Below are 72,089 nucleotides of genomic sequence, written 5' to 3'. Positions count from 1 at the left end.
CCTGTACATTCATTGCAAAAGTCTTATCAGAAAATGTTTGTCACTTATTGTGTTCTATAAAGCCTTATTTTCGTAAAATTAGTAAAAACCTCTGCCAGTGATGTGGGATAACTTCAGTTTCCCACAAGTGTGATTTTGCTTGATTCTGGTGCAGCGATCTGCCTGCAATCTCCTGTCTTCTTCAAAATAAAAGACATACTTGTCTAAAAAAATCTTCAATCTAGTTCATTTGGAAACAGACTGAAATGATCTTACTGCAGTAGAAGATGTTTTCAGCTGTTCAAAATCAACAAAACCTAAAGGGCTCAATATCTCAGTTACTGGATAACATGGAGATTTTTTGCAGTTATGATCCTCTTCTGCCCATCTCAATGGGCAATGCAGGACCACAACGGCATCAGTTCTCAAACAAGCACAAGATAAGGACAAACTCCCCCGAAAACCTTAGAAAATCATATTAAAAAAGACAGTCAAAGAGACGTCTCCTCAGAATCAGAATCAGAAATACTTTGTTGATCCCCGAGGGGAAACTCTTTTGCTACAGCAGCTCGCTGTCACGTCAGTGCACACAGGAATAGAAGTACTGAGCAAAAAAATATAATACACTATAATACTGGTCAGAAAATAAGTACCAAGTGGGTATAAGTATAAAATAAGTGTGAAGTACAAAGTGGGTTTACCGGTTGATGATAATAATACGGTATAAAGTAATATCATAAACCGGTAAACCCCGGTGGCACAACAACACTGACTGCCAAGAGGCTTCTGGTTGGTGTGTGTGTGTGTGTGTGTGTGTGTGTACATGTGAGCCCTTGGTGCATGCAAACACATGTACTGTATGTGGATGTCAGCAAGTGTTTTCCCATGTGTTTGGGTTTGCATTCTCGTTTCTGTGTATATTACAGTAAGCGTTCATCTTCACAAAGGCCGATCTAACATTGATATTGCAAATTTGGTTATGTTATATTATATCTATGGATATTTCTACATGGAAGTATTGGACAAGCAGTGAGAGGAAGGTGAGCAGATTCAGGCTGTAACTCCTGCCAAAAACAAACAAACAAACAAAAACCCAAGAATTTCATTTAATAAAGAATTATGGCGCCCCATGTGGGGTCTGAATTATTTTCACATTCTTTCACATTCACACATCTTTTTAAATTGTCAACAAATCCCGCAAAAAGATCAAAACCAACAATGACTGTATCTACTAACAAGTGTTGTGTGTGTCACACAATATCACAGCCTGATATATCTTCTTCCTCTCAGCCATAGAGCTCCATTGTTGCCCAAAAACTATTAAAAACACATCACTGAGCAACTGTTGCACTGGGTGACATGTTCCTTTATTACCATGAACACACACACACTCTGGGTGAAAATAGTCCTCAACAAATGCACAATTTCCTCGTGTTTGAGTAATGTTTGCTAAAAACTACAATGCCCAGCTGTTTTGGGAAAGTATTTAACCTTTTTTATATGTTTGACTCATTGTTAAGGATTTAAATCTTCAGTAGGACATGGAAGGGAAGCTGGAAAGGATTGAGAGACAGACTTGTCGGTTTTGACCTTTTCATTGGATTTGTTGATAATAACAAAAATGTAGAATATTACCAGCCTTATCCTTTAATATGTGAATGTGTATGCTTGTATTTAGATAGGAGTTGTATTGGGACATAAGGCTACATAATATGTATATATTGTAGAACGTGGAAGTGTACTCTTGTTTAATTGATGCACTTCTCAAACTTTATTGGGGCACTCGTTGTTGGTGGAGAGTTAAAAAGACGTTAGGAATAAGTTGCAAAAATGTCTGTGCATTTTATTCCTGTGCTGAACATAGAAACTAAAAAACAAAGCCAAAATATTATTTAAATAGAACTTGTACTTGCAGAACAACAACTCAACAATTATCAATTATCAAAATATCTATAAGTTAAACCCTAATATAATTGTGTCAGCTTTCAAAAGCTCGCAGCAGCTGAACCCTGGCGTGCACACACACACGTGCATGCACGCATAATTTTGTGTGCAAGAGAGAATAAATGTGTCCTATTGGGAGTTTGTGTCTGTATATGCACAGGACTGAGTTCAGAACACAAAACGCCGCCTCATGCCCTCTTCGCCCCCCCCCTGGCAGCTCTCCCATGATGCCCCTTCCCCCGGCTTCCTGCCTCTAATGGCCGTCTCTGTGTGCCATCTCGGGAAGCCTGACATCCCCTCCAGAGGCAGAGGGCCCGGCGTTAATGGAAGCCATTGATGGGCGAAGAAAGGCTCCTTTGTGGCGCTGGGGGCAGGCGTGGGCACCCGTTTGCTCACACACAGCTTCCCCTCCGCACACACTGGGCCGGCCGCTCAGAACTGAGTGCCAACAGCGGAGATCGAAAGACAGGAGCAGCAAAGTGCCCCCTTACCGGGGAAATGGCAGAGAAGGATGGGTAGAGTCGAGGGAGGGAGGAAGGGGTAGGGTTGGTGAGAATGAGAAAGGGAGGGTGAAAACGACAGACGGGTGAGTTGGCAAAGAGGGGGAAAGCAAAGAGGAAGGGATAGGTGGGGATAGGCCACAGCGAAAAGAAAGGCCGAGAAAGAGCAGAAGAGATTAAGCGAATAAGACAAATTCAATTGGCGCACAGGATGAACGAATAAAAAGAAGGACGTGAAGGAAATGGGGTACAAACCTTGCAACCAAACACAGAACGCCAGCGAAAAGAAACCCCAGGGAAAAGGGAAATTGAGCAGGAAAAACAAAGAAACGGAGGTTGGGATCGTCCACGTCAATGAAGCTGGGTGGCCCTGGAGGATAAAAAAACGGTGGCAGGGTGCTGGAGGTCTCCCTCTGCCACTGTACAGCCTGTCAGCCTCTCGCTGGCTCGCTCCCCTTTCGGTGATTTATAACACCTGAATTGTTCTCCTTTAACAGAGTTGTGAATGGGAGAAAAAGAGGGGAGCGGCCGGCATGCCAAACAGTCCCGTCGTTATTGATAACCAAACAGATGTGTCCAGTTTGGAATGAACATCTGACGCTAAATCTGGGCTAACGGTTTTTGTTGTCACGGAAATACTGTATGCTGGCAGCCGGGCGCTCAATAGAGAAGTCGGGTTATTGTGTGTGATGTTGTTTTCATTCATTCAAAATAAAAAGCATGTTTCCTGGCGCCATGCTTTCCGCGTGACGTCTTCGTCTCTTCTCTTCATTGTCGACTGTGAAAAGGCTTCATCAGAAATCCAAAACATACCTTTCTGATTACATTCATTTAACTACACTTCAGGTTTGAATGCACATTCTGAGGCTGATGGGAAGAAAAAACCAGGTTGTGCAGGTCTGAGCTTGCTCGACTCAACATCGCCACCTACTGGTTTGACATTCAAGCCACCTCTTGTCTCCCTGCTGCGTAGCACGCAGCCTCCTGCATTGTTCAGGCCGCTAATTCATCCCAGCAGCTACTGCTGCTAATTTCCAACCACTGGCAGCCTGCCATTGCCGGAAGTTGCAGTGTGCACCGCCTGTATCCATGCGCCACCGTGGGAGAGCAGCAAGAAAGTAGTGCCATATTTGTCCCAGTATGTCATCTGTTTAACACGCCTGATTGGCTTTCACACCATAGCCTCCTAATTAATATGCGGCGGCCCCTCGCCCTGCCTCTCCTCGCCATGCCCTAAGACAAAAGCGTATTGTGTGAGTACCTCCTGTTTTAATTACGCTCAAAAGGGAGCCGTGTGAGGGTTTTCTGTGTGTGTGTGTGTGTGTGTGTGTGTGTGTGTGTGTGTTCGTACTGCATTTATGAATGCATGAGCAATGACTGTGTGTGTGTATGGGCACATGTGTGTAAGATCACTGTACACAAACGTACGATATGTGCACTGAGGGAATCATAAAACAGGCACATTCATCGTCATGTCACCCTGCACGTATGCTCCTCTGTGTGTGTGTGTGTGTGTGTGTGTGTGTGTGTGTGTGTCCTTAAACAAGAAGAATTGCAATGCCATTGCTAGGGGAGGAGCTGCTGCTGTCCTATCCCACAGGAGAGAGAAAAAAGTGTTGTTGCTTGTTGCCTTTATGCAAATTGGCATCCGATAAAGGTTTTTTAGGAGAGCCACAAAGAGCGTTTGTGATTGGAGCGCTGAGGAGAATGGGAGAGGTTAGGAGGGGTTATGGGGAAAAGACAGGGACAAAATTCCCATCGGCGTACCCAGAACCATCATGTTACATTCCTCTTTTCTCCTTTTTTTCTCTTTCTTCTCCCCTCTTCTCATCCCTCTTTTCCTCACATCCATGACCCGGTTATTAATTTGGTTTGGAGATTAGTCGCTTGTTAATTCACGCATGCCCCCCCATCTTTTCCTCTTGCCGTCTCGTTCTCTTTCGATTGTATCGGATTCTGGGTATTTTTTTCCTCTGCCTTTTATCAGTAGCCTTCTTTTCTGTCTTTCTCGCTGATGAGAATGAGGTACCGTGCAGTGTGTGTGTGTGTGTGTGTGTGTGTGTGGGGTAAGAGAAGAAGATTGGGTGGGTCCCCCCTCGATTCCCTCAGGGACCTTTTCACACGCCGATAGTGAGAGCTTAACGACTGAATATGACGGTCTGAACAGTCGAATGAAATCATAATTTTAATCCATATGCCAAGTCTCAAGATCTGGATTCAGCACTGCTCTTTAGATCTCCTCCAAACATCCTCAGACTGAGGGCTGTTGAGTCCTCATAGTTTCGGATTCTGTATAATTTCACACAGAACAAGTTTCAATCCCTTTAATTCCTTTTGCAGGACTGGAATTGATTATTGCCTCTACACAGGTCTGATCTGTCTTTGTTATTCGTTAGCTTTATGGTTTAGTGAAATGGAGTCATGGGAGGACTCATCTAATATGAAGACATACGATGCAGTGAGGCTCAATAACTCGAGTCTCAGCACTGCTGAGTGAATTCAAATGAGAGCGGACAGTTTGATATTAGAGCTCAGAAAGAGGGGAAGGTAATATTGTGTCAGGAAGAGTCCCACATGGGTTATAAGTGCTTCAGCAATCATTTCTGACATGAATCTGGCTCTTTACTATATGCTTTTCTGCAAATCTTTTGTATTCTTCAAGCATCCTCTTAAAAATGGTGAGATGAGCATGAAGCATGACATCCAGATTGTGTGTTGACATTGATTATATGAAGATTATGTGAGTCTGTTTGTGGAAAGGTTAGCTAATGCTTGGCTTTATGCAAATAAAGGTTGGGATTAACTTTTGAAAGGAAGTCTCTCCCAGTGTATCATTTATTGGCATGAATTGGGGGTTGTGAAGGCCAGCATATTCCTACTGCAGACAGCTACTGTATGTTTGATATTTTACGCCAGTATTCAACAGTTTATTATACATTCCATTCATATTCATTGTACATAACACATACATATATATAATATTTTATTTAAAGCCCTAAATATTCAAGTATTCAGTATTTCCCCAAAACGTGGCTGTTATCAGGTTTTAGCAACTCATACAGGCAAGGTGATCCACCACATATTGTGAAGAATACACAAAGAGAATAGTATTTTAGTTGCAGATATATTTATTAGATAAATAAATTACTTCAGTTTAGTTTGGTCTCTGGTAATGGTTAGCGGACTGCAACCAGATGACCTGAGAGGCCGAGAGGGTTCACATGATAAAAGACAATCAGAGATGTGTTTTGAGAGATTTATGGACAAGCATCAGTCATTTAAACCCTTATCTAGGGCAGAGGCCTGGTGTGAGGTGTTCAGGTTTCTTTGTCTTTGTTAGGACCTGAGCAGCAGCACTCGTACGCCTGTATGTCATCTCATCTCCACGTGTGAAGGGAAGATTCACACTGTCAACTCTCTCTGAGCTCTCCTGCATTCTCTCAGCTAGCCTAGTGTGACTTCCTAGCTACTCCCCTCCGTTCGCAGCACTGACTGAGGCCCCGGTGGGGCCCTGCTGAGCCACATGCTCCCTCAGTGGGTTCACTCAATTAACAGGCCATGAAGCCCCCGACCTCCGCCGACCCCCTTGAGTCACGCACATCCACAATGCCTGGAGCTCGGAGGCATGCGTGTGGTGGAAGTGGCTGGTTTGGAGGAGTAGGCGGGCGGGTGGGTTGGTGGGGGGATTCGGTTTCGAGGTGAGGGTGAGAGGGGACGAGTGGCGGCGGTGGTGGGGGTTGGTCAGTGCTCCTTTGTTCCGGTGGTGTCCAGCTTACCCCCCTTCACCCCTGGTGTCTTTCATAAGGAGTGTGTAATAACTGCCTTTGTTGGTTTTCCTCTTGTAATGGGTCCGGTGGGAGGCCTTGTTAGTGCGCAGGGTGCTAAACCAGGGGACCTCGCAGGAACTCTGGGATTAAAGGCTGCCCCATTCTGTCCTAAATGTGATCCTTCCCCGTCACAATGGTCATTCAGCCAGTGGATGAACATGATTTCTTTAGATCTTCCTAATTGCAAAGCTTTTTTGTTCCAAGGGTCTTAAATTTGGGTTTGCTTAGTCATCTAAGGCAGAATTAAAGGCCCAGTATGCAGTTTGAGGAAGAATAAAGAGAAGTGTGAATTACAGAGTGGCACATCAATGATATAATGACCTCAAGGAATTAAAGTAATAGAGACCCTCAGAATGAAGTCTGAGGCAAGCTGCTTATTAACGAAGAAAGTAGCAGAACTTGACTTAATGTTTCTTTGGATTTGTGATAAGATATTGGATGTGTTTTTATCTTGAATCTTTAAGGCTTTAATTTAGGCAAAACATGTATCTTGGAGTTAAAAGGACGTGCAACTTTCAACAGATTTCTGAGCCTAATTTGATAACAAATTATTTTTTTCCTCTTAGGAATTGTATAAAAATGATTGGGGTTGGGGGTGGGATTTGGGCAGCGGATCCTTATGACTCACTTAAAAAAAACAAAAAAGGCCCTCCCCAGGTTTATTAAAATTTTCAATAGACCATCCCCTTGACTTAGAAAAAAACTACAACAACCTCTTTCCTAATATCTCAAAATACAACAGCGTTGACTCGACTCAACTTAAACTTAAAGTGCATAAATATATAAATGGAATAATGATTTGGCAGCAACAGAAAACAGAAATAAAATCTAAATCTGGGGTGAGAAAAATTTAAAAGACCTTCCCCTGTCTCTCCAAAAAATTTCCGACTACCCTCCCTGTAGCAAAAAGAAAAAATACATAACCCTCCCCCTTTTTTACACCCCATCATCCCATCATTTTCATACTAATTGGGTAACAGCATCGACAAAGATATAGGCAATCTTAAAAATCAAACCTGAGTATAAATACACAAATTATGTAAATATGAAATTCAAAACCTCCTAACATCTCTGTATATAATTTGGGACAGTACAGTATGTGTTCAACAAGTCGTAAATTGTGTTTTGGAGAAACTATCTTTTAATATGCATCTCTCTAATCCATATTATTATCCATGTTCGTCCACGCTGGACGCGAGGGGAGGTCGAGGCGTGGCAGGCTGCACTCTGCTTACCACAGGCGAGCAATGAAAGAGGTGAACATTTGAGGGCTCGAAATGAACACTGCCACTACTTTTGTTGATTTGGCATTCACACGGCTAGCCATTTTTCAGGGAGGAAATTCAAGTGAAGCACTCCCAAGTACCCGTGGAGCACTGAAGGCAATTTCCCCTCAGTCAAGTGGCTGAAACCCTCTCCATCTGAACAACTTCCTGCATTTAGTTAGTATCCCCCACTGACACCCCTGCTCCATCATCACCCTGCTCAGCTGGCATCAGTCACAACCTCTCAGCGGGTCGCTGCTCCTTCCAGAATAGTGACGAGGGGGCAACGACCACAGCTCTGTCCCGGGATTTAATCTGGAACTAAACGAAAGACACAGCACTGAAAATCACAGCCGCAGCCCCAAAAAGTTTCGTTTTTTTCTCTACGTAGCATCTCGTGTTCTGTTTTCTGTGCATAACTGCCACTTGTGCAGCTCAAACAAGACAGCAACATTTCCATATTTTTCAGCGATCATGATTCAGAGTTGACAAGAGTGTTGATTGGAGAGTTGATACGGCTATTGACTGAAAAACTACGAGTGTTAAATTAACTCTGATTAGTGTGCACTAAAGTGTTGATATTTATACTCTGAGTGCAATGTACACTGATAATGTTTCTGTGAAGGATCTCAGCAAAAACACAAGCACATGGAATAACTATGCAATCAAAAGATCATCACTTTGTCTTATGTAAAAGGAAAGCGGAGATGTAAAGTAAGTATGTTTTCTCAAAAGTACATAAAGTTTGGTACATGTTTATTTGGATTTTGTGAGACCTTATACTTGGGTGGATTTTTACAATTTCCTCCACTACCTTTATGTATATATCACCACATTTACTGCTACAAAAACAACATTTTGATATAATATTGTACAAAAAGTGATGGCCGTATTTTTTGCAACAAATACTAGGAATTTCATGAATGTCACCACACCAAATTCGTGCAGTTTTGGGGTTGATTCTGGTTTGACTTTTTGTGGTCAAGCTTAAGGGTAATAAATCACCCTGGTTGAGTCCACATGGATCACAATTATCTCCACACACTGTGACTACAAGATAAATTCTTGTACACATGACTATGAATCTTATCAGGCTCTGACGTCCTGTCAGTGCGTCAGATCCCCACACTGGTTTTAGCTTCGGCCCATTACGGCCCCCACAGGGCTGTGAGCCGGCTGAGGGCTTCCACAGGGGACCAGGAGTTCCCGAGGGAGCCTATTAACCCATTATGTTCACCTCCAGAGCAGCGTTACGGACAACAATCACATACAAGCTGGACGATGAGCCACAGGAGGCTACAGCTGCTTAGAACAACCCCGTGTAGCCTGAGGCGCTGAACGGCAACATTCCCATGCTGTGCCTTGCTCAAGGGCCGCATGTAGAGAAGTGAGGTGATAAGGTCAAGAGCGTAACATGGCCTCTTGGATTTACATGTGATATTCCATTGAAGGAAAGTGGGAAATCATTACAATCTAGCAGGGTCACAGCCAGGATTGTACAAAAACTGGGGTCATTTTCAGGTTGGTTTGTTTGCCTGGTTTGATCAAAAACATTATAACTGCTGTCATTTCCAGACACGTTCCTCAAGTCAAAGGGTCTTATTCTTTTAATGTAAATGTTACCAAAATGTGTGCATAGAAGCAAAGGAAGCAGGCCCCTTCAAACAAGTTGATATTGAATTACTGTATATTAGACACTGTTAATTTGATTCTATTAATCTAATTTTCCTTTCAGCCACACCCCAAAAAAAAGACGAAAAACTTGGAAGTATCATCGTGAAATATAACAAAAGATATGACGATACTGGAGCTGAAGCCTAAAAATTTCAAAATAAAATGTGATGTAGTGATCAATAATCCAGCAAATCACTCCCACATCTAATTTCCCAGAAAACTAAAAGTCACACATAGTGACAGAACCTCCACATCCCCACAATAAAGAGGACATGACCTCAGTGTCCTCAGTCTACATCCCTCTAATTGGGTGAGAGGATTTTTCATCACTCTTTGTTTTCTATAGATTGTTTTTACAGTATAACCTATATCATTGAGGATTTGAGTTTTGTTCTCCGTTATATACAGTGAACTCATTCTAAATGTTCTATCCTGAATTATAATATAAGTCAAACTCAAAGACAATTTGTTCTGCAGCCTTTAATTAGATGTTATTATGTTATGAATATATGTTAAACAATAGGAATTAAAACAATTAATCATCAATCATTTCATCTAATATGATGATAGCTGTGGTACAGGCTTCAGCACCACAAACATATTTCTATTTTTATTTTTTCAGGGCCTTCAACATATTGCAGGTATGATGCCAGGCAAGCACATCTCCGGAAGACATATTAGACAAAAGAATAATTACCATAATCATGCTTATTTTTCTCTGCATTTTAATTAGCCCTATGAAGCTCAATTAAGCTCTTCAGTATGAGCGCCTATTCAGTAAACAGCTGTCCACCTGTCTTCTTGTTCCTGGGAAAAGGCTGCCGCGCTTGTTCACGCCGAGGTACCATCACCAAATCGGGTGGGGGGGTTAGACGAGGCCCCTGCAGCCTGCAAGAGGCCCTCAGTATGAGGGGCGATTAATGCCATAGAGAGGCAGGCAAACAGGAAGGACATCATTAAGCTATGCTAATACCTTGCTTACCAAAGTTAAAACTTAACAACGATATTAACAGAAAACAGACTGAAATAAATAGTATATGATGAGAATTGAAACACGTAGGTTTTATAATGAATATAGATGTGATTTTGTTTGTTTGAACAAACTGAGTGATGTGAAAAACGAAATATTATCAGTTCTACACACAGAATTAATAATACTTCAGTGAGACATTCAGTGAGCCCTAATAATTGTGGAAAATAGCAATGTTTTAAATTCCTATTGTGCTTTGGTGAAGATAAAGTGTTAATGATTTGTGAGATCATATTGGTGATCATAATAAATCCCATAAAAAATCTAACTCTTGGCAGGCTCTTTTTGTGTTAGGGCATGATTTCTATCTTCCAAGTGACAACAGTGGATGAAGGTTTAAAGAACTTTGTCGTGGCACTAATCAAGTTTTTTGCCTGTATGGCTGAAGGGTTTCAACACAGGGCAAACATCTGTATATAAAGGGAAGAGGATGTCATTGTTCCAGGCATATAAGAACCATGTTGGTGGACCACTAAACTAATTTTTATGGATTTTTGTCACTCCTGTGTTTGTCTTTTTCTTATTTGGAATTAGTATGTTTTAAGTTTCAGCACCATAGTCCCGATCTGATGCAAACCAAAAGAATAATGTCGCCATGGAGTCGGTAAAGTGGCCATCGTTTCAAATTTGTTTGTATTTTGGTGAATCTGCACCATGAAAAGTCATGCTGCGGTAGCTGCTAGCAGTTCCTCATCTGCACTGTAACCATGGAAACAGACAACATCACTTTTAAGTCACTAAACTGGACACTGGATCATTAACATCACTGCAATACTTGGAATAATTGTGCAATGTTCTCTGTTTAATACTCCCGTGCAATAAAATTCCCTGTTTATTGACATTTATTCATACTTCTATTACTGCAGTGGAATATCCACCGTCTCATAATCATCTTAATAAGGTACACTTAACTTGACAGTACTCATTATTGCACTATTACTTATATTATTACATTGTATTATTATACCTTACATACTTATCAACCTCTAAATCCACTTTGGTACTTAAACTTATTTTAATTTTATACTTATGCCCACTTGGTACTTCATTTATCTGACCTGTGTTATAGTGTATTATATTTTTTGCTCAGTGCTTCTCTTCCTGTGTGCACTGATGTGACAGTGAGCAGCTGTAACGAAAGAGTTTCCCCTCGGGGATCAATAAAGTATATCTGATTCTGATTCTGATTGTTACTGAAGAAAAAGTCTGACTTGAAATTAGAAGAAGATTTTTATATGATTGACCATGAGTGGATTTGTGAATGATCATCCTCAAAGGACAAAAGAAAGCTGCTATCAGTAAGGATAAGCTGCAGCGACTCAAGCAGAATATCTGTGACACTGGCCAGTCGGACGCTGGGGGTTAACCTGTGATGAGGATCGTGAGGGAATTATTTAGCAGTAGTTATTTCAGCGACAATGCTTCTTAGTATTTCCGAGGTTTCTTACAGTTGCTTTCTCATGCACAGATTGAATCTTGTTAAGTCTCATCTGCTAACATAAGACCCTGGAAGAGTTGTTCCCGGTAGATTCATTCAAATTAGTGGTTAGTTGTTGTTGATGATGCTTCTTCTTCCTCCTCCTCCTCCTCCTCCTCAGTGGCATTAATCACCCTTCATACTCCGGCCCTGAGGAGACCATAACTAACAAGGACACCCGCTTTCTTTGGCTGTTTGATCCCCAAAAGTGAAACTGTGTAATTTACGTGGTGGGAGACAAACCCCATCTGGATTGGAGGCATTAACCCCTTCCGCAGTGATTGCTTCACAGTCATTAAGCATTCAAGAAAAAAAAAAGACTAATGATGACTGGCCTTCATCATAACAAGCAGAGACTTGATTGCATAGCCACTTGCCTCCCACCCACATTTTACAAAATTACTGAATAATTATTATAGCCTAAACAGTAACAGACTTCCAAAGAAAAAAAACTTGAAATGATCAATTATTTCCTAAAAATGTCATTTTTTTCTATCGATATTGGTGTGAATTGTGATTTATGAAGATCACTGACTGGATGTCTTTGATTTTTATTCCACTTTTCATTTAACCCTCTTCATAGTACAATATATACAGTTTAACATTATATATTAAATGAGACATAACACACTTAACAATTTATTTAGCCAAAAACTAATCCAATAATGTGTTTCGACATGCTTTCAATTCACATAAAATTGTTGAAAAAACAGTGAATGCTATCATCTATTGCCAAATCGATTTAGGCCAATCTAAAAATCTATTGAATTTGGCGTAAAAGTCCCACATACAATTAATATAAAGGTACATAACTGAGTCAGTAAAACAGTGACATATCTATTCTAACTAATCATATACAGTTTAATATGAAAAATAAAATCACAGAAAATCCCAAACCTAAAATATTAGGAGATACATACATTTTTAAAAAAAACATCTTTTTGTCTCTGCATTGTTTTGCATGAAAATCCTTTATTTAAAATAAAGAAAATGGTAAAAACAAAATTGGTTTGCTGTGAAACTGTAACCCATTTTTTAATTGTATATGACTCGGCTAGGCTGAGATTTCTGGCTCTGAAGAAGTCTGTTTGTCTTTGGTTTGAACCGGCTGCTGAAATTAAATTCTGTAACCGCGTCTTGGCCTGGTTTAGGGGACAATTAGACAGCATCTTTCATCAAATAGACACATACTAATTTCCCAATGCAGTCTTTTCACAGGCCTGTAGCACAGTGAGATGGCTCTAGTTCGACCTCTAGTGGTCAAAGATGTCAATAAGCTATAAAAGGTAGTTTCTTTCATTTTTTGAGTTTTTACACATAAAAACAGACATTTGGCAGTTGACATGAGGACGATGCAGGTACATTTTTTTGTTTTAAAACCTAAAGGGTGTAATACTCAAGTTCTAGGATGTTAAACCCTCAGAGTGTGTGTGTGATTCTGTTTAACTGTTGAGTTTCTCAGACTCTTCCGTCCTCACAGCGGTCAGCTGGCCCTCATGGCCCTCATGGCCCTCATGACCCTCTTCGTCTCCAGGCACCTGAGACAGACAGAAAGAAAGAGAACGAGATAATTGAGTTTCTAGACTTTTATGACCTCATCTGGTCTCAAACATCCCTCCATTTTCCAGACTAAATACAGTCTAATTGTCGCTTTTCAAAGTGCACGTTAGTAGCCGCTTCCGGATTTTATGTCATTAATTTTCTCGCGGTGTCTCTAAATGTCAATGTCCTCCAGGTCTCTCTGAAGCGCTGCATGTAGTGTGCATTTGTCTTTTGTTCCCCTTTCAGATATTTATTAAAAAGATAAAAAGGGATAAAGATGCAATTTGAGTTAAGGATAGAAAACAGCAGCACTGAATTACTTATTTGATGTCATTTATGCAAGCAGAGGACAGAGAATCAATCAAATATTAATTAAAAAGAATAATAATAAAAATTGAACCAAAACCATTTCAAGGGGTTATGAAAATATTTGCTCAGTACACCTAGAAGTACACTTTATCTTTTTCTGTATCTTTAATGTCTAAAAATTTTGTTTCACACTGCATTTATGAATTAGCAGATAAAGAACAATTTAATATAATGTTGGGCAATGTTATTAATTTAATTTCCTTTGTTACAAAAATAAGAAAACGCCTCTTTTTAGAGAAATTATCAAACAAACCACAAAAAAGAGACATAAATCTGCATGGAATTCTGCAACATTTACACGATACCACATATACATGTGCACTTATATACCCGTACTCAAATATACATAAAAGCATGATGAGCCACAGACGTGTTGCACATTGCACTGTGGGGAAATCTAAATGACGTCAGCCCAAAGTGAAAAGGTGTGACATCATCCAGGAGGGCTTCTGCTCCTGTAATCCACCTGGTGGATAGTATCGTGTGGTGGTGAATTCGCTCCACCTGGTGGTCTGACAGCACTCCTGCCTCATCGGACAGAGATCAGCAGCGTCACAGGCCCAGATTATCTGACTGTTAGTGCGCAGTCACCATCTTGTGGTCATAAGATTTAATGCTACACTCTTCTACACCAGGAAGATTCAATAAGTGGAGAAAATACTTCATCTTTACTTTAGCTTGAAATCCTATGCAAAGGTCACTGTAGAGTACAGTGTCACCAAAATAATATGCTCAATGGCAAAATGTCCTGATGGTAATGATTCATTTTACAGGTCCATATTTTCAGAAGAATATCTCAAGAAGTTTCCTTGAAAAACCTGCTCCATTTAAACCCAACTAAACATGAATTCATCATTCATTTATGACAGGAACATTTATTCTCCATATATGTTGAAGTGTCTGCTTGCCTATTGACAAATTTCACATCTCTGCACGTTCAGCTGACCTGCTGTGATTAAAAGACTCTCGAGGTTGTGTTACCATTTAATTGGATTTTATTCATTGGTAATGTACCAACTCAATGCTGTCTATATTTTGCCTAGAATTAATAGGCTATCAAACGACATCCAAGAAACTTTAAGGAAACTACTGGGAGACTATTAGAAAAATATAGACCTGTACAGTAAAGCGTCACCAATAAGTGCGATTACAATGCTTTTATGGGTCCCTAATTTCAAATCAATTTAATAGTTTGTTTCCAGGAAAGAACAATGTAATTTGGTACTAATTATAGGGAAAATTTCCTTGACAGAGCGGTTCCATTTAAACCCAAACAAATATTAACTTATTATTGGAAACTTATTCTCCATTTACAGTATGTTGTATTGTATGCTTGCCTGTAGATAAATGTCACATTTTTGCATGTTCATTTTAAGATTTTGAATGTTCAGTTGACCTTCTGTGCTTTGACTGAAAGACTATTTAGAATATATTTGCAATTAATTGGAATTAATTCATTCGAAGTGTGCTAACTGAACACTGTCGCTATTTTCCCTTTGATTAAAACCAAATGACATCATTCTTTCCAGGAAACTTCTTGAAAATTAGTAGGAAATGATTCAGAAACTACAGACCCTTAAAATAAAAGGTTACCATCTCGTTTTGTCAAACTCACCTCCCAGTAGATGTTGTCCTCAAAGCAGATGGTGTCAGAAGGAGCACCCCAGATAGGCAGCTTCAAAATGAAACCTAATACAAGAAAAGAGACCTCGTCATTTATATGTAGCCTACATTAAGGAGAGTCAGAAACACTCTGAATGTCACATACAAGAAATGTTTAAAACTTTAGGCCAATATTAGTCTTTTTAGTAAAAGTACAACATCAGCCAGTCAGTGTTTTACTTGAATGGTCATGGTCATATGTAAAATAAAAAACGCACTCCATTTAGAAACCAGGATGATGTGGCATTAAATGACCTGATCCAATTACTGATCATTCTCTGGCATGTTTGCAGGTGCTTCCTCAACTCGAGTTACATTAGTAAAACGTCAGTAAAACAAACAAATATGATGATCCACGGGCTGAAATAAAAGGCACAGTCTGATTCTGGCAAAGCAGAGGTCACATTTTATTGTCACTCTCGTCTTCTATAACTGAACATTAGATGGAGAAGCTAAATCAGGTTAACGGTAAATGTAGCACTAGTAGTCCAGGTGGCCAGAAACTAAACCGGGTTCAACTGTTGAGTTAACTCGATAGATAGCTGAAATGACAAATGTGCACTGCATGTGAACATACTCATTCTGCCTTAAACAGCTGCTAATTCAAATAAAAATAACATTAGTTTGTGGAGTAAATGCTACTTTAGAGGCTTTTCCAGTCTGACAAAAACTGTAAAAAATCTTGAAATGCGATCAATCGCATTCTACAATTATCTCAGTGGAATTGGTTGTTAGGTGATATTGGCACAGAGTAAATATAGGACTGTAGTTGCCAGTTGTAGTACAGACACGTTCTGCAGGCACACACTCGTGTTTCTGTATGTGTGTGTTTCAGCACCTATCTGTGGGTCTTTGCACATGTATACATGTATTTTAATGTAAAGCACATTGAGTTTACTGCCAATGTGCCATATAAATAAAAATGGCCTTGGCTTTCTTTTCAACACCACATACTCTGTAAGTGATGACATATATCAGTTGTTATATTAGAGATTTTTCTTACCTATAATGACGTGTTTTGAGAATGTACAGTAAAGCGAGAATTTGCTTCTGTAGCTTCCAAAACACAGTTAAGAGAATTTTGAAAGACTGAAATCCTGCTGGCCGAGAAAGTTAATTGTTGAGTGAGTCACTGGTGTTGTAGTGATTTGTCTAGGTTAATTAATTAAGTTTTTGAGTTGTTTGGACAGCATATCAGGGACTATATTTCAATGTGGTCTCATGATCTGCTTCACATTGACGTTATTGACATGTTGTTATGTATACCTAAGACTTCTAAAAAACCTTTAACCAAATTAAGCCCAGTTTTAACGTAGAAATCTGGACATCTTTTGATCTCCAAATCAATGCTGTGAGCGCTTTATCAGAATAACTGAGGAGGATGTGACACCCACCGACAATAAGCCCTCCCAGCAGGGCGATGCCGAGGGTGACAGCAAGGGATATGGCCTGACGACCGCCCTGGTCAGACGCATTAAAATTTCCTTTTGCCACTTCAGGGAACACGTCGGCCATACTGAAACACACAAAGAAGGAAAACAACGAGTCAGCTGGGATTTAACACTGCTGGATCACTCTACAACAGGTACAACAGGATGTTAGATGCAGTACAGTAAACAACAGGCTTTACATATCACTAATACCACAGATTGACTTGTCTTTTTGCAGGTCCTTCCATGCTGACTTTGCACTAAATGAAGAATGTGAGAGCAGCCTGAAGAAAGCAGAGATCTGTCAGTGTGGTGAAAGTGATGCTATCTGTAACCAAACACACTCCTACAGTCCAACACACACACAGATTATCTTATTCACACTGAAAAATGTTGAAATTCAGGACAAACCACTGCTGGTGTCTTTGGTCCCTCATCTGACAACAGTCGAGTTCACCGCACACATGCTAGAGGCTGATATCCCTTATAATCCCTAACCTATCAGCAAATACATAGTCTACAGTATGTAGTTTACAAAGCAGATACCAAAGTTTTACCGAACATGTATGCTCGATTTCAAACAATGTTCTGCTTTTAGTACACAAATTCACAGCTTGGTGTCATAAACTCATGACTGTAGCTACTAACAGGATAACTGCCTCGCTTACAGGGATTCTGAACAATCATGTTTATGGACGAGTGATTTTTTTTCATTTGGAGCAAAGATTTTTTTCCAGCCAGTCCTTCTAACACTGTCTTTGTGATAATGCTGCAGGCATCAGGTGTTTGTGGCAACAACGGCACAAATTAAATGTTTACCCATTTCCATAAACGTCTGTGGTTGCCACGGCAGCAGTCACCGCTCCCACAATAGCGCCGAGGACGCCAGGCATGCCGTGCAGGTTGTGAACCCCACAGGTGTCTTGGACCTTCAGTTTTTCCTCCAGGATGGGCTAAAAGGAGGAAAAGGACAGACGATGCTGAGCATATGGCTCTGTCAGTGTTGAAGCTGGAGGAGAATTACAGCATCATAGTCTTTTATCATCTCTTTAATTTATAACATTTGGTGAACACATTTATCCACAGCACTTTACAGTTTCATGAACACTCATATTTTTTTATAAAGGTGGCACTCAGTGGAAATCAAATCCCACACTACAGCCACTTAACTGTATTCTCTGTGATATTTAAATGTAATATCGGGGCAGTGAGTGGGAGATTGTGTTATGTTTGATTACAACGGTAATGAAATGTATGATCACATCTGCTCTCTAAAATATACCAGATCCATTAATATAAACAGGCTGTGCAGGTGTGTTGCTGCTGGGTTTTTTTTTTTGGCCTGGTACCATTACAGTGTTATTAGATTTGACCATTTCACAGCTATTTGACAGCAGAAACAACTGAAAACACTAATAAACATCTAGATATTTTTTACTGATTAGCTGATCCAAAGTCTTGTTTTTGTCATTTTTCCTCCATAGCTCTGCATCTAATTTGTCAGCACCTTCACTGACTTAACCACAAAACATAAAATGCTGAATTATCCTTACTGAGAGGTACTTGAAGCCCAGAACAGAGATGATGCCGGCCAAGAAACCAACAATCATGGAACCGTAAGGTGTCAGCATCATTTCACCAGCTGTTCCCGCTGCGACGCCACCGGCCAGGGCAGCATTTTGGATGTGGACCTAGAGGAGTAAAAGGGTGAGACTTAATTTGCTACATTTGTAATGAATCGTATTTAAAAAATTTGCGGATGCAGAGAAGGTTTGAATACAGCTTTAATCCTGAAGCTCACTGTCCTGCACTGCACCTATAACTACTATTGGGTTCCAACTACTACTGAGTATATTGAGGTAATAGATATTATTTTCTGGGAATTTTGGTGGTATAGCGACCTGGGGGAAGCTCCAGTATTTTTAGACACAATATATTGACATATGGCTACTGGTAGGCCACCAAAAAATAAATACATAAAATAAAACATCCATACATAATTTACCCACCAGAATGTCACTCCTGAACTGCAAAAATCAGTTAGGAAACATTCATGGATCTGCACAGCTGTAGAGGGAGCAATTTTGTACAACAAATGGTGCATAAGCATAAGAGATGATAAGATGAGACTTCTGAAATGAGCAGCAGGAACTTTTTTTTAGCTTTTTAGCAACTGATTAGCTTGTGGTATGGCCACTCCCTTTTCAAGTTACTGTACTCAATGTAATCCAATCTTCGGTTTGATCAGTATCAGCACAGGAATGTCAGGATGATTTACTGTTGACAGTGTTGTTCAGGTGACACATTCATCAGCTGTTATCTTTTGAGTAACTCTGTCACAAGTTTTATACTCTGATAAGCTGAGCTTCACCCTGCTGACAGGAAGTCAAGATGTTTCAGAAACCTTTCCAGTACACCTGCTGTCAGGCCGTTTTTAGCTCACCCTTCACCTTTGCTGTGTTAATTTTGATTGTGAACTAGAAGCCATCATCTTCTACTTCTACAGCTGTGAATCACTTTCTGAACAGTATTTTGACTCGATTCTTCGTTCGTTACTGATCAAATTCATGAGCGATTATTAGTTTTTGTTTTTGATGTGATTTGATTTTGGAAACCACATTTCAACTCAGGAATGCTAATCCTGTGTCCTCACCATGTCCAGCTTGCCGTCGTGTGCTGTGAGGGCAGACATGCCATAGGTGGACAGAGTGCAGGCTGCCAGGGAGTAGTAGGTGTTCATGGCTGTGCGGTGCTGGTCGTCTCCGTGAGCTGTGATGGCAGAGTTGAAACTGGGCCAGAACATCCACAGGTAGATGGTACCTGAGAAGTACAACAGTTAGGACAGCATTGCATTGGTTTATTACTACAAGTGAGGTTAAAACTGCATTGGGCAATCCCACAAATGATAGTTCCAAACAGTAGTGAAGTGCAACTATAAAGAGAATGCAACACGCTCATGTTTACCAGCCAGTCTGTGAGAGTTTATGCCTGGAAGAAAACCAAAGAAAGATCTAATATTGGGAAGTCCAGCTGTCTCTGAAAGGAGCACATGCTGCTGTTCAATAAGTAAACTTGTGTTTCACATGTACGTTTTTATGATTAAATCAGGAGTTAATTTTGGGATACACTTCTTTGTTGCAATCCCAGTTGTTTTACTGCTTTTTGTATTTGGTATCAGAGGTGGTACAAAGTCGTTGTTTTGCAAGTCCCAAGACAAGACCAACAAGTCCCAAGTCAAGTCCAAGAGCAACTTTGTGTTTCAAGTCCTAAACAAGTCATTATGCGCACTGTATTGACATTTGTAATGAATGCTTTTTACTGACAAACGTACCTTTCCCTCCAGCTAGCACTGATCTCAATGGGTTTGAAGGTTTGAGTATATTGCAGCTATGACCACACCTGACCTGACCAACACCCATCTGTGATGTAATTTCTGCATGTGGCAACCACTAGATGGCAGTACAAACAAAACTTATTTTTTTTAACCTGGGTGTAGTTACTCTTTAAACTGAAAAATAATTAACTCTTCTGGAAACAATAAAGTTCCAGCGTTGGGAGATGTTTACCGATCATAGCGAACAGGTCAGAATGGTAGACTGAGCTGTTCTTCTGTTTGCTCTTATCCAGGTTGGGCCGGTACAGGATTCGGGCCACCATAAGGCCAAAGTAGGCTCCAAAAGTGTGGATGGTCATGGAGCCTCCGGCATCCTTGGCCTGAAACAAAGTTAGCGACAACCTGGTTTGAAAAATTAGATATATTTGATGAATCAAATCTAATCTAAACTAATCAGTCATTGCTGCTCTGTTTTCCACTGCATTTTTCAGAGAACACACAAAAAATGTCGCATGGAAATCTTCAGGTAATTACTGAGACAGTATTTCTGTTAATTGTAACTCACCTCCAGAACAGACAGCAGGATAAACTCATTGACAGCAAACAGTGTGACCTCGAATATTGCCATGATCAGCAGCTGGACAGGGCTGGTTTTACCCAAAACTGCTCCAAATGAGATGAGCACAGAGCCGGTGCAGAAATCAGCATTGATCATACTGAAAGAAACAGAGTTTAATAAAAGACATTACTACAGTAGCTTGTGCAGGGCATGGAGAAAATAATAAAACGTATAATGTTCTGTCAGAGGTTTTGCTTCAACTTGATGGATCTTTTTGAAGTTGTAGTTTGTAGTGTTGTTAAGCAAACATCTCATTAAGTATTTTTCAGTCAGTGTCGGTGAGGGTGTTCTTGTGACCGCCTTTCTTTTTTGTTAATGCAGGTATCCTGTGTTTGGTCAATTTTGTGACATTTCCCTTTGCCACACAACATAGTTTAAGATTTAAGATAGATTTAAGAAGATTTTAAACTGCACTTATCTATAGTTAATACTTACAATGGGTCAAATGACTATGGTAACCATTTTCCCTCAGTTCAACAGCGTGTTTCAGTTTTACGGTAACTGCTTGTTAACACGCTCGCCATGTTTATAATGTGTCAATTTTGTGTTTACAGCTTGTTCTGCTGTCCTCTAGTGGCCAGAATGTCAATTAATGCTGCTTTAATTGCAAGGTAAGACATTCGAAGAGGCCAGACATTCACTGCATTATTTGTTAATGTATCACAATTCTGATACATTCACTGCATGATTTGTGATATATCAACCATAAACACTGGTTTATGGTAACTACAAAATTAGGTAATCACAAAACTACCACCTCAAAAATGCTAATCCACTTGAATCAACACCTCTGAAGTCTGACAGTCTGTAAATCTTGCTGTAAGTCATCTGTTTCTCTTTCATGTCTTTTAAAGAGGAAAAGCTCCTTGTCTTGCATGTCTCGTAAGAAAGCAATAGAAAGATTGACTGATTGATATATTAAACAAAAATTGACACTATGAGCTTCACTAAATTGGCATTTGGTTGATGTTAAGGCATACAGTATGATAATAGTCAAATTGTTCATATACTGTATAAACACACAAAGGGCCTGTTTCCAAGAGAGGGATTAAGTCTATTTCTAGACTAAATCAGAATCAGAATGAGAATCAGAAATACTGAATTGATCCCCGAGGGGAAACTCTTTCGTTACAGCTGCTCACTGTCACGTCAGTGCACACTTGAGAATAGAAGGACTAGAAGCACTAAGCAAATCAAAATATAATACACTATAATACAGGTAAGATAAATTAAGTACCAAAGTGGATTTAGAGGTTGATAAGTATGTACGGTATAATACAATGTAATAATATAAGTAATAAGTAATAGTGCAATAATGAGTACTGTCAAGTTAAGTGTAGCTTATTAAGATGATTATGAGACGGTGGATATCGCACAGCAGTAATAGAAGTATGAATAAATATCAATAAACAGGGAATTTTAAAGACTTTTAAATAGTCTGTAATGAGCACAGTATGGCATGCTAGTTTGTTTTTGCATTTGTCCTTATACTGAATATATTGAGCTGTTGTCACTGAGTGGCAAAAGCAAGGTTAGTGAGAGAAAGTGATTTGTTATGTGTGTCTTTGTGGACTTTACAGCATGCCTCAGGATGTGTGCAGGCCTGCTCTGAAGTGTGAGAGAGAGGATTTAGAGCTAAAAACAAACAGATTTAGAGATTTCGCATGTTCAACATATTGTTTATGTGTGTGTGTGTATGTGTGATACATTAGTATGTTTACCACATACCTCTCCACCCCGATGTGGATCTTGCCTCCATGCATACCGTGGAGGAAGCCCTGCATGAGTGTGGCCCACTGCAGGGCGAAGGCTGCGATCAGGAAGTTGAAGCCCACGCTGCTGAAGCCGTAGCGCTGCAGGAAGGTCATGAGGAAGCCGAAACCGATGAAGATCATCACATGCACGTCCTGGAAACCTGCACAACGTAGAAAACACCGGCTAAGATGATGGAGATCATGAGCCCGAGGGGCCGATGCTTTGTGTTAGTTGTGGCCTTTTTTTGTCCTTTGTGGTGGAAAGGCAAAATGGACCCAGATGGCTGAACTACTTCCACTGCAACTTTTTTTGTTTTACCACTAAGAAACATTTGTAAGCACAGTAGGATTTTCTTTGCAATGCAGATGACACTCAACTCTCTATAGGTGACAGGTGATCTCAGGCCAGGTCTATTGCCTTGAAAAATGCATCTGCAATTTCTGCACTCAGGACACACATCTCAGCACACAATAACTCAGAATTTTAGGTGTTATCATTGACTCTAGGGCTGCAACTAACAATTATTGTTATTATCGATAAATCTGCCAATTACTTTCTCGATTAATTGATTATAATATCTATGTCATAAAGTTATGAAAAATGGGCATTTCAATTTTGCAGAGCCTTCAAATTGCTTGTTTTGTGTGACTAACAGTCCACAACCCAAAGTTTACAATAATAAAACTGAGGAAAGCAGCAAATCCTCTCATTTGAGAAACTAATCGATTAACTGACTAATCATCATACCTCTAATTAACTCTGATGTAACTTTTTGATGTAAGAATTATTAAAGATGAAACACAAATGTTCACCAACTTGTTGGACGACATTAAAATTTTCTTTTATGCTTTGTCAATGAAAAGCCTTGTAGTAGAGTGGCAAGTAGGGATGTTACGTTCACAAACAATGCGATTCTTTTCAACGGCTCTCTGGTACAAAGGTCCACTTGATTACTATCCCGGCGTACGCTGGTGTCGCATCAGCTGGACGGAGTTAAATGGTTTTACAATATTAAGTGCTGCATGAATTGCATTCAAGGCAAGGCAACTTTATTTACATAACACATTTCATACAGAGGGTAAATTCAAAGTAGTAAATTCAGTGACAAAGGAGAGGGATATGACATCACCTTGTATAATGTTTACAATGCAGATCATTGACATTAGGTCTGGCAATAGGAGAAATGTAGTGCTGATGAACCTAGTCCACACATGCAAAATGAAATTATATTTGTGGGATGTCTAAGTTTGAATCTGATCCAAAATCATTATCCTAGTGATTATTTAGCAGATAAACCTAGTAACCCACGCCCCCTAAAAAAAAAAAAAGAATGATGAGCCCGTCTTTTGATTGGCTCTCAGAAAGGACAGAACCATAAGAGCTGTAATTCCCATCACCAGTTCCAAGAGCACCAGTGAGGATACCAATCATTTAGATCAACTTCATACCTGCTCCTCAAAAACACCAGATCCCTGCCAACAACTGTGTCACTTGAGGGCTTTGTCATTGAAAATGGGCCATTCTCTGTAAATGAGCACAGTTACATAAGATTTGGTCAACTGGAACTTCAGGTTCAGCTGTGACTCAGGCCTGCACAGTGTGACTCTGGAAAATGAGTGGTCTTCCATAGTGATATTCATGTTTAGAAACTCTATATTGTCAAAATATAGCCGGTTCACTGTGTAAAAGACTTGCCACTATATTAGAAGAATTCTAAAAGCAAGGATAATGAACTCTCTCAACTTGCACCCTGATGCGTCCCTCCACCCTCGTTGTCTTGGTTCACACAGTTTGTGAGCACTGCTTTCTAACTCTCCCTTATTTGTCCCAACCTGCCACACACAATATTGCACTGTGCTGTGGCTGCTGTCGCCATGGTGACTGTCAATTTGCATGGCCGGGAAGAGGTGTTGCCAGTGTCCCCGTTGGCATTTTGGCCCAGATACATGCACTGACATCGAAAAGGACACCATACAAGGCTCTGCTGGCTATGCAATTAGTGTCTTAATGTTATTGAAGTTCTGTTGAAGCTAAACTAACATTTTCTGATGATGTTCTCTTTAAATTTGATCATTTTAAGGCCAAGAAATTCCACAAAATGACAGCTATTGATGTTATCCCTCAATTATTTTATTCCTATGGGATAAAAAAATATTTTTAAGCTCATTTAGACCATCATGGGACACTAACACACTCCACTGAAATCTGTGCAATTGGATTTCATATTTGGGTCTCTTTAAAGGGACAGTTCACCTAAATCACCAAAAAATAGCGTCAGGGGTTAGGTTCTTAAAAAGTCAGAATACAACAGTTGAAAACTGAAAATATTTGCATGGCTGGTCACCACTCCGGGTAAGTAATACAATTCCACTCGCCCTTCTTGCTGCATTGTGAGTCAAAGAGAAAATTGACTACTACAATACACCTTTACAAATCCGTTTTTTTCTAAATCAGAAGAAGCTGTTACAGCCATTTTCACACCTCTAAGACTAAAAGACCCCACCCATTTGTAATCACAGATCTTCAACAGGAATGTTTTTCTGCTGTAGGGATCAAACCTGTGACCTCTCAGACAACCACAGGACAGCCTCTTTCATCACTTGACTGCCTTGTTCACCTTCAGGTGATCTCTTGGGCAACAGATCAGAATCAGAAATACTTCATTGATCCCCCCTGTAACAAAAGAGTTTCCCCTCGGGGATCAATAAAGTCTTTCTGATTCTGATCTGTTGCCCAAGAAGGAGACTTAGAAAATAGAACAGACAATACATTGGCTACACAACCACCAACACGGTGGATTCACAAGCTGCACATGATCCTGCTTTAAACAAAAAGAAAAGAAATGTCCAGGTGTGTATGTCTGTCTCTACACTGCCCTATACATGACCTGTAGAGTGTGAACTTCTGTTTATTGTACAGTTTTTTCCAGGCGTGCAATAAGGATGGAGGATGGAGGTTATGTATACACAGCACTGAAACGTGAAGGTGGTTCAGCTCCTGTGACAGTGAAGGTGTAAGGTTAAAGATTATCTAAAGCCATTAAATCTAATAGACCTTTAATCTCTGCTCTTATTTTTCTAACCTGAGGCAGTCTGTTACCTTCTGTGGTTTGAAATAGTGCTGCAGAGACATTTGAATGTTTGTTCAACCAACCTCCAGTAGGTTTTCCATCTTTTGGTGGGCAAATAACGACTCTTGTGTTTTAGGAGTAAATGCAGAAGTAGCGTGATATTGTTGTATCAAAACATCTTAGGAAGAGGGCTGGGGTGGATCGTAAAATGTTGGACTTTCACAGGTCACATCCTGTCTTCTTCGAACTTTCTCGTTTAGGTTGAAGAATTTGTTGGTTAAGTTGAATGATTTTAGTGATTCTCACAAGGAAATTCCACAAAGTCCACCAACAACTAAATATGAAACTAAAAGTCTTCTGTACAGTCATGCTAGCGGCTCTGTGAGACTGTACTTTTGCACAGTGGTGCTTTGAGTTAAATACTAACATCAGCATGCTAACATGCAATGACAATGCTAACATGCTGATGTTTAGCAGGTATAATGTTTTCCATGTTCACCATCTTTTTCTAAACCAAAGTATTGGACACATTTTAATCTTGACCTGATGATGGCGCTAGACGACTGACCGACCGACATTGCTAGCCCTATGGCGGGCTTTACCGGTAGAGCCACGCCGTTAGCATGGCTGAAAATATGACTTCAACAAAGTACTGATGAGTGTTTTCTTATCTGCCACGTACAGTTAAGGTCTCCAACCACAGTCCCCAGTGTAAAGGTCAGCCAGCTTGTAGGCCAGAATACTTTTTTACAACGGTTTAACAATGTCACACTATTTCCTGCATTGGACCTGAACAAAAGCAAACGTTTTAAGTTGTTTGAACTAACAACCAAAGTTGCTGTTTTTCTTAATCGGACAGTCTTGAAAATTCCCGTTTTGCATGCTTTCTTTAATAGGTGTGTCAGAGGTCATGCTCAGGCTCAGAACCGAGGTCACGCGTCAGGCTTTGATACAGACCAGCACCCCCTGGAGTGGGTAGGCATTTGCTCAAGGGCACTTCAGCAGTATGCATACCAAACCAAGAGGCTTCAAATGACTTCTTCTGTTAACCTTGTTAACCCCTATGCTGTCTATAAAGAGTTTCAAAGTGACATATATACTTCTCTATACTTAGTAGTTACTAGTATAACACCAAAACAAATTATCCAGCTTTTTACACAGCCAGGAAAAGCATTTAACATAATGATTTTTCTCTCCCTTTTGAATGTTCAAGTCATTCAAATGACTCTTGCTAGTATCTACTAGGAGCTTTGATATAAACCTGAATGTCTTGTTTCAGGGCTCCTCCTACCTTCTCTCGCATTTGTAACTGTCATGTCAAAAGCTTGACCTGAGAAGAAAACCATTGGGTGAAACAATGATTACTGAAAATGGTCAAATTTAAACATGCTGAAAAGTTGGCGTAAAATATTAGCTATTAACAGCTTCTGTCTACCAGTGCCAGCCTGCAAAACCCAGCAGGTTAGTTCTGCCTCGGGTTAGATGCTATACTTTTAGGTGAATCGTTCAGTGACTGACAGGACGAGGATGGAGCTAACATAATTGTAAGCTGCCTGCAGTCTTAAACTGTTTAGATGAGAGCATTTATCTCTCTACATTCCCATCGTTCTCTGCTCTGCCCCGGGACACTACCGCCCAAACACCTGAGAGAGAGAGAGAGAGAGAGAGAGAGAGAGAGACGGCCAGGTAAACTTCCAAAAGTGGCTGACTTGTTATGACATGCCCACCAGCCCTCAGTCACGTTACTTAAGCAAGGGCGTAGATTTGCATATGGGCGGTAGGGACATGTCCCAATATTTTGGGTGGACAGAATTGTCCTTACCAATATTTGAGTGAACTTGTTCGCATTATCTTTGGAGTGAAGTCATATTAGGTGTTGCCTTTCTGAGGCTATTACGTGGTTAATTATGGTAGGAGGTGGGTTGTTGTGTCCCTGCCAATGGTGAGACCAAACCCTTGTTTATTGGTGAAGGTGGAACTGTGCGGAGAGGAGTGGCTCAGTGAATTGTAGAACAAAATGTAAAGTGTCTGTTACAACTGCAAATGGAACTGGAAGAAACAGATAGAACTGTAAAAGAACAGTGGTTCTTTTCAGTTTTCAATTTCAGTATTTTTAACTTTTAATAAAAAATATTTCCTCCTTATGTTGATAAAAAGAAAACAGTTTCTGTGGCATTACATTTGTCTTTCAAAATGTATTTGCTGTTGCATAATTTGTAGTATATAAACATAATTTTCAAAGAACACGCTTAAATGATGTTGTCCACCACTACATATTTCCACTACACTGCTATATATTCATTTTGGGCGGAACATGCCACTTTGTGTGCAGCAAGTGTCAAAGGGTAGAAAATGTGTTATAGACTGTTAGCCTGTGTTTCCCCTCCAGCCTGTGAAGGAAAAAAGCTTTTTTTCTACACCATCAATCCATATAAATCAGGAAATTAATGATCAACGGATCTGCCTCTATTGGACAGCAACGGAGCGGAAGATAAAATGTTCCCTCAGAAAGAATGGGACACGTCCAATTAAGGAAACAAGAGAGCTGCTGCACCGCAGCTCAGCAGCTTCTCACCCCTTTACACAGAATACAGCATTTCCCCAATGAGATAGTGGTGATAATAGTTTAACAAAAACCCAAATATTCTGAATATGTACATTAATTGGGGCAGCATGCATGAGTGGCATACTTACAGGTATGTAAAATCACAGAGAGAGCATGTAAGAGAGGATCGCATTTTGGTGTTAGAGAGGTCTGTTAAGCATCGCTAGAAAACTGTATGAAATGAGATTATCCATTAATGCTAAAAAAGATACACATGAAAGAGTCCATGTCCAAAAAAAATAAAAGGCAAAAATGAGCACAATATTTGATACTACTGCTTTAAGGTGTGCAAGTGTGAGAAAGCTACCACCCCCGATTTAACAACTTTGTTATTCTTTTTTAAATTATAACTTGCTCACACGTGATGTTTGGATTATATTTATAGATTTTGAACATTATTTCAGTGACTTTTTCCTGCTCACTTTCACTTTGGAAGCTTTTTGAGAAATTGAGAAAGTTGGTTATAAGACATGTCTCGTTGTCAGAGTGCAGAGTGTTCTGCACAATCAACAGCTAATAAATACTGAAAAATGTATTTATTGTTAGTGAGTTATATTTAAAATTTAAAATTCTGAAGTTGTATTTGCTGGCTTGATTATGTTACTCTATTCTTAATTCTGACATTAACTTCATGTCCTAAAGAAGAAGGTAGCGGTAGAATGGCATCATGGGGATTGTAGTCAATGTCTCTTCTCCAATAAACACGCAATCGATTGTAAAATAAAGGACAAATTGGTATTAGTTGTATTGTGATCAATTAAATGCCTTCCTTAAGTATTTTCCAAGAAAATGCGATGTGACTGAAGCATTATAATACCCACAACACTGATCTGTACAATGTTATATACAAAATTTGCAATCATTTTGTTGTATTAAAGCACCCATTCCCATCAGGTTGGCAGTGTTAAGTATGAGTAATGTTCTTGAGAAGCCTTATCTAAACAGAATACAGATTGGGAATCAAAGCATCTTGACCCCTGAACCTCACTGTAACCTCTGACCCTGAACCTCCAGACTTCCACAGGGCACTCACTTGGGTAGCGGTAGTAGAAGTCGTTCTCATAGTCAGAGTGGGTCTTGTTATGCCACTTGCTTGCATCCGTCTCATCGTCGTACTGCACCAAGGCACCGAAGAGGATGATGAGAATGATCTCCAGGATGAAGCAGATGATAGGCAGCTTCAGCCGCATGTTGGTTGCTGCGTCTTTCATGTTTTCTACCCAGTGAGGCGAGGAAGAGAGGATAAATGAGGCTTGTTCTTGGAGTTGGGGATTAAAGATCCAGCACAAAAAGTTAGACCCGCTCTGTCTCTCTCACACACACCCTGGGGTGTCCTCAGTGCAGAGACGAGAGGCTGGTGTGTGTGTGAGAGGGTGGAAGAAGAAGCTCACAGATAGACAAGAGCCGGTCTTTCATGTATGTTTTTGTTCAGCTGGGTCACACCTACCGGACCTGCCTCCACCATGAATAATGCAGGATCACCTTTAGCCCCGCCCCTCTGCTACTGTACTTTTTAAGGTGGCCTGAAGTGCCTTAGCTCACCTTATTAGTCAGTAATAAGTAATAATCCATTACTATGTGATAGGAAGTCTCTTTTGGTAATATGTGTTGGGGGTTTCACCAACTAGTCAGCTGCTTTGAGGTCGATTAGTCTTGGATAATATGATTTTAGCAAGCAGCGTCATTTATGCCAGGACAATTTCCACATTGATCTTCTTGTGTATTTATGTGTGTATTCTATGTGTTTTATGGGCAATTTTCAAAAAAATCTCAAAATATCACAAAAAAGTTTTTTGGCAGAGGTGGAAAAGCTGTGTGTCGACTTAGCGAATAAAGCATGACGTACGTGAAGCATGTGACTTATTAAACATCCACTGAAGCTTCCAGTGAAGAGACGAAAATATCAGATCTGTGTGGAGCGATGAGGAGTCTGTAACCTTCCTCACATTAATACATGAAACAAACAGAAATGCCATACGTCCACTGTGTTTTCACTGTTTATCACCATTTGAGGTTTGACTGGCGCTCATTTAATTATGTCATCTTGTTGCACCATCTTCTTCTGCAATGGCATAATGACACCCGACTGGAGAGTTTGCGCCACCTACTGCTTATCTCAATGAACTAACTCCTAATAATTGCATAGCGGTAGTGAACAGAAACAAGCATTAATTAGCATTTTCTTTTGCAGATTTTTTCGAAATTTGGTTCAAATTTGGAATACATTTGGATGGAAACCCCGCTATTGTTTGGCAGCAGTCATTCTGTCACTCAAACAGCATTGTCAAAGTGTGGAATTGCTTTCTTTCTGCTCTGTTAATTACCTGCAGTAAGCTACTGTTGATACTGCAGATGCTAACTCAACACTTTCTGCATGTGTTTCACGATAAATGCAAGAGAAGTATAAAGTTCACAATGAAGAGAAATTGACTTGTTTTTGTAAAAAATAGATTTAGACCGGTGTCTGGGACAGTTGGGAAATCTTTTTGAAACATTGCAAGGAGAAATTTAAAATCTTATGAACACGGATGAAATATTTATTTCAGTACAAAAAAAACCCTGCAGGAGCTACAGAGAGCTGTTCCGATAGCTTCTGTAAATCTCTCACCGTTCATTTCTTTCATCGCTTGTGTTCCTGCAGTTTATTATCCATGTTCAAATATAAATAAGTATCTGCTACAGCATATTTAATGTGATATATTTAATTGATATTAGAAGTTGAAAAATTTGATGTTAACAAAGTTAAACATTGATTAATTCATAGACTACAGCTTCCATGAAATGTTTGAAGTGTGGCAGTGTGCGTATCTATTGTCACTGTAATTTGATTTCTGCCATATTCATGGAATCCACCAACGCTCTCTTCTAATGTCACCTCTCTGAATTTTTTGTCGGAATTTCTGCTGTCTAAAATGTCTACGCAGTTTCCTCTCTTTCACTGCTGCTGCTTCCTCTGAACTAACAGATTACAATTCATCCTGAGTGGAACATGAATGTCTTTACCAAGTTTCATGAAAATCAAATCCATCCAAAGCGGTGGACCGACCTACTGACAGACAGACATTACCTTACCTGGAACCATACCACTAGCATGACTATACATTTGGATTGTGTCATTACAAACATCAGTGTTATTTTGATATTTGATTTTTTTTTTTTACTTAGAGAACCCAGAGGTTAAAGTTTCACTTCAGCTCTGTAAGCAGATCAATTTTGGTTTGTATGCAAAAAGCAAAAGATGGAGCCACGCACTGGTCAGGTTGTTATTAGGAGAAGACGTAAAGAGCCTTTTAACAGTTTGGGCAAAGCTCAAACTTGCAGCATGTTGTAAAGATGAGCTTTCCTTTCTATACCTGCGGGGTCGGGTCTAACATGTTTACAGGAAGAACCCATTTCAGTGACCCACTGTCGTCTGATGTGGCTCTGAATAAGTGGAAGTCACAAGTTGAGATGATTCTGGTGTCAAATGAATTACTTGTGTTATTAGTATTTTCTTAGCGTGAGACTGGAATGCAGAAAACACAAAATCATCAGCCATTTTTGAAAAGGGTACAAGGCAAAAACGTTTTTAGCTGTCAGTCACCAAGCAACAGTTACAGCTTAAACCACTCAAACGCTGAGCATATCATAAGCTCTACTTCCAATATTAGAAAATACAACTTCATGAGCTCCATTTGAAGGCAGCAATATGGAGAGCAGCGTGTCCACAGCATCAACTCTGATCACTGCTATGTGATCACTACTGAAGTGTGAACTACTTTTTTGATACTTCAAGAGAGATTTGACATTTCTTGTTCCAAGCTCACAGTGGTCTCTCTTGGGAAATATCCTGATGCACAGGGTGTGAGTCATTTTATATTTCTAAAAGCAACAGCAGCACTTTGCTTATAGCCGTCATGGCTAAACATACAAAAAAAATTCACACATCATCAACAAAAAAATCCACGCTGGCCAAGTTTGTTGTCATGAAAAAATATGAAGCCTAATGTAAGCGTGTGGATCTTTAATGGATTTCTAATCGTTTTGGGATAACAATAGATTTTAATGGCACATAAGGCTTCACAGACTTAGTAAGATACATTTGTTGTTGGTATCTGTCTTTTCAGGGAATTTGTTGATTGTAATAAAAAGATAAAATAACTGCTGCAGTATCCTTTACGCATTATTTGCTGATCTCAGTGAAATGTTTACTCAACTTGTTGAGGAAACCACAGGAGCATAGACCATTTACTGTGCCTCTCACAGCCACAATAGAGAAAGGATGCGGGCATGGAGGTGCCTTTGAGGAGAGAACACAAAGCTTGAGAAGAAGACTGTGATATTATAGGCTGAGGCTGGGGGTGGGGTTAGGCTAAGGGACGCTTTTGTGTTCCTCCTCCTCCTCTTCGTGCTGTAAAGTTTGATAAGAGATGTCACTCACACCTGTATCGCTGTCCTCCATCAGCAGAGACAGCCTTTTCTTCAGAAAGGTGAAGGAACTGGCAGGAATGTTGTTATGATTTTGGGGAATTTAAACTATTTATCACTTGAGACCACAGATGTCAAGAGAAGCCATGAACTCTGCAGTGACAGAAAAGGCCTCTCTGTCCGTTTGTCCGTCCGTCTGTCTGCTCAGCATTCTGTCTGACCAGCCACCTGTCACCAAGTCAGTCTGACTTCAAATTGTATGTCTCCACTAACTGGCAGGCTGGTGCACCTCATCCTGCCTCATTATGTTATGTGACAAACTCTGAGCGAATACTTTTTATTAAAGGGTAAAGCTACATATTCTATATTTCTCTTATTGTCAAAAAATCCCATGAAAAGGCCCAAACCAAAAATGAATCGATCCCACTAACAAGTATTGTATGTGCATCGAAAGCCTGATACATCTTATTCCTCTGTGCCATAGATCGCCATTGTTGATTCAAACTATTGAAAACACGTCAGTGAGCCACACTGTTGCACTGGGTGACATCTTCCTTCATTACCATCAACCAGAGGTGGAAGTAACAAATCACAAGTGCTCGTCACTGTAATTGAGTAGCTTTTTCGTGTACTTTTTCACTTTTGTGTACTTTTTTTTTCAAAGTTAGTAAATTTACTTTTACTTAAGTATGTTTTAAATGAAGTAAAGTACTTCGCTACATTTGTACATCCATCCGTTACTGAGTAAATGATTTAATTTTGCTTTAAAATGATCAACGGGGAAAAAAACTGCCTTGGACCAGACACCAATCAAATGCATTGCATCAAAAACCAGCCAACCAGGTCAAAATGTCATGCATCGCGCCAGAACAGTGGTGCCGGTTGATTTTCAAGGAGTCCGACTCTGATCCGAAGAAGGAGAGCTCCAGTTACACATCAAAATAAGTCGCATGTGACAGACTAAATATCTCTGGAACACTGCATGTTAGAGACTTGCTTTTTTTTGTGCCCACAAGCTAACTGCTGTGCCTTCCCAACAAGGGTGCAATCGTACCCTTTCAGAAGCTTTGCAATCCGGCCTTGAACTGCGGTGTCTTTTTGAAGACTGTAAAATAGATCCATCATCATAAATCCGACAGGGAATGTCTTCTGTGATTATCTATCAATTTTTCCGTGTTAAAAGCAGTTATTGTTGTTGTTAGCTGTCTACTGGCAGCCACAATGCCTTGTGTTGAGTCTGTCGACAAATCAGACAAAGTTTTAAGTGAGCTACTTTTTACTTTTTTTTAAATAGTTTTATACACAAATACTTTTACTTTTATTTGAGCACAATTTCAGTCAAGTAACAGTATTCCTACTTCAGTAGGATATCTCAGTACTCTTTACACCTCTGCTATGAACACACACACTGTTTATTTTGAGTCAGTCGCACATACTCCGTCCTGTTGCCCCAAATACTCACTAGAGCACCAAATGTGGATTAATCCACCGCTGAAAATAGTCCCCAACAAATGCTCTGTTTGAGAAACGTTTGATAAAAACTAGTGACCAGCTGTTTTAGGAAATTAATTAGCCTATATATTTCTGACTTGTTTTTAAAGATTATGGTCTGAAACAATGGGCTCAGGGCTGAGAGACACAGAGTAGAGAAGTCACAGAGTATTGACATTGACAAATATTTTTGGTTTGGGGTTTTTCATGGAATTTGTTGACAATAAGAAAAATATAAAATGATGCCACACTTATCCTTTACAAGAAGCCATTTATTTACATGGCAGATTGGTTCTCTGCCAATATGATTTTAAATCAACTGTGTCTCTGTGTGATTTCTTGACTAGTTAGTTTTCCTCAGTGGTGTAATGGTGCCTGGAGAAGTGGGTATACTCTTAATTTATGGCCCCAAATTGTTTTAAAGTGGCCCGTCCAGCAAAGGATGTGTTATAAACAGTGACATGTAAGACTACTCTTGCATATTTAGTTCACCCAAAAATTAGTCAGTACTGCAAATTGTCACTTAACTTCAATTAAATTTTATTTATATAGCACCAAATTATAACAGAAGTTATCTCAGGGCATGTTTCCTATAGAGCAGGTCTAGACCGTACTCTTTATAATATTATTTACAAAGACCCAACAATTCCCACCATGAGCAAGCTCTTGGCGACAGTGGCAAGGAAGAACTCCCTTTTAACAGGCAGAAACCTCGAGCAGAACCAGACTCAAGGTGGGCGGCCATCTGCCTCGACCCCAGATTTCCATTTATACATATATGGTGTTTTCACTGTTGGAAACCTAGCTAGTTTTTACGGCGCTGGATGCAGGAAGAACTACTAGGCGAAGTCAGCTTTCTCGGTCAATATAACACGCACTGAGGAATTTATTGCTTCAATCGACTTCATTTACCATCAACATTGACTGGACATGCACATAAAATGTGCTGAATTTTCCCTTTAAGGGGGGTGAAGTTGCTTCCCTGCTTCTTCCCAAAGTCCACTATCAGCTCTTTAATCTTGCTGATGTTCAGGAGTAGGTAGTTGTCCTGACACCAGCGGGTCAGGTCCTCTACTTCCTTCAGGTAAGCCTTTTCATTGTTATCTGTGATCAGGCCCACCATAGCTGTGTTGTCAGCAAACTTGATGATGGTGTTGGAGTTGAAAGTAGCTACAAAGTCGTGTGTGTACAGGGAATACAGCAGAGGGCTCAAAACACAGCCCTGAGGTGCTCCAGTGTTAAGGATGAGGGTGGAAGAGGTGTATCTGCCCACCCTCACCACCTGGGGTCTGCCTGTCAGGAAGTCAAGGATCCACATGCACAGTGAGGGTCCTTGAGCTTTGTGATGAGCCTGGAGGCAACTATGGTGTTTAACTCTGAACTGCAGTCAATGAACAGCAAGTTGTGTTCAACCAAGGACTTATAACCCTAATTGGAGCCATCTAACTGCAATCTGTATGAATTAATTACAGTACATTATTACTCAAAGCTAATATAAATTACAATTATATTTATATATGTATTGAAATATGAACCTGAAAAGCAGTGCTACATAGGCCTAGGTAAAAGAGGGACCAAATTCAAAACTTTTGTCTATGAGCATAAAAAGCTTTTACAGTGTAATATCTATTTATTCAAATAATGTTTTACTATGGCATTCGTTAAATACATATTATATGCAATAAAGGCAAGTAAAGGTGTTAAAAAGGAACGATGGCATTAATTTGTAAGGCTGTGACAGGGCCTGACGGTTGGCCATTTTAACTGCCCTTGCTCAGCCTGTCAGTATCCCAGGATCAAAACTGTTAGAATGCAAGCAAGGAATTTCAGTAACCTTTTTAGACATGTTTTGGATTCACAACAATTTAATTATTTTCTGGGATATTTTAGCATGACAGGGCGTGACCCTTTAGCTCATCCTCCTCAAAGAAACATGAAAAACAAGCTTTAAATCATACAGTTGAATGACAGAATTCACCCTGGAGCAGTGTCAGCATCACCTCAGTCAAATGATGTGACGTTCTCTGAGTCATAACCTTAAAGGTGAATTGCACACTTTTTATGTGGTGTTTTATGAAAATGTGACAGGACTGACCGAAACATGGGGACAGTTGTAAATTAGTTTTCTAAATTACATTTTTTAGCATAACAAAGCTCCAGTTTTGAGGACAGGCCATTTTTCAGGATTTGTAATTATTAAAAGTGCTTTTATTAAAGAAAAAATCATCTGAGAACCTGAGGAATGGCAAGTTATTATACATTGTCTGGAATGGTTCCCACAGAGGTTGCTGCTGGAAAGCGCAACTTTCATTTCGAGCACGTGCATATGAACGCATGTTCCAGGATCGGTTTTGAATCCTTTCAAATTCTGCAGTTCTCAACATCTGTTGGATGACCGACCAAGGTTGACTCGTGTTTTCGCCCGTGCTCTGTCACTGTCCTTTAGCTTTTCTTTGTTCTTCAGTCAATTATTTTCTTTTTCTATTTTGCTGATCCTGCACCAGTATCAGCCATAACCATGAAAGATAACGTCAACATTTTAGACTCAGTCTGCTTGCAGTTTACGAAAAATATAGATTATTTTAGATTTTTCTTAATTCTTTTGATATCATACCCCAGTGTTCCAATATAATTATAAACTAAAAAAAGAATTAATTCATCTATTGTACACTTAAGAGCAAGAGTTGATTCATGCAGGTGTAGCCTTGTTTTTGGAAGAAACCCATTAGCTAATGGCACATTTTTGGATTGATAATTTACAGGAACTTAAAACTTTGAGCTATAAGGACCTCTTTCCTTGTTCATACATGCCGACAAGTTTCATCTTGTTTTTTCTACTGAACTGTTCTCGTTTCTCATCGCTTCATCTCGGCAGTTAGAGTTACAGGTTTCACTTAAATCAACAAGCCTCCAAGCCAACCTCAGGTTCACACACTGAGCCACTTGAAACTTTGGTCAGGCAGAAGTCCACAGGTGTAGATTCAACCAACTGCTGCTGCTCAATGTGTTAATGACACCTTAGGTAATGTACCTGTGTGGTTTTAACAGATTAAGACAATGACATCTGACCTCTTGGTTCATTGTGTATTAGTGTGGTGACTGATGTATGCTCTGAAGGCAATAAACGATGACGGTGTCATTAGAAAACACGTTAGAAACAGACTAGAGGCTTTGCAGTCATGTTAGAAATCAAACTGGGATGACATTATCATGGAGGTCCAATGGGAAACTGGCACCAGTGTAAACAAATATAATCTGAAGCACATAGAAATATGAAAACATTGTGATGTTGATGTGGGTCAATAAACTGAAGTTCTAAGTACAAATGAACAATCTACTGAATCAAATTCAACTTTATTGAGTAAATCCATAAATAAGTAGATCAAATTAAATGGGAATTCATGAATAACAACAATCAACAAATAGGTAAAAGTAAGTAAAAGTAGATACGTTCATTTTTTGAATCCTCCCCTGCCTTTGCTTAGTTTTTACTCCCTTTATTTACAGACTTTTGGCAAAGTAACTACATGTCTTAGTCAAACATGCCATATATTGTTCTGTGCCATGTAAGTTAGCATACTCAGAAATGCTATAAATTGGCATGTCATGTCACTAAGTCAGTGTCATATCTGTTTGCGAATGTATACAGGAGAGTGTCAGCCTTCCACGTATACATAATGGCCATGTTAGTAATCTGCACCATGAAAAGTCACGCTGCTTTAGCTGCTAGCAGTTCCTGTTTGGGCCTTAACCAAGCGAACAATCTCAGGGGCCTGTTTCAACACAATTGTAGCACGAAAAGTTCGATTTAAAATATGAGATCAGTTCCTCTCGTGTTCATTTTGACAAGTATCCCTAATCAAAACAAACACCATACTTACACTCAGTGGCCACTTTATTAGGTACACTGTGCAATCCATTGCAATTCCATACAACAGCTCTGTCATAAATTACCTTCACACAGTTTACAATGTTCAGTTTTTGTTGACATTGTTGGAAATGTGTAAATTCAGTTATGTTTTAGCTTTGAGGTCATAGTTAATGGTGTTGTTGTTGAGAGGTATTTCTAATTTTTTCCCCTGTTGAGATACATGAGGGGGGCAGAATATTAGATACACCTCCGAAAATACAGTACAACAACGCCACTATGACCTCAAAAAATTTAACATAAAAGGCAGCAAAAATCCAAAAATCGCAATGTTTTAAAAAACTGTTAATGCCACAATAGTGGAATTTCTAAATCAGTGTGCCAATCAAATTTCTTGAAGAGAGAGTACAATTATTATTATTATTTTTCTACTTTGGTTATTTTGATCAACCAACTGGTTCCCAGTTTTATTTTCCATTTGCACTGTTATTTACATGAAAACTTTGCTACCCCACGATGAGATGTAATAAGAGTTCACATTGGCTAACACCATTATAATAAATTAATCCCTTTTTTTAGGGAGAAGCAATTACTTAGGTGAGTACAATGTTATCAAAACCAATTGAAATAACTACGAAAATAAGACCAAAGTTTTAATAAACTGGAATTATTCTTTAAATATCAAATGTTTATTTTTTTAGAACAATTTATTAGGCTCTGTAGTTTATCCAAATGCTCACTTTTTTTTTTTTTTTTTTACCATTTTCCTCTTTGCAGTCCTGAAACTTTATTAGAAATGATCGTTCCAGTCAATGCAGATACATTTGTGATGGACCGGTGTGATTACAGGGATTAAAGTTGGTTTGTTTTTTCTGTTGAATGTTAGAGAGATGCCAAGAGTCGCTGTCATTCCAGAGTTTTCTCAGCAGTGGAAACTCGTGGCAGACACTTGGAGTCTTGTGCTAGTCTCGTGGTAGTAAAAATACAAAGATTATGACATTCGTGTCAGATTGTAGATAATACTTAACAATTCCTCAAATACTTTACATTGTACCGGAAATGTTGCAATACTGTTATCTGTGTATCATGTGTTAGTGGTTACTCCACCAAGCTAAGATTTTGTAGATTCAAATCTCTTTCAGAAAGAAAACGTTTTCAATAACCCTGCTCTATTTTTACAATACATACAAGCTCGTAAAAAAATTATTTGGATTTTGTTTCTGATTTGATGTTTTGCTTTTTCTTAAAACAAAACGTATGCAAAAATCAAAAGCGAAGCAGGATGTTGGAGCAGATGGATGGGTGTACCAAACATCCAGTAATTCCAGCTATTAATTTGAAAAGAACACCAAACATTTTATTTTAACAGCTTAATGTATTTTTGTATAGAGATATGACCGCAGTAACAACAACCTGTTCTGCAGTTTTACTTGACTGTAATTTGAGAGCATGAATAACTCTTGTGTGAGCAATTTCTTTCACGAGACTAAAAGTCTTGTATTTAGGCACAGCAGTGTTTTGAGCACCTTTGCATGCTAATATGCTCGCAATGACAAGGCTAACATGCTGATGTTTGGCAGGTAATGTTTACCATATTCACCATCTTAAATTAGCATGTTAGCATGCTAACATTTGTTATTAGCACTAAACACAAAGTACAGCTGAAGCTGTTGGGAATGTCGTTAGTTTTGCAGGTCAAAACCCAAAATATTGGACAAATTAAAAGTGTGACCTGATGATGGCGCTAGAGAAAAAGTCAGGGGGTCACCAAAGTCAGTAGGCTTCATCCTCTGGGCACCATGAATGTCTGTATACAGTTTCATGGCAATACATCCAAAAGTTGAGATGTTTCAGTCTGGGCCAAAGTGGTGGTAAAAATAACATCACCTTGTAAAATATGACATATTGCTACAGATTACTGCCCAACAGTATAGAAGGCAGTTAAATATTTAGTTCCACCTCCAGCAGCCACAACATTAAAGTGCTTCTTACACCTTAATTCATCAGTAAAAATAATACAATGATGTCATGTAATGTATATAATCACAAAACTATAATGTGCATTCTGCTGCATGAGTACTTTTACTTTTGATACATTTTGCTGATAATACTTTTACTTGAAACTGAGTATTTTGTTTGAAAAGAACCTGAATGCTTCTTCCACTAGTGAGTTTTAGATGTCCTACTGATGGGGTCAGCAGATAAACAAAACTGATAAACTACCTCGTTTAAGCATGAGGACTTGTTGGTTGTGTCACCTGACTCTCATCGGGGACTCCAGAAGTCTAAGTGTGCGTGCCACAGATTTTTTTTTTTTTTTTGTGGAAGTGGATGCTTCTTGTCACTCCATCGGTGCAGCAGGCTGGCTCCTGGGCCCCACTGATAACACAATCTCCCAATCAGAGGCAGAGACAGGAGGGCATCAAAAGTAACACCATGGAGGCTACAAGAGGCCTGGCACCAGATGAAATGAGATAGAAGCAAGAACAAACCTGCTTGTTATGTAACACCGAGATAACACACATCAGGAAGCTGCACAGGTATTTCACACTTACCTTGCTAATGCACAGTAGAGGTATTATACTGTTCTGTGGGGGCTTTTGGGGGCCTACACGCTTATATCAGAGTGAGCATGTACGCAATGGAAAAGTATCTATCTTAGTCATTTCATCCATGGGTTCAAAATACATTTTCTAAAAGTACTTGGACAAATATCTGCAAACAGGGTGATTTCACTTCACATATTTTACTGTCAAAACTATGCCACGTGAAAATTCTGTTTCTCATCATAATGATATTTTTCATCTTATTATGATATTTTCAGTTATTACTAGCTACCAAATTATTCTGTTTCTACGAGAAAGTTTTCATGTTATAATTATACAACAACTTATTTCACTAAAATAGGAAACTTTTGTCATTATAACTGACCAAATATTTTTGTTGTAGTGGTGGCAGCAACACATTGCCGTATAAACCTGGTTCAGAACTTGTCGTTTTTCAGCAACTATAGCCCATTTATCTGCCTTACGCTATTTCATTATGTTGACACCATTATTAAAACTAACTCTTAAAAGGATTAAAACACGTGATATTCCTCTGGAAAATTTAACCCTGCTAGCAGAAATACTATGTATGTTGAAATCACAATGAGATGAATGGCATTTTTCTGCTGAGAGATAAGAGTATCTGCATGTATATGTGAAGAAGTTATCACATTCAAAATCATTTTTTCCCCCCCAGAGGGATGGAAAAAGTATCCTTGTTGTTCTAGGAGAGATGTAGATACTGTACATTTACATGTACATGCACACACACTGCTCCTGTCTTGTATTGTTTTGAGGTTTTGTGTTGTGGCTTTCGGTCCACAGAAAACCACCCAGAGGAGCTCCAGGCTAAACAGAGTAAGACAGGTATGGGAATGTTGACTTATCTCTCTCCTGTCTCTGCTTTCAGATCTATATCTACCTGTGTGACTATCACACCGTACATCAATGCGTTACAAAGCTATGTAAATGACAACAGGTTCAATGTTTGCTCTCCTGTTTTTATCTAGACGTATGCTCTCTGTTTGTGAGCATCTGAGGAGCCAATCAGTGAAGAGCCTGCATGCCTGCTGGGAGACTGGAGAGAGTCACATGCCACACATCTCACACAATCATCAGACCACAATGAAAATGTGACATAAAAAAATGCAATAGACAGTCAAATGACACATGTCAGATAACAATAAGTACAGCACAAACTGTGACAGTCACAAAATAGAAATGAAGAAAGTTTAAAAATGGATGGAGTCACACAGCCTCACTCAGGAATGTGTGTAGATGTGTATCAAACATATATTCAGTGGTATTTTCGGAAAGGAAAAAGGGGGGGCCAAGGCCCCTCGCTGGCCCCCCCCACGCGGAAAAAGAAATGCATATGACTATGAACAAATGACATTTTTGAACAGAGCAGAAATATTTTTTGTTTCTTATTTTATTTATTATTACTTATTACTTATGTTTATTATATCATGCACTCTACATTTAAATATACTGTATATGTCTGTATAGAGCTGTGTAATTATTTATTAACCATACTATTTCATTAGTAGGGTGTTACACAACTAGGATAGTTATTCCACATATCCCACCTTTTAAACATCCATATGATAGAATATTCCATTGTATTGCAGATGAAGAATCTTACATATTTATTTCTTGCAACAAATAAGAAAGTAACTTAGGCAGGGACCAGCAGAAGCGGCACTGAATGACGAGCTGTTTGGGAGCCGAAAGAGCTATAAGAACCGGCTCCCTTCAAAGAGCCATAATTCCCATCATCACTGAATGCAACCCGTGAAAAACTCACAAAGGAGAGAATAGTGAGGTAACGAATGAGTTCTCCTGAAATGGTATTTTTATTTAAGTTCTTCTAGAAGCACACTGCACCATACCCTGGTTGACAGTTTTCAATGTAATCACGCAACATAAACATCATGTATCTGCTCCACTGACACTTTACTCTGAGGAAAGGAACGCAAAACCTTTTTCAGTTTCATATTGTTTCTTTAAACATGTTCATTGTTTGCTGGATAACGAAGGGTTAAAGGACCAATCAAGGTCCATTTATACTCCCTAACCTAACGTGTGTGACAACAAAGGTACCCGCAGTTACCTGCATGAATAGCAGGGGGAAACAGGTAACCCTCGGTCAGACAGGGGAGCCTCTCTGAGCTGTCAGGAACATTTAGCATTCTAAACTGTGAGGAGAGCAAATCTGTCACTAAACTCAAAAGCTGTCACTCTCAGCGAGGGCTTCATGAGAAGGGGTATATGTAAGAATGTTAAAAATGTTTCAGGGTGTAGCGTGTCTTTACATAGGGAAGAGGGAACCTTTCAGAGTGGCAGAAACGTTGTCAGAAAGTACATAGTTTTCCCCACGAGACAGCCTTCATGACCCCTCCGCTTGTCACGCCTTTCGTCAGCAGTCACGCACCGGTACACCATGCAATACGATATGGCATCAGGGCTGCAGGCAGGCCCGACCTTCTCTCATATCAGCCTCGCTCATCTATTGTAAATGGATGGGAGGGACATTTGGTCATTCAGCACTTCAATTAAAGACTGCTGAAAATAAGGGCGGTTTGCGCTTTCAACAGATTTTTGGTTTCTGTTCTTACTGAATGAATGTGACAAGACCCTAAACAGGATAAACAATCAGAATCAACACTCACTGCTTCAGGAGTGTTACCTCAAAAATAACTCTCAGGGTGGGTACCAAGAACAAATCCATCAATCAAATGGAAATGAAGTGTCAGAGCGTGAGAGATAGTGCTGCAGGGCCCAGAGAGTTCACCTGCAGGCTGGAATAAGTTACTGGGAGCCTTCAGCTGCTGCAGAGGAGAAAGTGAAGCAGGAGGGAGAGGAAATAAGTCAAAAAGGGAGACTGAGAGACAAGAAATGACTGATCCTCATTTCTTTAAAGAAAAACATAATCTATCAAGGCTTTCAAATCTTTCAAGTTAGCACTCAAACTAACGTGAGTCAGTTACAAAAGAATACAATAAACATTTTGTATTATACAATTTCTGTTAAAGGAGCTGTATGTCAAACTTGGCCACCTGTCGAATTCATACTCCAAACAAATTGGGGGTCAACATATCACCAGAAAGTTGGGGTGTCCACCCCTTTCATAAGAAACAAGGAAATGCACAATCCCTCCCGTAGGTCTTTCTTTCAACAAACAGCAGTAACGTCAGTGACGTTATACAATTAGCTAGGGTAAACGGCCCTATTAAGCCCACTTGCATCGTCGGAGTCAAATAAAAAAGAAACTACGTCATCATTTTTGCAGTGCAATGTTTCTTCTAATGAAGCTGCTTGTGACATAAATTATACTTTTCATTGTAAGCCAGTCAGATTTGTCAGTATTGAGTTATCGAAGCACATGTGTGACATGTGCCTGCTGATCCCAGAGGAAGTTGCAAAAAAACTTTGGTTCCCTCAGAAGATAACATTTTTTGCATATTTCTACTCCTGTTTTACTCATTTGTTGTCAAGATTTAAGGGACTGGTGTTTTTAATAAGACATATGTTAGAATTTTACTTAAATTAGAATCATTGTTTCTTTTGAAATGAAAATATGGGTTTTAGCATACCAGCAAACGGTTGGTTGATAACATGATAAGCATGGAGCATGTTTACATTTCAAGTAGTCCAGCTCAGTCTTGTATGCAGTTTATATTATTATACTGTTAAATAGACAATAAATGTTTATGTTCATCTTTATTTATTTTTTAATCAACATTTTTACCTGGTGGGCTTAAAGGGGACGCTAGCAAATAATGGTGGTCCACCGGGAGGGGAGGGACTTCGCCTCTCTATTGGACTGAGGACGCTACAGTGACTCACTATCGTCTCTTGAGGTACAAAGTGGTATTACGAAACAGGACGGGCCAGGACGAGTTGGTTAACATGCTAACTCCAGTAGATTTCTCTGCAACACATAGATGTCTTTGACATGACGTCAAACTGTTACTTCTTCAAATTCTGTTGATAATTTTAGTTAATTTTTTAATGTTTTAATCTAAAATTCTTACATATAGCTCATTTTAAGCTACCACATCATGGCATGATAAGAAAATTATGTAACTTTGAAATGTAGTTATACAAAAAAATGCTCAGTGTAGGGTCTTTGGCTTCATGACATTTTTCTGCAAATTACTATTTGATGTACAAAATATACTGTATGGTGGTCAACTTAAAACAGCCTATTTTCCTTTTTAAAAAGTTGATGACATCATTATACAACATTTTCACACTGGCCTTTTGAACTCATGTCTGACCTCTGACCCCACTTGTAAAGATTAGAGTCAGAATGAACTGTGATACCACAGTAGCGGTACTGTTAGAGTGTTAAAGTGTCAGAATACGTATCAGAAAAAAAAACTAGTATGAAGGCTTGTTGTTAATTGATATTGTAGTATTTATCTATTTACAGCAGAGGGCAATGTTTGTGCTGCTCACTCATCAAAATGAGTGGCGCTGATGATAGAGAGAGAAGAGATATGGGAGTTGAGAGAATGAAGCAAAAAGGAAAGGAAGGAGAGGATGGAATGTGTTTCTTAATTTGCACGTGTTTTTTTTCCTAAATGCAATATATGTGATGTCAAAATAGTCAATATGTGACAGCTTCAAGCAGGGTACTCAGTGAAAACAGGAGATTGGACCCAAAAGCAGACTAGGAGGCAGAGCTGGAGCAGTTCAAACATTTAATGATGAAAAAGGCTTACACACATATCAGGCAGGCAGTGGTCAAAAGACAGGACACGTGACGTGACACAGACTAAGACAAACCGACAAAGAAACAATGAAAGCGCACAGACTATATACACTCAGGTGAGGGGAGATAACAAGGCACAGGTGAAACTAATCAGGACGGGGCAAATAATCAAAAGTGGAGGGAAAAGACACAAAGGCAGGAAGTAAAGTACAAGACACAAGAGGAGAGGTCAGTATACAAAATAAAACAGGAAACAGACAGAAAAACATGAAACAAAGGAAAACATCAACTAAAGAGCAGAGCAGGTCATGACACAAGAACTGCTTTCATTTGCTAGTGTTTCTCCATTTGCATGTTTTTTAAGTTGCAGTGCATTTATACTCCTTCAACCAGTGCAAAAATGAACAATAAACAAAGTTCCAAAAAAGGTTAACAGACACTCATTAATTAACTGAAATTGATCTCAGTCAGGATTCATCAACGTTGAACAAAGACTTATTTTTTTCATTTTGAAATTAAGTGTAACTATGGGGCTTCCATATGTAACACCTTGGTGCTAGTGCTGTAAAAAAAATAAAATCATAGTGATAGATCATAGATCATAGTGACAACTGCATATGGATAGATAGATAGATAGATAGATAGATAGATAGATAGATAGATAGATAGATAGATAGATAGATAGATAGATAGATAGATAGATAGATAGATAGATAGATAGATAGATAGATAGATAGATAGATAGATAGAGTGCTGGAGAGACAGTTGGCCATTTTCACCTAGAGGTGTTTGGGTGAATACTAATTGGAGGACAAGAAAGAGTCCCATTGATGACGGAGCACAATGGAGAAGCAACACAAGCAAAAACAGAAGAATCCCATTATTTCATCTTCTTTCCACATTGGACGGTGTTTGTGTGACCGCCGCCTGCTGTCACTGCGTGGAGACAGTGACTGTGACAATGCGGCCCTTGTGCCCGGGGCCACGGCAGCAGAGGAAACTAGAGCCGACACAGCTTCCTCTCCCACTGCCCCCAGAGCTATGCGGGCAATAACAAAGATGGCTGAATGCACACTATAGTCCACTTTGGCAACAGCCTTCTGGCAAAGGTTAGAATACACAGGAAGGCTTGTTGTCCACAGGGCTCAGTGATGGCTCATCACCGTATGCACTGTATGCTACAGTATGCTGTTTGACAGCAGGAGCCAATATAGTAGCCAGCATGCAGATTTGACATTTGTATTAGTCAAATATGGTTTAAAAAAACATGTTAGCCCTTGAGTGTAATTTTACTGAACAATTTCTCTTGTTACAGGAATTTTAAAAGGGGAGTCTTTTGCAGATAGCTGAAACAGTGGAAAATGAATGACCCTTGATTGACTCTGGAAAACAAGCTGATTTGTATTAGACTGGTGCAAAATACTGTTTTATGACTAGAATAGAGACCTGAATATTTTTTTATGTGTTTTGAACTGTTTCTTAGGGGTTAAAACTTTCAAGCATACGGCAGAACTGGCCATGGCCCAGTCCGTGATATCACACCAGGTGTTTTGCTTTTGACAGTGGCAGAGGTTCGCTTAGACAGTTTGGTTTGCTCAGAATCCCCAGAGATGTCTTGCACAGACAGGTCATTGTCCAATCTTGTCAAATCAGAAGGAATGGTGGAACGAGCGGACTAATTAGCTAATGAGCAAGCAAGGAAACCCGCTAGCGAGCAAGCCCAGTAGCTAACACTGAAACTAGCAAGTTATTTAGCCACTCAGTGCAAGACTCTCTTTCTTTTTTCCACTGGGTATGTGTGGTTCATGACATCCATCCCCTCAGGGACATTCAAGTATACTCTATTTGATTCTAAACTGTGTGTGCTAGCCTGAACCACAACTTTATTGATAGACAGCAGGTCACAGTCCACAAGCATATTTTTTTCGGGATGTTTAAAATGCAAAACATTCAAGCCATTGAAAGCAATGCAGTTGCTGTTTTCTACATCACTGATTTTACAAATAAAGATCTATTTCGTCACATTAAATCACATACACATACATTTTTTCCGTTCTCTTTTCATTTTGCCTGACTGAATGAGCAAAACGAAGAAGAAATCAGAGGAAAACAGGAAGAAAGACAGCATGGCAGACCTTCATATGGTCATCAACATCTGGAGCAGAGAGGACAACAATCCTGTTTACACACTGTTGACAACAGACTGGACCATATGACCAGAGTGAGGAGAGAGGGGGGGTGAGAGTGAAAGAGAGATGAACTGGGTACGACAGCTGGACACTCAGAGCTTGGACAGAACAGGGATAAACAGTAGCTTCTACTTCCCGAAGTTAGGAATTATCCAGAAATTCAGACACTTTGAAAGCATCGTCGTCATGTGGGACAACGCAGGAGGATGACCGGACAGCTGCATCTTCTCAACTTCACAGGTTTTAACGATTGTTTTTCTTCCTTTACCATTGCTTAGGTCAGACTAAGGGTAAAATACAGTTTGTAAATTATATGCTGACCTGTAATTTGCCATGCCATAAAATACAACAAGCCCATAAAACGTTGGATTATTTGCCAGATTTAATACAATTTCTCCTTATTGATGGAAACTTGTCAGGTGGTATGTGAGAACAAAGACAAAGTGTGATTGGTTTTCTATCTTAGCAAGAACTCTGTGCTGTTTTCTTATTAACTGTAGGAGCTGGAAGAGCGACTCCCTTCATAATGAACTGTGCAGTGATTCTTCTATTAATATCAACCTGCTTCACCTGGTCTTCAGCTATATATACCCCCAACAGAGCAGGTACAGTAATAACAGTGAATGTGATGATTGAGGTTTTGGTAATATTTCTGCAGCTAATGAATGAATGATGGCCAAGGAAGTGCTTGTCTGATCATCTAACTGCCCCTGAAACCCGCTCTTTCCACATCTTTCCAACAACAGAGTTGTGTCCGACAGTTTTTGTCACTTTCTGAAACTGACAATCCGACAGGCATGCCCGCTTTACGCAGTGACTGGCCAGGTGTGTGGAGGTGTGAAAGTAGGTGGGGTTTGAACTTCTTATCATTCAAGTTCTCCTTTTTTCATTCTTCACACAACTCCTTCCGTTATTTTTTTGTACGACACACTCATGAGTGCAACACAATGAAGGCCTCACAGGAGAGACTGTGTGCACTCATACCCAACCCGCCCTTTACACTGAATATGCAATTGGATAGGGCCCCACAAATCCTTTTTTTATATATAAAGAAAGTTGACCCTCTCAACGAAACTTTATTTCACCAGCAGAGTAATCACGAAGATAAAACGGTCAGGTCATTTAAAGGCAGCGTTATTACAGAATTGATCCTGACAGGCACTGCCATCAACAAACAGCAGGCGTCATGCATGTATGCTAAATAAATATCTGACAAGCTGCCCTGCATCAACCTTTCTGAATTGAAAAATATATTTTTTAATTCTTTGATCTACAGTACAATTAACGCCGCAAGTACAATTAACGCCATATGTAAATGAACCATTCTGTTTGCAGTTACAATATCAGAGGGTTGTCATGTTGTCCTCATGAAACAATTAATAGTTTCATATAGTTATATATATATATAGATAGATAGATAGATAGATAGATAGATAGATAGATAGATAGATAGATAGATAGATAGATAGATAGATAGATAGATAGATAGATAGATAGATAGATAGATAGATAGATAGATAGATAGATAGATAGATAAACTATATACATAGTTTATAGTTTTATTTCATAGTTCTCAGCTCCAGGCAAAGTAAGGAGGGCCCCCAAAGAAAATCTTGCCAAGGGCCCCCTGTTGTCTAGGGGGCCTGTGTGTACTGGTATCCCCATTTGTACATGCAAAAGGCACATCATTATTAGAGAGAGATCGGGGAGGCATTGGGATGCAGCTGGCTTCAGCAGCAGACATCCAGGCAGTGTTCAAATGTAGACTTGCTTAGACTGTCCTCCTACAGATGCTTTAATTCCATCAGATGGCTAATAGAAATAATAAATTACTTAAAAGGTCAATTCAAATTGAATCAGTGTTGCTACACTGCTGACAGTAACATGTTGGAAGGCTGCGCTCCAAAACTGGTATGAACCGGGTGTGCGTGGTTTCCACTCCATTTCACCATATCAAGCCCTCATGATACGTGTACCAACAGCACTGTGAACAAACTATTACAGACTATTAGAAACGTATTTCACATGGCTTGTTTCCCCACTCTGTAACCAGTGACACAGTGGCACAGTCAAATGGTGCCCAATCAAAGGCAAATGCCTAATGTGACATCAATAGGTGGGTTTCCATCCACCTATTTTTATGTGCATCTTCAATTTGTGCTTAAAAAGCATGAGTGGAAACGGCAAAAATTCAAAGAAATCTCGATGTGAGGTGGAAAAGTTGGTTTTCCGATAAAAGCAAAATGCGACAAAGTGCAATGGAAACATGACTTAACGATGACTTAAACATCCACTGAAGCTTCCGCTTAACTTAAGAGACGAAAAATAGCAGCAGACAAAAACATCAGATCTGTGTGGAGCGATGAGACTGTAACGTTCCTCAAATCCATACATGAATGCCATATTTCCATCGTGTTTTCTACGTTGATTTTCACCGTTTGAGGTTTGACTGGCGCTCATTTAACTAATTCATCTTGTTGTGCCCTATTCTTCTGCAGTGGTTTAATGGCACCCGACTGGACCAACTGTTTATCTTTAATAGTTGCATAACCGTAGTGGATGTAAACAGTTTAGTAGTTTTTGGTTTTGTGTGATTTGGGGTGAATTTTCCTTGAATGACCTTCTTTTTTGTATCAGGCTTGTCTCTAAATTGGTACATATAGGTATGGATACATACATTCTTTTCTATATTCTTTTATATTAATTCTAATAATAATGACTGATTTGCCTTACATTAAAGTGTTCAGAAAAATTATGCAGTCTAAATAATTAACTACATGACATAGCAATGACATTGGGTGGCACTGACACCTGCTGGATCATGTTTTACCCGCAGCACCCAAGAAGCTAAAGTACCTGCTTGAGCCACCCGTGTACGCTGAGGTCGTTGGCAGAAGGGGAGAAAACGTCACCTTGCCGTGTATCCTAAGAACCAAACCTAACCATTACAAAGTGAAATGGACAAAGCTGGAGCAGAAACACGTAGGGCTGGAGAACATTATCATGATTTTAAATGCACATGCCTTCAAGCCATACGGCCATCTTGGACCGCGGGCTTCTCTCCGGAAGGCTCACACCATGGACGCCTCGCTGCTGCTCAGCCGTCTTGAGCTGGAAGATGGCGGCAAGTATCGCTGCGAGCTGGTCAATGGCATCGAGGATGAGAGTGTGGTCATTACTTTGAGGATTGAAGGTAATTGAAGCAAAACGGAACATATTGTCTATTTAAAATGTTGAACTGAAGGAATGGGTCCCTATCTGGTGTCTGAAAATAGGATACAGGAGCAGCTAAACAAGCATTAAATCTGCTAACTGCTACTGGTATAAATCAAGTAAAATATGTGTTTGAAATGTTCTTACACAGTATTTATGGTTGGGAGTCACGTCTTTGATGAGAGATACAGTAAAAACACAAACACTGACAAATGGCTTCTGTTTCTAGGTGTGGTGTTCCCATATCAGAGTGAAAATGGCCGCTACAGATTCACTTTCCATGAGGCTAAGGAGGCTTGTGCTGAGCAAGATGGCACATTGGCCTCATTGACCCAGCTGTACAGAGGTAGGGTTTAATTCCAACCAATTGTTGTCTGCAGCTATATCAGCACTCTTAAATCTGCATGTCTCCTCCTGTAGCATGGACTGAGGGTCTGGACTGGTGTAATGCAGGTTGGCTTCATGATGGAACCGTTCATTACCCCATTATTCATCCACGGCCTGCCTGTGGAGGAGAGCTTGTCTCTGGCATTCGCAGTTACGGACCAAAAGATAAGAATCACGATCGGTTCGACGCTTTCTGCTTCACCTCCCAGGCGTCTGGTAAGGTCTGAGTTCCTTTGCTTGTATCAACGTTTAGTGTAGTTGCCTGACAGAAAAGTTGAAGCAAATTGTTTTAGAGTTTTAGTTTGTCCAAGGCAGAGTTGCTCTGGATCATAAAGAAAAAAAAAAAAGTAAATATCCGAAATTAATATAAATATCGAATGTAAATTTCCATAACAAATCTTATCTTAATCCTAATATTTTAGTCAGTTGCAGGCTGGGCCTCCTAATATTTGCTGCTGCTCTGCCCTGTTTGGTTTTAGTGGGATTAAAATTTCCTGCAGAGCGGAGATGTTTGTAACATAGAAATGGCTTCAGGTGAACATAATTATCCAATAAGTCCTCGGCTTGTAATTGCCTTCCAAACGACCCACATAAGCATTTTCTGATCTGATGCCTCTGTCAGAGCAACAATGTGGTTGGTCAGTCCCTTCAAAACTGTTCATATTCATATTACTATTTTCTATAAATAGAGAGTTAGGGTTTGGTTATGGTTTAGGCACAAAAACAATTTGGTAAGGGTTAGGGTTAGAGTCACGGTTAAAGGAAACCAACACTGACTGTTGGAAACGGAAAGGCAACAGTGGTCTGACATGTTAAAGTCACAAGCTTTGCACTGGGTGACATGTTCCTTCATTATCATGAACACACACACTGTAGTTTATTCTGACTCAGTCCCACACACACACCGTCCTGCTGCCCCAAATACTCACTAGAGGACCAAATGTCCTCATGGATTAATCCTCCGCTGAAAATAGTCCCCAACAAATGGACTATTTTCTCCTGTTTGAGTAACATTTGTTAACTACAGTGACCAGCTGTTTTAGGAAACTACTAAGGCTGTTTTTTTGTGAGCTGTTTTTAAAGTTTTCAGTAGGAACCAAGAGGGCTTGAGAGCCACAGACAGGGCAGGGAAGTCAGTAAGCACTGAAAGATATTAAAATTGTTGGTTTGGGTCTCAAAGTTATAAGAATCTCATCTGTAAGAATCTTTGCTGTGAATCATTTCACTGTATGATATTGTAGGTGGGTTTAATTTCATAATCAGTGTCACCTTCAATGCCCACATCAGACTTTTTCAAAGAAGTGCTAATAATTTCTGGAACAGAAAACAAACCCAGATTCCAGGAAAGTAATTAAACACCAGGCTGAAAAGCCTGTTTCACCTCTGACCACAGCCAGCATCACTGCAAGGTGTGTGGTCAGAAGTGTGTTCTGTTGCACTTGTAACCACACCCAACAGTGATGTCACAGAGTCCTGGAGTACACGTGCAGTTCACTGCAGCAAGGTGAGAAGCTAAACCACTTGAGGTCAGCAAAGACAAGATTTGCAGGGGAGTTAAGTTGATATTTAAAGATTTTGTTAGAAGTCAACTGACTTGATTGATTCACCACAACGCAGATTTTGTTCAGATTATTCCTCAGATTTTTGAAAATGTAGTCATCATTTGTGGAAAAACAAAAGCTCTCAAAGTTATAAGAATCTCTACTGTAAGAATCTATGCTGTGAATCATTTCACTGACATTGATTTATTTATCAATTTCATAATCACCTTCGATGCCCACATCAGACTTTTTCAAAGCATTTCTCATAATTTGTGGACCAGAAAACAAACCCAGATTCCAGGAAAGCCATCACACTGTGTGGAGTGTGTTTGGCAACGGAGCAGCACTGTTTAGTGTTTTGTGAAGAGAAGGGTGTTACTTTATTTCACAATAATCCTGTAGTGTTTCACTGCAGTGATGGTGAATGTCAGCTCTGTGTAGTAGCTACAGTGTGAGAGTGGGACTGACAGAGGACAATAAAATCTGTTGGTGAGACATGATGAAAAGTTCATCAGTGGGAAAATACTGGCAATCTGTCACTGGAAACTTCCACTGCAGCCAGAAAAATGTGAAAACGAGTTAAAAACAAAGGACTTGTCCAATTTTGAACAAAATACTATGTTGTGTTATATAAATGATAAGAAGCCACTGGATGGAAGTTCTCTGGGTATGTTTCCATAAATCTTTCTACCTCTCACAGGCTCTGTCTCCTACATATCGGGGGCTTTCTCCTTCAACCAGGCAGTACACGCATGTAAACGTCAGGGAGCTGAGTTGGCGTTGGTTGGACAGCTGTACTCCGCCTGGCGTTTCCAAAACTACGACCAGTGTGACGGCGGATGGCTGAAGGATGGCAGCGTACGGTTTCCCATCAGCACCCCCAGGGAGCGCTGTGGAGGCATCCCTGAAGCAGGGGTGCGCTCATTTGGATTCCCCAACAAGACGATGCATCTTTACGGCGCCTATTGTTATAGGTAGCCCAAAATAAAAACAAACACACTTTTTACATCAATCTCAACAGACCTGTGAGTCTAAACCTGAGAGGCCCAGATTTCACTGCACAGCACATACAGCTCCATCTGTCAATGGATAGTCCTGAGCAAGAAACCTCACATCTGAAGCTACAGACAATTACTGACAGTAGAACTATAAGGTTATATTTGAATATTTGTATTTTCAAAAGTTAATTAGTCATATAATTTAGTCATTCTTTGAGTGCTTATAAGTGTTATTTATTGAATTTATTTTTGAGTCTAATTTCTAAAACACAAGGCTCCATTTATAACTTGGTGGAGGCAAGACAGTAAATCCTGTTATAAAGAATTTTTTTCCAGGATGCGTGTAGTTTGTCTACCAGCTACCAGACTAATGCTGGATAAAATTTGGTTGTCGCTGGTAAACCACCATTTTCACTCCCCCAGTCAATCTCTCAAAATTAGTAATCATTTAAGAAATAATAGTTGGCCGGTAAAACTGTTTTCTATTTTGGAAGCCGCAAACTAGTTTAACTAATGGAAGAATTTGCAGAATGGAAGTAAATGGTATAAAACATGTTATACATACACAGTCATCTTGCACTAAACCTGTAATAACATCTTGACATTTCTGCATCGGGTAACTCATCGACGAAGGTATGGGCAAGTGAAACACGTTTGGCTAACACTGGGTCGATCACTGCGCCTGCCAGCGAGTCCGTTTAACACGAGTCTGAACTGCTTCCTGCGAGCTCGTTCAAAGAAGCTAAAACTCTGAAATGTAAATAACTCTGTCAGTTACTATAAAGACTAACTGGTTGATCTGTAAATGAATTAGGCCTACATGTAATTGCATGTATTCAATAAAGATATGTCCACATATCAGCGTATTGATGTGCCAATAAAATATCTGTGCAATAAGTTTGTTTGGAGGAAAAAATGACTCAGATCCTCATTTAGTCCGAAGCAGTAATTTGAGCTGTGTGTTCACTTCTTTCATCTGTCTTTTAAGAAGCTTCAAGATGTCACTCAATACCGCAGGGACAAGGACACACAGCGACGTAGGACAGACCAAATGCACTAAACTGATAAAATAGCTTTTCTGGAGCAGTGATGTGTGTTCTGACTATATGTTGTCTATAGTCCAGACGCCACCAGTCTGTGGGATTTTACATGAAAAACAAAAGGCACGGGTGTTTTGACGCGCATCATACGCCAACGGCTACAATGCCTCGAGAAGCAAATCGCTCACGGCCCGTATTAAATGAACTGGTGCTAACTTTGCTTAGTGGTGCACCACGTTCAGTGGGTCTTTATTACTTTGGCGACCTCTTATGGTAGTATCAAAAAAGACAGTTTAGTAGACAGTTAAAGGCACTCAATGTGGAATTCCTTTACTTCTCCAATAATTTGCAACGAGTTGAACCAGAATTCAATTAGAAACAGAATCAGAGGTGGTAAAGATCTGAACACAAATGGAGGTTGTCCACTCTGATGAGTTCCTCAGTTAAACCAAAAACAAAGACGTATTATTACAAATGGATTTTTACAAACATTTTTAATGTGTTAATTTTCATACAGTTAAATCAATAGACAATATGTAACATTAGTAAAAATTCAGACTACATTAAAAAAATTACATTTTATTTCTCCTTTTTCATTGGATCCATTTTTACTATATTATTTCTACTTTTACATTTATTAAGTATGTGTTCATTAGATCAACAATTAACATCACCTGCATTGTTACTGTCAACGTTTCTATTACAGTTCTAGTACAGTACTAGATGAGATATTGTTGCATCATCGAAATATTTGTTTTTCCTCATTAATCTCCGAAGAACAGCTGTCACCTCAGTGCCAGTGTAGAGTCGGCTAATCTAGATACATTTAACATGAAACTGTTTGACTAGGATCCTGTATGCTAATATACTTCTGGCTGAATACAGATACAGTACAGTTCATATTAGCAAACCATACAACAAAGTCTTAGAGACACCTGAATAAAAAGCACCAGAGGACGAGCAGAGTCAGTGATCCGCACTCTTAAAAAAGATGTCATGTGTGCACACAGATAGTCAGGTGGTTCAGCTTTGTGTGAGTGGGATCTGGTTTATTTCCCTGTTGGTAGCCTACTTTCTCTCCATCTAGATAAAAAAAATAAGAATTGAACTGAAGGTGATGAATCAGCCTTTTTTTCTCTCCAAGAAAAAAACAATGGTTGAAATGTCAGAAACATGTTTTGAGACATTCATTTATCACAATATCGGCTCACATTAAAGCTGCACTTAAAATGTGATGTATTTGAGAATAATCTTTTATCGACATAAAACACAGTGGCACTGCAAGCCAGGAGAAAGGTAACCCATTCACATCCATTGGGATGGCCATGGTTCAGTCTAATTGCCCACATTAACTTCAGGTGTGGCAATTAACTAATTAGGTGTCTTTTAAAAAGGAGTGAGTGAGCTCAACACCTACAGTACCAGAGATTCAGACCCCATTTCAACCTGGTATTAAAATATGATCTGTATTTGGATATATCATCCAAATAAGGAAAACTATGGGAAAAAATAATATATGTCAATACATATAAATTTCAAGTGTAAATACACACAGAACACATTTCAGCAGCCTGTTAAAAAGCTACAGACGAGCCGTTCCTCTGCAAAAGAAAAATAGGTAGAGCCCACACAACAGCATGACTATGAGAGACTCTCAGAGGACCGCTAAGACATGCAAGACCAGGGTCACACGACTGAGAGGGGTAGCCGAGCTAGCTGCTAGTGCTAGCAAGCATCTCCACTGGCTCTGATTTTCTTCTTACAGTATAAGACCATCTTCAGACCGACTCTAACCCTGCTTGATAAAACACAGCTCCTTTATTCATTTGAATGGGGCCCCTCCATCAACACAGTGGGGGTTCCAATGTAGAGGGCTCCGGCAAAAATACACAGGGTCATCCGGGAAAAAAGTTTAACCTGGCTCGGCTTTTGCCGCAACGCAATGCTGCGCCATCTGGCACGCCTCTGCGTTAGCCAATCATGTAAGCGGGCATTCAGACCGAAATCGCCCATAGGAAGAAGAATCTTGTTTACCATGTAGCAGGCAGACTGTACGGCTAGTTAGCTCGACTCACTCTTTTTATGGCTAACCAAAACACCATGGAGACCTCGGTCCCTCAAGACTGCAAGCTCCTCCCACTTAATTTGCATTTAGATGTAGGCAAAATGTCCCAAATTAACTACAACCCAATTAATAGCAGGTGTAAAACCAAAGGCATGTGATCAGATTTTGTTATCCAGATATAGATCACATGTTAATACCAGGTGGAAATAAGATCTTAGACTTTTATGTCAAAGTTGTGCAATTAATTGAAAAAGATGATTTCTGTGTTTAGAAGTCAACAAAGTTGAAACAACTGCCCGTCACTGTCATTTAAGTGTCAGTGTGCAATGTTTCCAAGTGCAGCTTTAAAGAGTAACTGCACCCAGATCAGTAATCTTGCTTGTGGTTATTACATTTGCTGTCTGAAGCTTGACACACATTAAACGAACACATCTTTTTCAAGAGTGCAGTCTGTGGGAAATTAAGTGTAGCTCTCAACACTGCTACAAATCCCGACAAAAGCAAAAACAAAGAATCTTCCAGATGTTAAGTAGAACAGGCTTTAGTGAATGTCAGACCAGCTGATGCTGAGAATTAATTCACACTTTGCTAAACTGCAAACTATCATGAACAGCAGTCTGTTACAAATATGTTAAAACACAGCGTGTATGGCTCCAGCAGTCAAATTCATGAGTTCAGCATTGCCACTAAACAGGCTGATTTTCATTTCCACAATCTTCACTTGAAAAACAGTTATGATTAGTTACAAAATGGCTGTTGCTTATGAAACTAAAGCACATCACACACTATTGTTACTTTTTGAGTAAGTAAAGTAAGTATGCAATAAATTTTATTTGTTTGTAAATATTTCTGGATCCTTTAACCCCCCCATATTCTGTTTCGTACATAAACCTTCCTATCACCTACTTGGTACTTGGTTTACATAATAGCCTATATTTGGTTTATTTAGTGTAATACAGACTGATAAAACATGCATTTATGTGATTAACTCGTATTTTAAGCATCAAAGTTGTCTCCGAGTCGTAGAAGCCTATTTATGTTGATAAATGAGTTTCTGCAAAGAAATTAAAACTTAGGGTTCATATGCATTTTGTAAATTAGATTTATGAGAATTCCATAAAAGACGTCCTTCTGCATAAAAGTTGTCCTTCTGTGTGAAAGTCAAAAGATAAGAGAGGATCTTGCAAACTGTCTGGAGCTAAAAACAAGAATGTCAGAAATCCTTTCAATCCAAAAAGGAAGTGGATGTTGATGTTTATTTATAAAAATCAACTGTTTAGTGTTTTGAACAGTGTGGGGGATCCTTTCATATCTCTTGATATGACTTATGTGTTTTATAAGAAAGTTACTTTGGGTGTCATCTTTTCCAGAGTTATCTAGATCAAGAAGCATCAGTCTTGGGTTGTTGTTGTTTTTTTGTTTCAACTGGCACAAATGACCAAATTCACCTAAAGCTTCCATAACTTTTTTTGACATGCATCACTTCCTCCAGCAGTGAAAAACACATATTTGGATTACATGACTGTAAGAACTGTGGCCTTGAGATGACTTTAATATGAACAATTCTAATGTATGCGTTTAACTTAATGCAGAAACTGGACTGGAAAGTTTTTGAGACACAAGGAAAGGGGGACGAGAGAAGGTGGAATATTGTTTAAAAAATAAAGGCAGGATGGCTTCAGACATTCCACTTAATGTCCCAGAACAGCGGCGCTGCCTTCTCTGTGGCTGTGCCCATGACCTCCATGACCGCCTCATGCTGGTAAGGAAGTGAGGTAACTGAGTCTTCTTCCATCGAATGGGCTAGAGAGAAAAATAGAAAAGTAAAGGATTACAGCCTTTACTATCAAGGAGTGGTTTTTTTATGAGCTGCTTATGTTCCAGCTCCGCCCGGTCTCCTCCACCGATTTAGCATTGCACTCCTATGACACTGTCAGACTCACGATCGACAGTTTAAAAAAAAAAAGATCCATTTCAATTTCCCTCCACGTTTTCTTCTTCCTAGTCACAACCTTACCCACAATGCAACTCGACAATTCGCATGTTTAGGTTCGAAAATCGGGTGTGTTATGCTAGTAGCAGCTAATGTAGCCTCAAGCTGCTTACCTCAAGCAGAGATGAGGAGCGGGCTACAGAGGTCTGGAGCTCACTTTCTAACTCCACACCCCCAGAATTGTCTCATTTTCAAACTTGTAACAAACTTTTACTTCTGAGTTAAAGGAGCAGTGTGTAGGATTTAGTGGCATTTAGCAGTGAAATTGCAATTTGCAACCATTTGGATACAGCTCACATCACCCTCCCCTTCCAAGCACGTAGGAGAAACCACGGTGGCAGCGTAACTCGCTAACTCACTTTACATGTCCACCAGATGCCTTCAGACTTTCCTTTAATTCCAGGTCCTGCCACTCCCATCTGCCCTGCAATCACCTCATTCCCTTCACCTGAGCTTCCACGCCCATCTCCCAACCCGCACCTCATTTCCTCATCAGCCCTGCAGCACATATACCAGCCCTTTTTCCCCAGGCAGTTGCCACATTGTCATACTGTAGTTGCTTTATGCATTTGCTGTCAAGCCACCTGACTCTGATGCGTCACCCTGTACCTGCCTGTAAGCCTGTATATATCTACGGTGTGGCAATAAGTCAAAAATCATCCTGTCTGCCTTGACTGTCTGCACTTGGGTACTTCCCTTGTTGCCAGTCTCCCTCACTGTTGTGACAGATGTAATTGCAGTTGCATGCATTCAGTGTGTGCTGTTGTCACACACTCTAATTCATGGCATGGTCATTGTAATTCAGTTTGTGTTGCAGGAACATAATGTAAAGTTGTGTTAATATACCATTCACAATTATTTAAGCGCCCATTTTACAAAGTTTATGAGATCTTGATTCAGTTTGGGTCATTTTGCCATGTTTACTACTTCGGCAATATACAGGAGTCTTCAGTACAGTACACTTCTTATTTCACACAGACTGGTGAGAGTGCATATTTGACTTGTAGTAGAGATTGGTGTGATAAATGTGTCACTGGAGCAGTTTTAGGCACAAAGAATTGTCACAATGCCAGCCAACTCTTAGTCACACATTCTCATGTCTGCTTTGTTTTCCCTGCCATATATTTCAGTAACTCTCCTGCCATTTCAGATCCTGACACCCCCTCCCACCCTGCAGTAACCCATTTTCCTGCAATTCCCCATCACCTGACCTCCCCCGCCTACCTGCAAACCTGTTCCCAATTTTCCCACCAGCCATGCAGTGTATATACAGAATAGCAGCCCATTGCCATTCACTCTTTACCAGATTGTCTATTGTGTTTCTGCTTTTGCTTTCCAGCCATTTGTTCTGCCTGTTTGACTTTGCCTGCACGATTCCCTCTCTGCCCACCTGACTTTTGCCCCTCAGCCTGATCCCTTTTGGATTCATCTGCCTACCTGGTTTGGCCTGTTTTTGGACCACGAGTAAATGTGAACTTTTACCTGTCCTGTCTCGCATAGCGCATCTGGGTTCAAACCTGTTTCTCTGCTGAGCCATTACAAAGAATTAACACTTGAGGTTTTTGATGTTGCATTAAATATTCAGGGTAATTCTATCATGAGGATATATTTGAGAAACCATGTAATCATCCACTTTATCTTACATTAGCTTGTGCTTGTTTTTGTCATGATACCTAATCAAGGCGAGCCAGTTAATGCACTTACTTGGCATGCAGGAAATCAGAGGCTCCTCCCATTGGCCACTGGGCAGGCACTTGATTACAGGACTCAGTTTCTGCACAAAACCCTCCTCACAGTAGTACCGCACCTTGGTGTTGGTCTCGTAACGCAACCGCTTCTTCCCAAACACCTTAGCATTGGGAACCTTGGGGGGCTCGCCACAGGATGCTGTTAGATGGAAGAAAAATGGAGAGACAACTTTTGCTTCTTAGATTCTTACCACTAGTGGTAATTTAAAAGACCTGAGAAAAGGTGCTGTTCAAATAAAGTGAGCTCACAAACACCCTTCTTGCAGGTGTAGGACAGGTGGTAGTTGCACGGCACATCGCTCCAGCTGCCGCCGTCATGCCACACCATCACTGCACAGTCCTCACCAGACAGGAAGTAGCTGTCAGGCTGGCCTCTGTACCAGTTCTCATAGAGCTGACACATGAAGGAAAAAGTTCAATTAAATACAGCTTCTTGAGTGATGATTTTGATGTTTTAATAACTGACTTAAGACAGTGAAACAAGACAGCTATAGGTACAGGAGCCAAATTAAATTTTCAGTACTCAGTAAAACTCACCAGAAGGTTCCCGTCTGACCAGCGGAAGTCTCCCTCAATGGTTCTGTCATTTAGTCCAATCCACTGATATTCTCTGTATTTGTCTAAAAATTAAAAGGTATAAGGACAGAAAATGAGAGGGATCACTGTATTGTAGCTATATACAGTGTGTACATATATATATATATATATATATATATAGTACAGTAAGTCAAATATATTTATAGCAACTTTCCACATCAGATGGCACAAAGTGCTTCACAATAAAAGATAAAAGAGAGATAAAATAGAGACAACATAAAAGTAATAATCAGATAAAAATCAATGGCAACACTTCACTTCAAGCCCCCCTTTTAGCATTTATAAGCAGTTCTGTATGTAAGTATTTAGAACACATGATAATGTAAGCAGATAGTATTTTTAATGTATTTGTCAACAACTGTAACTCCTCCTGTGGGCACCTATAAGTGGAGTCTGCTGTACAAACAGATAATGGATGACAATATAGTAAAACACAGTTCTAATAATATATAATATGTCCTCATAGAAAAACTTATAAAATCTTGACAAATACTAAAAATGTCCTTATAGCTGGGTACACCTACATTATAATGTGCTGTATACCATTTATTAAATGTTTGCATACTGATTGTCCACAGATTTTAAGGAGACAGTTCCAGAGTTTAGGAGCCATGACTTCAAAAGCACAGTCTCCTTTTAGTTTTGAGCCTGGAGCAACGAACAACCAACAAACCCTGATCAGAGCACCTCGGAGATCTGCTGCTGAGAGATGCACTACATCTCTAATGTAGGCAGGTGCCTGAACGTGGAATAAATCACAAGAATCTTGAATTGGATCCTGAATTTGATGGGAAAGCAGTGCAAAGAGAGACCAAGACCCAGTCAAGGCTGAGTCTGAGTTGACACTAAATGTGGTATTTTGTTCTAGTTTTGATTGACAGCTTAATACAGTTGAAAAAAAAATACACTTTTACATTGAAATGAGTTGATAAAGACTCCCATTATACAATCCTGCTTTTAGAATTCTTACAAGGTAAAGAAGTAAAGACGACTCCTTTACACTTGCTTACCTAACTGAACATCAGTCTATATGATCCAACTGCCCGCAGAGTAAAAAGCAGCCACCAGAGGAATGTCAGATAACTATCTCATCGCCTCGTTGCCAGAAGAAATACCAACACCAACTACAAAACCGTGACATTTACTCAGAAAAATGAAAGGTTGTTATTGTGTTTTGTCTGTACAATTTCAAGAGGCCTCGTTGTTAAAACAAACTCCACTTTGGATTTTTCAAGAGTCTGAATTGGAGGAATGTTAGGACAAAAGATCACCAGTCTGTTGAAGTGGTGTTAAGCAAAGCACAGAACCCAACTGCTCCAATGTTGTTGTGCTCATGATGAACGATTGTTTGCCCTGATGGATTGAATTTGTCAAGCAAATGTGTTATAGCTCTGCATGCTGATATTCGATAGCATACTGAAACTGCAAAACAACACAATCCTGAAAGACAATCAGTCAATCTAAAAAAGCGTGGTATGCTTTTTATAAAGTGGTAATCAATAATCAAAAGTGTACGCGATTCTAAAACACCACTGGTATGTGAGTAATGTGAATTAAACCAGTTTTTACAGCACAATATTATACAATATACAAAGTATCGTAGAAAAGGTTTCAGTCGTAGTCATCTGGACGCTGTTTTCAAAATCAAGACGTTTCAGCTCCCATCCAGAAGTCATTCTCAATTGTGAAAATGGTCTGAGAACTCAGAAATGTAAGCTACTCTGTGTTACTTAAGCCCAGCCCTCAGGAAGGAGTCTTCCTGAGTATCAGGAAGGATATTCCTGAGGATACTCAGGATGATATATTCTATGATAGAACACTCCTGGACGAATGAGGGACTACACCGTCAATATACAAAGTCATTTTCGTCACACATTCATTTGAAATGCAAGGTGCTGAACACATTTACTTGCTAACTAGCCAAGATGGACTCCAAATCGGTTTCCTGGGCTCCAACAAATTAATCTAACTCACAAAATCTGATCATTTTTGCCTCCAGATCACTGATCGAAGTGTGAAGTGAATGGTGTTTTACCGTTGATATAGTCCTGCTCCTCAGGGGTCATGACAGAAATGAGATGTCCACCACACATGCGACAGTGCTGCTCAGCCGCCTCCCAGCTCTGCCTCTTAGTAAAGTGACGATAACAAAAGCCCTGAAACTTCTCCCAGCCAGGCTCACATGCCTCCATGTCTGAACAGGACAGAGACAGAATGAAGGAGAGAGGAGAGAAAGAATATTAAGAAATTATTGAAGTATGGTCTTCTTGGTATTTGGATGATTATGTGTCTATATGTTTATGAAATAGTTGACACTGAACCTGTCTGGCACAAGTCTCCTCCATAACCGGGCAAGCAAAGGCACCTTGTTGATTCACCGTCAACACAAGTGCCCCCATTCAAACAAGGGTTCTCCAGACACGAGTCTGCAGCTATGAGAAGAGGGTGGTACTTATTAACAGAGCCCCAGACAATTCAAAGAAAATGTTTGATACATATTCATTATTCGGTATCTCAGACATCCAAATGATCTCTTTAAATAATACTATTTTAGAAGGAACTGTCTGGAGATGGACAATAACCTAACTTGTATTATTATTTATTTCATTAAATGTATTTGTCAGGGACCATGTACAAAAAACATGACTCTAATACTTTGTACCAGATTAAGCTACTAGCTATTTTCCATCTGAATGGAAATTATATTCCATATTGAATATGGGTTCTCCATATTTTACTTTCATGCCAACAATCTTTTATCAGACTTGATTGCATTTTTTTTGCTACAACACCAAGTGCATGAGTCCTGCACCCACACAAACAAAGTCAGAGGTTCTCAAAAGATCAAATACCTTTTTCTGACAGATTTATAACCATTTTTTAACATCTAATTTTCATATGAACTTGCCCTAACGTGAAGCACCAGCAGGGGGAGCTGTTACATCAGGTATTACTACATGTTCCAGTATCAATGTTAAAAAACTTTTTTTTTTTTTAGCATTGATGGCATGCAATGGCGTTTTGGTTTTAGGAATAAATAATATTGTAATAATTTGAAAAAATCGTATTACTTATGCAACAATGCAGTAAATGTGGACGTTTAAATAGCTTGTGGTGATAAAAGGAGAAAGGATCACAGTGGAGTGGTCCAGTTTGCCTCCCAGCGTTCTTCATTTCATGCTTGTACAACAAAGAACACATTTTGGAATCATAATGTTTTCTAACAATACCCAAATCAACTTAAAGTACTTTTTAAATAGACATAGCTATGTCCATTTTATCTTTTAAGTGGATAAACTAAACTGAAATGGCACGAGTGATCTCTATATTGTATTTTCACAGTAAAATAATATAAACTATTGAAGATGCAGCTCGGTGTTGATTTTTTCCAGCTGCTTTGCACCACAGTATGACTGAGCTGAGTCACACAAGACTTTTATCTTGCATGATCCATAAAAATGTCATTTTTCTTTTGTGTCGTCCTTACAAACTGAATGTGCATACGAAAAAAATCAAAGAAAGCCATTATAATTAGTAGCAATTTAAGACGTTTTGTCTTTGGCCTTTTTCAACATGAAGAATAGAATTGGTTATATTTCTCAAACAATCTAAAACTGGATAATAAAACTCTTCTCATGTAACACAGTGAGGAGCTTACTGTGGGTTATTCTCCAAGACTTAGTTCAAACCGGGAAGCTAATCTCTCTGTTGTGCTGAGTCAACTTGAGGCGTTAAATTGCAGTGTACAGTAAATCTCTCTCCTGATTGGGCATTTTCAGAGACAGACGTTCCCTCCCCCTTTCCAAATCAACGATTAAGCACCCCAACACCAGCTGTTGTTTCCTGTTATCATCAAATGCGCAGTACTTTGTTGTGGAGTCCAGGTACCTGAAATGCCTCCTTGTCTTGCAGCAGAAACTTTGGCAGCAGGCTGGGAGGCAGCCTGCTCCTCGCCTTCTTTTTGAAAATACTCTGGGTACATGGTGGGAGCAGTGACTGTCACATCACTGCTGGTTTCCTCCTCATCCGGACGCCATGTGCACATTTTAACTGAAGGCTCTTCTGTGCTGGTCTCCCCCTCACCTCCCTCTGATCCATATTCTGTTGAGACAGTTTCTTATATGTTTACAGGCTATTTCTACATGCAGACAACTCAACTTTAGGTGCTTTTCTGACAAAAGTATGTGGCTATATTGACAATTTCATGTTGATTATGCTTAAACTGAGTAAACACAAAAGGGATTTTAACTAATAAAATGATAAGCAAAATCTATTTGGTCTCTAAGAATTTGAAACAAAAAGATGGGCCTGAGGAAGGCTGTTTGTGCCGCTACGAGTGAGTTGTTACCCAGCTCTATTTTAACACGTACAAGCGTTGTGATACCATGAAATAGCTATCTGAATGAAGGCTTTTTAACTTTTTGCCAGAAGAGTGCCGTGGACCTTTCTTCTTTTTTGAAAAAGATATGAATATTGAATCTGCTGCTCCCTGTTTATTATTTAGCATTTGGGCTGCAAATAATTATTTTCATTATCAGTTAATGCCAATTATTTTCTCGATGAATCATTCAGTGTATGAAACATCAGAATACAGTAATACAAGTATGTGGGGAGTACTGTTCCAAAATGATCTTACATAGTGAGTGTCTTTGTTTAAAACGTTTTAACTACACCAAAAACAAACATTATGGCTTTAAGCAGCCTGAGAGTGATACATGTGGAACATGAAACTTTGATTAAGCAGCTGTCCTCCACAAAGCAGCAATCTACAAACGTTACAGAGACAGTGTTTGATCCCTGAAACAGGTTTTCGGTATTCCTTTAAACTCACCATTGTTGCTGCTGTTGGTGATCTTAGCCACTACCTCTTGCTCCTTAGAGACCGCATCAGATTCCTCAGCGACAGGAGGCTCGGCGCTGTATTCCCGATCAGAGCGAGACTCCGGCGGTGTGGAAGAAGAAGGCTCTGGCTCCCAGCCCGGTGTGAGGGTCAGATGAGGGATCAGTGTGATTTTTACATCTGATAGAGGCGGTGCATCAGTGCCAGCCTCACCGTCAGTTACCTCAGGAGTTAGGTGTGTTGAGAGAGTTGGATTTGTCAACAGGAGTCCTGGTTTCACCTCTGGGCTTTCTCCTGATGATTCACCTGATCCCTCTCTGATATCTTGTTCCCTCCCCTCTGGATCACCGTCTGTAATATTTTGGGTTGAGCTGAGGAAAACCTCTGGGTTTTCTCCTAATCCCTCCTGATCAAGTTTGTCCGGGGTGTCCTCCAGAGGTTCGGCCCCAGATGAAACATTGCTTTCGGGTATGAAGGTTATAATCTCTGGGGAGATAGCTTCAACCTCCACAGAAGGGGGAGACAGGGTTACAGATACAGGGGATGTCAACAAAGTGACCGGATCGCTGTTTGGGACGGGAGCGTCGACACTGGAGCCTGAGTCATCTGTGGCTGTGACCTCTGCTGTTGGCATTTCTGCAGGATGAATGTGTCCACTCTGGTTGGCTGGATCATCTGGTGCTGCCTCCTCTGAAGTGCTGTTGGATTCCTCATCACCATGACCGACTGGGATGGACAACGCTACAGTTACACCTGGGTGCTCTTCAGTAGGATCATAACCTGTCAAGAAGAGGGATCATCTGAAATTATATGTTAAAAACCTATTATCCTTTTCTGAAGCAATTTAGTTTGAAAATGGACAACTACAGCAGGAACTAAAAACAAATATAAGAATAACAATATAAGTCTATTGATGAAATGGGTAGAGAAGTAGAAAGAAATCCACAAAATATTAACCGGGTCATTGACAAGATGTGCAATAGAGGATGTGTATGCTGTGATTTGTAGACATTGTCTTTATATACCTACTACATTTTATATATTTGTAAGGATATGTTTTTATCCATGCTAGCAGCGCTGCTCTAGGCGTGTCGATGTTTGTCTGTCAGTCTGTTGGTCCAACACTTTGGTTCAGAGTGAAATATCTTGGATGGATTGCCATGAGACAATGATAGTCCCTGAAAGGATGGATCCTACTGACTTTGGTGATCCCCTGATTTTCAATCTAGCGCCACCAACTCGTCACATGTTTCACTTGGCAAAGATGACAGACACTGTCATTTATACTACACTTATTTATTTCCTGTCCGCCTTAGCTTTAGTTTGAGATCAACACTATATATTGGCAGGCAGCTTCATCCATAATAATACATCATAAATTGATTTATATTTTGTATTAATAATCTGAATCTGAGTAAAAAGTAGAAAGTAGCATAAAATCTAAATACTCAAGTAAAGTACTTGAGTAAATGTACTTAGTTACTTTCCACAACTGTCCAAAAGTGTTTAACATGCATTTTAACATGCTAGCTGTAAGTAAGATTCCTTACAACTTGGGAGCGTTCAGTTGGTAAATAAGGTAACTCCCATATGAATGTTGCATAACAAAGCCAAATATTAGGTCACAATAACAACAAACTTACCTGAATCAGACGTGGGGACCAGTTCAGGGTGGCAAAGGGGTCCATACCAACCAAACTTTGAGTCACCGAGTTTTGTGTTTCTTCATCTAGAAGAGGATTTGCACTCTCCTCTCCAGACTCCTCTTCTGTTGGATGGTTCTCAGTCGTACTGTTGTCAAAAGACGGCAACAGGGTGATGGAGTGAACATCTGTTTCCTCAGTGTGGGGTGAAGTAGTCACCGCTGACATCTCCTCAACAGTACCAGCGCTGGCCTCTTCTGGCTGTCCTGGAACATCGTAAGAGGTGCTCGGGTAGACGAGCTCAGTTTCAGAGGTGTGTTCCAAGTGGACATCTGGAGTGTGGTCCTCTTGTACAACAGGAAGATCGCCCTCCTGAGGAACCTCTGGAGAACTGTTGAGGAGCTCATTTGCATCAGTTCCAGATGTTGCATTAACAGCTGGTGAATTCAGGCTTTCATTCTCAGACGTATGATGCTCTGAGAGCTCTCCGCTCTCTGAAGTTGTTGCATCAGTTGTGGGTAAAGTGAAATCTTCACCAACACTTACTACGCCATTGGCCTTTGGAGAAGTTGTTGGAAGTACGTGAGACTCTTCGTGATCTGTGTCTGGGCTTTCTTCAGGTGCTGGCTGATAGGAGTCTGGGTAGCTGGCCTTCTCTATGAGCTCCAAGGTATCCTCTGTGGACAAGTGCTCTTGATGCTCAGATGGAGGAGTGACAGACTGATGAAGGTCTACCGTCAGAAACGGTTCCTTGTCATAACCCAATCTTGGGGACTGAGCCTCCACAGGGCCCTGCTTCACAGGATTGGCCGTCTGGGCATATTGGACCTCTTCGCCCCCCTTTGCCGTCCCCTCGCTCAGGCTGAGCTCCTCCTGTGCAGGATTAGTTAAGAAAACAATGTCCTGGCCAATGTCCTCTGGCTCAGTGGCAAGAAAATCCTTAGGAGATTCAGTGTAAGGGCCGTTATCGCCTGGAATAAAGAGCAGAATTAGAAAATGTTAATTATAATGTCCAAGATTTGATTGGACCTATTCCTAATGCCACTACGGAAAAAGATTTGTTGAGAGTCTAGCAAGAAAGCTCATTTGCATGTAAGAAAGAAGAAACAGCACCTTCAACAGCAGGGAGACTCCTTTTTTTGGTATGGAAAGATCTGTACATATAAGGAGCCAAATGTATAAAGAGGTAATGGTATTGTACAATATTAACTGTCAAATAAAAACACCAACCTTAATTTTACCTTCAGCCAAACCAATTTGGATAAATAGCAAACATACAGCAAATCTTCAAGAAGTTCACCTTCACACTAATTGACACTGAGTGGGATTGGCTTTGTGTGTGTGTGTGTGTGTGTGTGTGTGTGTGTGTGTGTAGGGTAGAGGGACTTCACATTTGCTATGAGCCAGTGGCTGTGAATCAGGCTCTGAGCGAAGGCGTGGTGTGTCTGAATGTGTCTCCACTCTGTGGTCTACTTATGCTACGTGAAGCAAACAATGCAGGCTCTCATTCTTGTGTTATCTGTAGGCCCACTGCAAAGTACCGCAGTACTGGAACAGTACTTGGGCAGTGATGGTGTTTCAGCAGTCCACAAGAGCAAACAGACTGAGAAAACCTCATAAGTTGTGAACAGTTCCACTAAGCCGCAGATTTTCCCTTATAACCCTAAGAGAACGTCATTTTTAAAAAACACTATGTTTTTTCTTCTTTCCTACCCTGTTAACCATCTCGAGACTGCTAAGATTTATCTTGCAACCCCTTAGAGGGGTCCTGATCCCCCGGCTGGGAACCACTGGCTCAGAGAACACTGTAGGATTGCAGGTCAACTCTTGCAGAAAATAAACCAGGACATTTATCAAACACAAGATTGTTCTCTTACTTCTGAAGCAGTAGACATCATGTCGAGTATGAACCTCTGGGAAGCCTGTCTGGTTGCTGTAGCGATAGACAGTTCTGACCCCCGGTTCACCGCCTCCGCAGCGCTCTCTAGGGGTGACGATGGGGTAGCGCACACTCCCATCTGCCAGCCAGCCCGGACTGCAGTGGTTCAGTCCTTCATTCCAGGCGGCATATAGCTGAGCTGTGGTGGCCAGCTCGGCCCCATGACTCAGACAGTAGGCCTTGGCCTCCCAGAAGGTGAAACGCTGGGGGGCGGAGCCATGGAACACTTCACCTTTACACAAGGAGACAGGTGTCAAGTTTTGATGATCTTTTGTCCGTTACTTCGCTGTGGTTTTTGTGCTGAGCCTGACGAGGGGCGCTATCAAAGTCTGGGGTAGACGATGATTGAATACTATTTTTAAATAATTGTTTTTACAACCTGGGTTCTTATTTCGGTAGTGTTTTCCTCAATTTTACTCACTAGCTTTATCGCTGTGATCGAGACATGCATCGAGTTCAGTAGGGCAGCATGAGTAGTCAGACACACAAACTGTTGACACAACGTTATAAGCACACTATTGTCTAATGTATCCCTGTATGTTGTAGCATTAAGATTCTCCTTCACTGAAACTAAGGGGCCCCAACCAAGAAAAAAAGACCCAAAACAAAAGTACACAAAACAGTGGTGTCCTCATACTTTTGGCCATACAGTGTAAGTGGGCTAAACCAGGGGATTCGTCTGTCACTTATGTTGCTTGTACCAATTCCAGCAATTAAAGCTGGTGACAAAAATGTTTTCTTATCTGATGAGAACTTAACAAAAATATGGTCCAGGTTGTAAAAAATAAAGTTAATTTCAAAAAAAAAAAAAAATCCTTTTGGTTGTCTTACCCTCAATATTCTCCACGTAGCAGTAGACGTCATACAGCTCATCAGGCTCTAACAGTCCATAGTTCCTCACTCCTGGCAACCCATCCATGTCCCCAAAACAGCCCTCTCTTGGCATCTGAATGGGATATCTGTGGAAGGAAATATTGCACAGCACTGAAACACCAAGTACCTCTTTTTTCATAATGGCAGCACTCCAAACATCACACTTGTTTGAGCTCTTCTCTGAGTGAGTGTTTTAGTGGGGAGAAATGTATGGTTTGAGTTCAGATGAGTGCCTCTCAGCTACTTGATGATCTGTGTGTTCTGATGTGCAGATGTAGAGAGCATATCAAATGTTAGCTGGCTGAGTGGTCCACTATCAGCCCTCCAAACTGAGCAACGTCCATCCCGGATGCTGTTGACTGACAGCGACGTGTCAGTCCGGCAATTTAGTGTTGTTGTTTTTGTCGAGCTGCGTGAAGGATGTGGGCTGTTGCCAAATGAACACTGAACATCCGAGTGCCTCAAATCATAATTCTACATAACACAAAATGCAGAATTTTCAAGCTAAGAGGCCACTTGATCCAGTGTTCAGTGATGTGTCCTGTTTGACACTGGACCATTTTCTCTCAGGCGCTCACCTCACTGAGTGGTCTGAGAGCCAGCCTGCATCACACTGTTCGTATCCGCTGTGGTAGGCGGCCAGGAGCTGCTCTGGAGTGGCAATTTCAGCCCCGATATCCTCGCAGGCCTCTCTGGCCTGCTCAAAGGTAAAGGCGTACCGACTGGATGCATCACGATAATGGAACACTACCCCTGTAAAACCCAGAACAACAGCTTTATGAATTCTGATCCACGGCAGTTTTATCTCTCACTGTGGTGATAAAGAGGGGTTCACATGCACAGTGGTAGAAAGTAACAAAGTACTTATTCAAGTAATTTACTGTACTTGAGAATTTTGTTACTTAAACTCCACTACATTTCAGAGGGAAATATTGTACTTTTTACTCCACTTATATCTGACGGCTGTACTCACTAGTTGCTTTGCTTATAATATTTTACACACAAAACATTTATTCGGTATTTAAAATAGTTCAAAATAGCCCCGGCCAGCTGAAACATTAACATATCACTTACACATGAATGCATCAACAATAATAATATAATAATATTACATATATGTAATAATAAATAATAATAAAACTTTATTTATAGAGCACCTATCAAAACAAAGTACAAAGTGCTTCACAACAAGAGAAATGAAACACCACAGTGAATGACGAAATATAAAGAAATAAAATACAGAAAAGCAATAAAATAAACAGCCAGTTCAGGTAAAATCAGGATCTGCTTTCAGATAAAAATGTGTTTTGAGAAGAGACTTAAAAAACCCCAATTTCTTAATAATACAACACACACAGGGGACAATTTTACTATTGTACATTTTGCTGATAGTACCGCCGTAGTTTAAAGATTTTGAAAGCAGAACTTTTACATGTAATCAAACTTTTACTTAAAGGCATAATGAGTAGGTTTTTCCTAAAAAACAATGTATAGACTCATACAGAAAGAATCCCTCTCAATCATCACTTCTGACCCACTAGAAGTGTGTGACGCTGCCCTCTGCCTGTATTTTCTTCTTAGTTTGCGGTGTTCGGGACGTTTCTGGGCGTCAACCTTTGGGCAGTGGGTGCGTAGCTCCCAGCCAATAACAGCGTGCAGGCTGTGAGGAAGCTACGAAAATGGCGGCGGAAAAATGCGAAATGCCAAGCTGACAAAGCTCGTTTCAAAGCTTTCCTCGCTGAGATCATTTAAGCATAAAAAACCATCACTGTTTATCTGAATGTGAAGATCTGATTTACTGTATTACTAAAAGTGTTGCCCAGAGACGTTCTACCTCAATACACAAACAACGTAGTATGAAAGACTAATTTATTGGAGTAACAACAAATGACTCTCTGGTGCCTGATAG

The 72,089-nt window shown here is 40.0% G+C and overlaps 3 protein-coding genes across 4 annotated transcripts in view; 1 reads left to right on the top strand and 2 right to left on the bottom strand.

The window, feature by feature from the left end:
• Positions 1-12,322: 12,322 nt before the first annotated feature.
• rhbg (Rh family B glycoprotein) lies at positions 12,323-29,492 on the bottom strand. The gene is made up of 10 exons (XM_044207012.1): positions 29,116-29,492; positions 22,381-22,567; positions 20,599-20,749; positions 20,266-20,413; positions 19,353-19,519; positions 18,253-18,390; positions 17,519-17,652; positions 16,664-16,785; positions 15,223-15,296; positions 12,323-13,234 (listed from the first exon to the last, which is right to left on the bottom strand). The coding sequence occupies exons 1-10, from the start codon at positions 29,291-29,293 to the stop codon at positions 13,139-13,141; spliced, it is 1,395 nt and encodes a 464-aa protein (XP_044062947.1). The 5' UTR covers positions 29,294-29,492; the 3' UTR covers positions 12,323-13,138.
• Positions 29,493-47,365: 17,873 nt separating this feature from the next.
• hapln2 (hyaluronan and proteoglycan link protein 2) lies at positions 47,366-54,300 on the top strand. 2 transcript variants are annotated; one of them, XM_044207005.1, is made up of 6 exons: positions 47,366-47,543; positions 47,804-47,908; positions 50,140-50,496; positions 50,746-50,862; positions 50,937-51,119; positions 53,145-54,300. In XM_044207005.1, exons 1-6 carry the CDS (start codon positions 47,510-47,512, stop codon positions 53,420-53,422), a joined length of 1,074 nt encoding a protein of 357 aa, XP_044062940.1. In that variant the 5' UTR covers positions 47,366-47,509; the 3' UTR covers positions 53,423-54,300. The 2 variants fall into 2 exon arrangements, with proteins under 2 accessions (XP_044062940.1, XP_044062941.1); XM_044207006.1 differs by lacking the exon at positions 47,366-47,543 and adding an exon at positions 48,050-48,146 and having other exon boundaries at positions 47,809-47,908.
• A 657-nt stretch (positions 54,301-54,957) lies between these two features.
• The window catches only part of bcan (brevican), a 29,593-nt gene continuing 12,461 nt past the window's right edge, over positions 54,958-72,089 (bottom strand). The window contains 13 exon segments of the mRNA XM_044207277.1: positions 54,958-58,350; positions 60,245-60,427; positions 60,538-60,682; positions 60,826-60,908; positions 62,921-63,079; positions 63,207-63,317; positions 64,774-64,986; positions 65,717-66,505; positions 67,369-67,395; positions 67,398-68,339; positions 69,246-69,539; positions 70,139-70,266; positions 70,759-70,933. Of these exon segments, the coding sequence (XP_044063212.1) occupies positions 58,226-58,350; positions 60,245-60,427; positions 60,538-60,682; positions 60,826-60,908; positions 62,921-63,079; positions 63,207-63,317; positions 64,774-64,986; positions 65,717-66,505; positions 67,369-67,395; positions 67,398-68,339; positions 69,246-69,539; positions 70,139-70,266; positions 70,759-70,933 (3,374 nt within the window). The 3' untranslated portion in view covers positions 54,958-58,225.

Source organism: Siniperca chuatsi, linkage group LG9, assembly GCF_020085105.1.
Source record: "Siniperca chuatsi isolate FFG_IHB_CAS linkage group LG9, ASM2008510v1, whole genome shotgun sequence".
Lineage (NCBI taxonomy): Eukaryota > Metazoa > Chordata > Actinopteri > Centrarchiformes > Sinipercidae > Siniperca > Siniperca chuatsi.
The sequence above is the reverse complement of the archived record's forward strand: the minus strand, read 5'-3'. Positions and strand labels throughout refer to the sequence as shown.

Excerpts from the sequence above, each read along its gene's own strand:
- hapln2 (XM_044207005.1), top strand. The coding sequence starts at position 47,510 with ATGACCGGACAGCTGCATCTTCTCAACTTCACAG. Across the intron at positions 47,544-47,803 it reads GCATCTTCTCAACTTCACAG|GAGCTGGAAGAGCGACTCCC; the intron begins GTTTTAACGATT and ends TATTAACTGTAG. Across the intron at positions 51,120-53,144 it reads CTTCACCTCCCAGGCGTCTG|GCTCTGTCTCCTACATATCG; the intron begins GTAAGGTCTGAG and ends TACCTCTCACAG.
- rhbg (XM_044207012.1), bottom strand. The coding sequence starts at position 29,293 with ATGAAAGACGCAGCAACCAACATGCGGCTGAAGCTGCCTATCATCTGC. Across the intron at positions 20,750-22,380 it reads ATCCACATCGGGGTGGAGAG|TATGATCAATGCTGATTTCT; the intron begins GTATGTGGTAAA and ends TGTTTCTTTCAG. Across the intron at positions 19,520-20,265 it reads TGACCTGTTCGCTATGATCG|GTACCATCTACCTGTGGATG; the intron begins GTAAACATCTCC and ends TGTACTTCTCAG.